Source organism: Elephas maximus, chromosome X (genome assembly GCF_024166365.1).
Source record: "Elephas maximus indicus isolate mEleMax1 chromosome X, mEleMax1 primary haplotype, whole genome shotgun sequence".
NCBI classification, from domain to species: domain Eukaryota; kingdom Metazoa; phylum Chordata; class Mammalia; order Proboscidea; family Elephantidae; genus Elephas; species Elephas maximus.
Genome location: NC_064846.1, coordinates 115,627,699 through 115,699,483, shown reverse-complemented (window position 1 = coordinate 115,699,483; position 71,785 = coordinate 115,627,699). Strand labels below are relative to the sequence as shown.

The 71,785-nt window shown below is 43.2% G+C and overlaps 2 protein-coding genes and 1 pseudogene across 3 annotated transcripts; all 3 read left to right on the top strand.

Moving 5' to 3' along the window:
• The window catches only part of LOC126068775 (peptidyl-prolyl cis-trans isomerase-like 1), an 11,644-nt pseudogene extending 196 nt beyond the window's left edge, over positions 1 to 11,448 (top strand).
• A 27,420-nt stretch (positions 11,449 to 38,868) lies between these two features.
• Positions 38,869 to 58,288, top strand: GPR173 (G protein-coupled receptor 173). 2 transcript variants are annotated; one of them, XM_049872160.1, is made up of 3 exons: positions 38,869 to 38,981; positions 39,427 to 39,578; positions 56,657 to 58,288. In XM_049872160.1, the coding sequence occupies exon 3, from the start codon at positions 56,769 to 56,771 to the stop codon at positions 57,888 to 57,890; it is 1,122 nt and encodes a 373-aa protein (XP_049728117.1). In that variant the 5' UTR covers positions 38,869 to 38,981; positions 39,427 to 39,578; positions 56,657 to 56,768; the 3' UTR covers positions 57,891 to 58,288. The 2 variants fall into 2 exon arrangements, with proteins under 2 accessions (XP_049728117.1, XP_049728116.1); XM_049872159.1 differs by lacking the exon at positions 38,869 to 38,981 and having other exon boundaries at positions 39,185 to 39,578.
• A 3,859-nt stretch (positions 58,289 to 62,147) lies between these two features.
• Positions 62,148 to 69,670, top strand: TSPYL2 (TSPY like 2). The gene is made up of 7 exons (XM_049872743.1): positions 62,148 to 63,100; positions 64,643 to 64,720; positions 64,844 to 64,955; positions 65,026 to 65,171; positions 65,302 to 65,396; positions 65,721 to 66,511; positions 68,939 to 69,670. The coding sequence occupies exons 1-7, from the start codon at positions 62,318 to 62,320 to the stop codon at positions 69,049 to 69,051; spliced, it is 2,118 nt and encodes a 705-aa protein (XP_049728700.1). The 5' UTR covers positions 62,148 to 62,317; the 3' UTR covers positions 69,052 to 69,670.
• Positions 69,671 to 71,785: the final 2,115 nt, after the last annotated feature.

Genomic DNA, 71,785 nt, shown 5'->3' with positions numbered 1-71,785 from the left:
TGATGAAAATGTTCTAAAAATGATTGTGGTGATTGTTGTACAATACGGTAAATGTGCATATACTAAAAAGCCATTGAGATGTACACTTTAAAGGGTAACTTGTGATATGACACCAAAAGCACAAGCAACAGAAGAAAAAATAGGTAAACTGGACTTAATCAAAATTTAAAACTTTTGTGCATCAAAGGACTTTATCAAGAAAGTGAAGAAACGACCTACAGAATAGGAGAAAATACTTGGTGACTATATATCTGATAAAGGTTTAGGATCCAAAAAATATAAAGAACTCCTATAATTCAACAACAAAAAGACAAACAGCCCGATTAAAAAATGGGCCAATGACTTGAATAGATATTTCTCCCAGAACAGGTATATAGAATAGCTATTTCTCCAAGTATATAAATACCCAACAAGCATATGAAAAGATGCTCAATATCAATATCATAGGGAGATGCAAATCAAAACCACAATGAGATAACACTTCACATCTACTAAAACGGCTATTACCAGAAAAATAGAAAATAACAACTGTTGGCAAACAAAGAAATTGGAACCCTCGTGTGTTGGTGGTGGGAATGTAAAACAGTGCAGCTGTTGTGGAAAACAGTTTGGTGGTTCCTCAAAAAGTTAAACTTAGATTTACCATATGACCCAGGAATTCCACTCCTAGGTATATACCCAAAATAATTGAAAGCAAGGACTCAAACAAATATTTGTACACCAATGTTCATAGCAGCATTATTCACAGTATTCAAAAGGTGGAAACAACCCAAGTGTTCATCAACAGATGAATGGATGAACAAAATGTGGCATGTATATACAATAGAACATTATTCAGCCATAAAGAGAAATGGAGTTCTGATACATAGTACAGCATGGATGAACCTTGAAAACATTATGCTGAGTTAAACAAATGAGACACAAAAGGATGAATATTGTATGATTTCACTTATATGAAATATACATAATAGGCAAATGTGTAGAGACAAAAGTTTATTGGTAGTTACTAGAGGCTGAGGGAGATGGAGGAACAAGGAGTTATTGCTTAAGGGGTACTGAGTTTCTCTTTGGGGTGATGAAAACTTTTGGAAATGAATAGTGGTGATGGTTGCACAACATTGTGAATGTAATTAGTGTCACTAAATTGTCCGCTTAAAATGGTTAGAATAGAAAACATTCTGTTATATATATTTTTTATGAAAGTAAACATTTTTGAAAGGTGAATTCTACCTCAATAAAGCTGTTATTTAAAAAATAAATGAGGGAACTTTTTGTGGTGATGAAAATGTTTGATCTCTCATGATGGTGTTTAGACAGATGTATATGTTAGTCAAAACTCATCAAACTACACGTAAAATGAGTGCATATTATAGTATGTAAATTGTACCTCAATAAAGTTTTTCTAAAGAAAAAAAGTAAAAAGATGGGAAAAATATACTAAGCAAACACCAATAAAAAGAAAGTTGTAGTGGTTGCATTAATGTCAGAGAAAGTAGATTTCAGAGCAAAGAATGTTACCAGGGATAAAGAAGACTATTTTATAACATTATCATAAAATAATAATAATTCATCAGGAGGGCATAATAATTCTGAATATTTATGTACCTAATAACAGTTTGAGTATATATTAAGCAAAAACTTACAGATCTGATAGGAGAAGCAGAAAAATTCATAATTATAATTGAAGAATTTAACATGCTTTTCTCAGTAATCAATAGGACAAGTAGACAAAAAAAAATCAGTAAGAATATAAAAGATTTTAGCAACACTATCAACCAAACTTACCCAACTGGCGTTTATAGAACATGCGACCCAACAACAGCAGAATGGATACTCTTTTCTATACTATTGCACACAGAACAGTTACCAAGATAGACCATTGTAGTTGGTTGAATAGTGGCTCCAAAAAATATATGTTCAAGTTTTAACCCCCAGAACCTGTGAATGTGACCTTATTTGGAAAAAAGGTTGTCTCAGACTGGGTTCTCTAGAGAAGCAAAACCAGTAAAGTGTATAAATATATAGAGACAGAGATTTATTTCAAGGAAATGGCTCACATGGTTGTGGAGGCTGGGAAGTCCAAAGTCCGTGGATAAGGATAGAGACTTCTGATTCACATAGCTGCAGGGGCTGGTAAACCAAAGATCGGCAGGTCAGAGAGTAGGGCTCTTGCTTACAGGCTGTGAACATCAACAAACCCCAAGACTTGGCAGGCAAGATTGCAGGTAAGCTGCTAGCTCTACTCCCAAGAACGGGAGGTCACAAAAACAGGAGCCAGCTGCAGAATCCAGAGCAGGCAAAAGCCAGAACATCCACTTATACTGAATGCAGGCCACATGCCCAAGGAAACTCCCTTTCAACTGATTTGCTACTCACAGCAGATCCCATCATGGAGGTGATCCCATATCAAATCTCAACAGGGAAGTGATCACAACATTATACAACTGCCAAAACACTGAGAATCATGGCCCAGCCAAGTTGACCCACAATCTTAACCATCACAAGGGTCTTTGCATATGTAATTAAGTTAAATATCTTGAAATGAGATCATTCTGGATTGAGGGTAGGCCCTAGTTCCAATGACAGGTGTCCCTATAAGAGAAAGGCAAAAGGAGATTTGAGACATAAAGACACAGAGGGGAAGGTGGTGTGAAGGCAGAGGTAGAGATAGGAGTGGTGCATCTACAAGCCAAAGAACACCAGAGATTACTGGCAGCCACCAGAAGCTAGGAGAGGCATGTAACGGATTCTCTCTCAGAGGCTCCAGAAGGAACCAGCCTTGCTGACACCTTGATTTCAGACTTCTGGCCTCCAAAACTGTGAGAGGATAAATTTCTGCTGTTTTAAGCCACCAAGCTTTTTTTTTTATTATTAACTCTTATTAAGCTTCAAGTGAACGTTTACAAATCAAGTCAGACTGTCACATATAAGTTTATATACACCTTACTCCGTACTCCCACTTGCTCTCCCCCTAATGAGTCAGCCCTTCCAGTCTCTCCTTTCGTGACAATTTTGCCAGCTTCCCTCTCTCTCTATCCTCCCATCCCCCCTCCAGGCAGGAGATGCCAACACAGTCTCAAGTGTCCACCTGATATAATTAGCTCACTCTTCACCAGCATCTCTCTCCTACCCACTGTCCAGTCCCTTTCATGTCTGATGAGTTGTCTTCGGGAATGGTTCCTGTCCTGGGCCAACAGAAGGTTTGGGGACCATGACCGCTGGGATTCCTCTAGTCTCAGTCAGACCACTAAGTCTGGTCTTTTTATGAGAATTTGGGGTCTGCATCCCACTGACCTCCTGCTCCCTCAGGGATTCTCTGTTGTGCTCCCTGTCAGGGCAGTCATCGATTGTGGCCTGGCACCAACTGGTTCTTCTGGTCTCAGGATGATGTAGTCTCTGGTTCGTGTGGCCCTTTCTGTCTCTTGGGCTCTTAGTTATCGTGTGACCTTGGTGTTCTTCATTCTCCTTTGCTCCAGGTAGGTTGAGACCAATTGATGCATCTTAGATGGCCGCTTGTTAGCATTTAAGACCCCAGACGCCACATTTCAAAGTGGGATGCAGAATGTTTTCATAATAGAATTATTTTGCCAATTGACTTAGAAGTCCCCTTAAACCATGGTCCCCAAACCCCCGCCCTTGCTCCGCTGACCTTTGAAGCATTCAGTTTATCCTGGAAACTTCTTTGCTTTTGGTCCAGTCCAGCTGAGCTGACCTTCCATGTATTGACTATTGTCCTTCCCTTCACCTAAAGCAGTTCTTAGCTACTAACTAATCAGTAAAAAACCCTCTCCCACCCTCCCTCCCACCCCCCTCCCACCCCCCTCACGTAACCACAAAAGTATGTGTTCTTCTCAGTTTATACTGTTTCTCAAGACCTTATAATAGTGGTCTTATACAATATTTGTCCTTTTGCCTCTGACTAATTTCACTCAGCATAATGCCTTCTAGGTTCCTCCATGTTACGAAATGTTTCACAGATTCGTCACTGTTCTTTATCGATGCGTAGTATTCCATTGTGTGAATATACCACAATTTATTGAACCATTCATCCGTTGATGGACACCTTGGTTGCTTCCAGCTTTTTGCTATTGTAAACAGAGCTGCAATAAACATGGGTGTGCATATATCTGTTTGTGTGAAGGCTCTTATTTCTCTAGGGTATATTCCGAGGAGTGGGATTTCTGGGTTGTATGGTAGTTCTATTTCTAACTGTTTAAGATAATGCCAGATAGATTTCCAAAGTGGTTGTACCATTTGACATTCCCACCAGCAGTGCATAAGAGTTCCAATCTCTCCGCAGCCTCTCCAACATTTATTATTTTGTGTTTTTTGGATTAATGCCAGCCTTGTTGGAGTGAGATGGAATCTCATCGTAGTTTTAATTTGCATTTCTCTAATGGCTAATGATCGAGAGCATTTTCTCATGTATCTGTTAGCTGCCTGAATATCCTCTTTAGTGAAGTGTGTGTTCATATCCTTTGCCCACTTCTTGATTGGGTTGTTTGTCTTTTTGTGGTTGAGTTTTGACAGAATCGTATAGATTTTAGAGATCAGGCGCTGGTCGGAGATGTCATAGCTGAAAATTCTTTCCCAGTCTGTAGGTGGTCTTTTTACTCTTTTGGTGAAGTCTTTAGATGAGCATAGGTGTTTGATTTTTAGGAGCTCCCAGTTATCTGGTTTCTCTTCGTCATTTTTGGTAATGTTTTGTATTCTGTTTATGCCTTGTATTAGGGCTCCTAAGGTTGTCCCTATTTTTTCTTCCATGATCTTTATCGTTTTAGTCTTTATATTTAGGTCTTTGATCCACTTGGAGTTAGTTTTTGTGCATGGTGTGAGGTATGGGTCCTTGTTCGTTTTTTTGCAAGTGGATATCCAGTTCTGCCAGCACCATTTGTTAAAAAGACTATCTTTTCCCCAATTAACTGACACTGGGCCTTTGTGAAATATCAGCTGCTCATATGTGGATGGATTTATATCTGGGTTCTCAATTCTGTTCCACTGGTCTATGTGCCTGTTGTTGTACCAGTACCAGGCTGTTTTGACTACTGTGGCTGTATAATAGGTTCTGAAATCAGGTAGAGCGAGGCCTCCCACTTTCTTCTTCTTTTTCAGTAATGCTTTGCTTATCCGAGGCTTCTTTCCCTTCCATATGAAGTTGGTGATTTGTTTCTCTATCACCTTAAAAAAATGACATTGGAATTTGGACCGGAAGTACATTGTATGTATAGATGGCTTTTGGTAGAATAGGAGGCATTTTTACTATGTTAAGTCTTCCTATCCATGAGCAAGGTATGTTTTTCCACTTAAGTATGTCCTTTTTAATTTCTTGTAGTAGAGCTTTGTAGTTTTCTTTGTATAGGTCTTTTACATCCTTGGTAAGATTTATTCCTAAGTATTTTATCTTCTTGGGGGCTACTGTGAATGGTATTGATTTGGTGATTTCCTCTTCGATGTTCTTTTTGTTGATGTAGAGGAATCCAAGTGATTTTTGTATGTTTATCTTATAACCTGAGACTCTGCCAAACTCTTCTATTAGTTTCAGTAGTTTTCTGGAGGATTCCTCAGGGTTTTCTGTGTATAAGATCATGTCATCTGCAAATAGAGATAACTTTACTTCCTCCTTGCCAATCCGGATGCCCTTTATTTCTTTGTCTGGCCTAATTGCTCTGGCTAGGACTTCTAGCACAATGTTGAATAAGAGCGGTGATAAAGGGCATCCTTGTCTGGTTCCCGTTCTCAGGGGAAATGCTTTCAGGTTCTCTCCATTTAGAGTGATATTGGCTGTTGGCTTTGCATAGATGCCCTTTATTATGTTGAGGAATTTTCTTTCAATTCCTATTTTGGTGAGAGTTTTTATTATAAATGGGTGTTGGACTTTGTCAAATGCCTTTTCTGCATCAATTGATAAGATCATGTGGTTTTTGTCTTTTGTTTTATTTATATGGTGGATTACATTAATGGTTTTTCTAATATTAAACCAGCCTTGCATACCTGGTATAAATCCCACTTGGTCGTGGTGGATTATTTTTTTGATATGTTGTTGAATTCTATTGGCTAGAATTTTGTTGAGGATTTTTGCATCTATGTTCATGAGGGATATAGGTCTGTAATTTTCTTTTTTTGTGATGTCTTTACCTGGTTTGGTATCAGGGAGATGGTAGCTTGGTAGAATGAGTTGGGTAGTATTCCATCATTTTCTATGCTTTGAAATACCTTTAGTAGCAGTGGTGTTAACTCTTCTCTGAAAGTTTGGTAGAACTCTGCAGTATAGCCATCCGGGCCAGGGCTTTTTTTTGGTGGGAGTTTTTTGATTACCGTTTCAATCTCTTTTTTTTTGTTATGGGTCTATTTAGTTGTTCTACTTCTGATTGTGTTAGTTTAGGTAGGTAGTGTTTTTCCAGGAATTCATCCATTTCTTCTAGGTTTGCAAATTTGTTAGAGTACAATTTTTCTTAAGAATCTGATATGATTCTTTTAATTTCAGTTGGGTCTGTTGTGATGTGGCCCTTCTCGTTTCTTTTTCGGGTTATTTGTTTCCTTTCCTGTTTTTCTTTAGTCAGTCTGGCCAATGGTTTATCAATTTTGTTAATTTTGTCAAAGAACCAGCTTTTGGCTTTGTTAATTCTTCCAATTGTTTTTCTGTTCTCTAATTCATTTAGTTCAGCTCTAATTTTTATGATTTGTTTTCTTCTGGTGCCTGATGGATTCTTTTGTTGCTCACTTTCTATTTTTTCAAGTTGTAGGGACAGTTCTCTGATTTTGGCTCTTTCTTCTTTTTGTATGTGTGCATTTATTGATATAAATTGGCCTCTGAGCACTGCTTTTGCTGTGTCCCAGAGGTTTTGATAGGAAGTATTTTCTTTCTTGTTGCATTCTATGAATTTCCTTATTCCCTCCTTAATGTCTTCTATAACCCAGTGTTTTTTCAGCAGGGTATTGTTCAGTTTCCAAGTATTTGATTTCTTTTCCCTAGTTTTTCTGTTATTGATTTCTAGTTTTATTGCCTTGTGGTCTGAGAAGATGCTTTGTAATATTTCAATGTTTTGGATTCTGCAAAGGTTTGTTTTATGACCTAATATGTGGTCTATTCTAGAGAACGTTCCACGTGCGCTAGAAGAAAAGGTATACTTTGCAGCAGTTGGGTGGAGAGTTCCGTATAAGTCAATGAGGTCAAGTTGGTTGATTGTTGTAATTAGGTCTTCTGTGTCTCTATTGAGCTTCTTACTGGATGTCCTGTCCTTCTCTGAAAGTGGTGTGTTGAAGTCTCCTACTATAATTGTGGAGGTGTCTATCTCACTTTTCAGTTCTGTTAAAATTTCTTTTATGTATCTTGCAGCCCTGTCATTGGGTGCATAAATATTTAATATGGATATATCTTCCTGATCAATTGCCCCTTTTATTATTATGTAGTGTCCTTCTTTATCCTTTGTGGTGGATTTAAGTTTAAAGTCTATTTTGTCAGAAAATAATATTGCTACTCCTCTTCGTTTTTGCTTATTGTTTGCTTGATATATTTTTTTCCATCCTTTGAGTTTTAGTTTGTTTGTGTCTCTAAGTCTAAGGTGTGTCTCTTGTAGGCAGCATATAGACGGATCGTGTTTCTTTATCCAGTCCAAGACTCTCTGTCTCTTTATTGGTGCATTTAGTCCATTTACATTCAGCGTAATTATAGATAAGTAATTTTTTAAGTGTTTAGTGTTGTCATTTTGATGCGTTTTTATGTGTGTTGTTGACAATTTCATTTTTCCACTTACTTTTTTGTGCTGAGACGTTTTTCTTTGTAAATTGTGAGATCCTCATTTTCATAGTATTTGACTTTATGTTTGTTGAGTTGTTATGTTTTTCTTGGCTTTTATTTTGAGTTATGGAGTTGTTATACCTCTTTGTGGTTACCTTAATATTTACCCCTATTTTTCTAAGTAAAAGCCTGACTTGTATTGTCCTATATCGCCTTGTGTCCCTCTCCATATGGCAGTTCTATGCCACCTGTATTTAGTTCCTCTTTTTGATTATTGTGATCTTTTACGTATTGACTTCAATGATTCCCTGTTTTGCGCATTTTTTTTAATTAATCTTAATTTGTTTTTGTGATTTCCCTATTTGAGTTGATATCAGGATGTTGTGTTCTGTGACCTTGTGTTGTGCTGGTATCTGATATTATTGGTTTTCTGACCAAACAATTTCCTTTAGTATTTCTTGTAGCTTTTGTTTGGTTTTTGCAAATTCTCTAAGCTTGTGTTTATCTGTAAATATCTTAATTTCGCCTTCATATTTCAGAGAGAGTTTTGCTGGATATATGATCCTTGGCTGGCAGTTTTTCTCCTTCAGTGCTCTGTATATGTCATCCCATTGCCTTCTTGCCTGCACAGTTTCTGCTGAGTAGTCTGAACTTATTCTTATTGATTCTCCCTTGAAGGAGACCTTTCTTTTCTCCCTGGCTGCTTTTAAAATTTTCTCTTTATCTTTGGTTTTGGCAAGTTTGATGATAATATGTCTTGGTGTTTTTCTTTTTGGATCAATCTTAAATGGGGTTCGATGAGCATCTTGGATAGATATCCTTTCGTCTTTCATGATGTCAGGGAACTTTTCTGTCAGCAGATCTTCAACTATTTTCTCTGTGTTTTCTGTCCTCCCTCCCTGTTCTGGGACTCCAATCACACGCAAGTTATCCTTCTTGATAGAGTCCCACACGATTCTTAGGGTTTCTTCTTTTTTTTTAATTCTTTTATCTGATTTTTTTCAGCTATGTTAAATAAAATTAGTTTTTTTTTTAATGTTGGTGTTAATTCCCTGGTCCTCCAGATTTCCCACTCTGCATTCTAATTGCTCGCGTCTGCTCCTCTGACTTCCTTTTGCATTGTCTAATTCTGTAATTTTATTGTTAATCTTTTGGATTTCTGAATGCTGTCTCTCTATGGATTCTTGTAACTTATTAATTTTTCCACTATGTTCTTGAATAATCTTTTTGAGTTCTTCAACTGTTTTATCACTGTGTTCCTTGGCTTTTTATGCAGTTTGCCTTATTTCATTTCTGAGGTCATCCCTGATGTCTTGAAGCATTCTGTAAATTAGTTTTTTATATTCTGCATCTGGCAATTCCAGGATTGTATCTTCATTTGGGAAAGATTTTGATTCTTTTGTTTGGGGGGTTGTAGAAGCTGTCATGGCCTGCTTCTTTATGTGGTTTGCTATCGACTGCTGTCTCTGAGTCATCACTAAGATATAGTAGTGATTTACTCTATAATTGCTCACTGAGTCTTATCTTGTTTTGTTTTCTTGCAATATACGTGGATGGGCTACTAGATTGTGCTGTCTTGTTTGTTGTAGCCCTTAACTTACTTATGACCTATTACCAGCTGGTTTGGGCTGTTGCCAGATATATATGCCTGAGTCTCTTCACTATTCTTGAGTAGAATCTGATTTTGGGTCATCAGTGTGTGTTGCACTCTAACACCTATCCACCTTGAGAAGTAGTGGTGATAGTTGTGTGCACCAGATTCTATTAGCAGCTGGGGTTCACACTCCAGGGGGAGCAGGATGCTGACAGGCTTCCCCCAAGTGTCAATGAGGTAGGTGTGTCTCTATTCCTATAGCACCTTGGTGGGAGGGCTCTGCAGCTGTACCTTAGGCCCCCAATGCAAGTACCCCTACTGATTGGTAGGTGTCACCCTCCTTAGACCCCTAAGGCAAGAGCTAGGTGGTCTGAGGGGAGCTTCAGCCCTCAGTTCCCTGTTGTGAGTCAGTTAGGGCTCTGTTGAGTAAGCAGAGGTATCAGACCTGGGAAACTTGTTTTTCCAGTAAATCCGCTAAAAAAAATGCAGTCAGATCCCTATCAGAACTTCCTTTGCATTATACCAGCCGCCTTCTTCCCTGTAAGGATGAAAGCCGGAGATTTGGATCATATATGCTTGGCTGGAGCTGGTTCTGTGTTTTTAGTCCAATTAGGGATGGATTTTTGGTCCCTGGGCTTTTTGTGGTTGCTTCTCTCAGGCCGGAAGAATGGGTTAGGAAAAGACCAAAAAAAAAAGGGGGGGGGGAGCAAAGCCGCGGAGCCAGAGCCATTCTCCCTCTGTCTCAGGAAATTCCAATGTTAATGAAGCCGCCTGACTGGGACGCTGGCTCCAGGCTCCGAAAACAGTCGCTGCTTCCCCGTAGTTGTTCATTCTCTGTCTCTGTCTCTCAGGTCAAGTCTTTAAATCTGTGTCTGTTGTTCAGGATTCATAGATTGTCATGTATGTGATCGATTCACTTGTTTTTCAGAGTCTTTGTTGCAAGAGGGATCCGAGGTAGCGTCTACCTAGTCACCCATCTTGGCCCCCTCCTCACCACCAAGCTTTTGACAATTTATTATAACAGCCCTAGGAAACTAATACAACCATAGTCTGAACCATAAAGCAAATCTCCATAAACTTAAAAGATTCACATCATGCAAAGCATTTTCTCTCAATACAGTGGAATTAAATTAGAAATAAATTTTAAAGGGTATTTGGAAAATATGTAAACATTCGGAAACAAAATACCACACTTCTAAATGACTATTTTGTCAAAGAAGAAATAAAAAGGGAAATTAGAAATAATTTTCAACTTAAGAGAAATGAAAAACAACATTATCAATATTTGCGGGATGAAACTAAAGCAGTGCTTAGGGGAAACTTTATAGCATTAAAATGCCTATTTTGTAAAAGTAGAAAGATATCAAATCAATGACTTCAGCTTCTGACAAAATAAACTAGAAAGAAGACCAAATAAAGCCCAAGATATGCAGAAGAAGGAAATAATAATAAGAGCAGAATTCAATAAAACAAAAAAGGGGGGAATGCAGAAAATCGATAAAACCAAAGTTGGTCTCATTACGAGATCAATAAAATTGTTGAAATCCTAGGCAGATAGTGAATCGACGCCGGAAATAGCAAGCAATTGCTGGAGAGGGATCCCGCTCGTTTCTTTACGGCTGCGATCCCCCCAGACTCCTGGCAGCCACCTAACGTGTATACCTGGACACCAGCATGGGAATCATTGTGCTGGAGCTGTACTGGAAGCATGCTCCGAAGACCTGTAAGAACTTTGCTGAGTTGCCTGGTTGAGGTTATTACAATGGCACCAAATTCTACAGGGTCATCAAAGACTTCATGATCCAAGGAGGTGACCCAACAGGAACAGGTCGAGGTGGCCCATCTATCTTCGGCAAGCAGTTTGAAGATGAACTTCATCCAGACTTGAAATTCACAGGTGCCGGAATTCTCACAGTAGCCAGTGCAGAGCCAGACACAAACAATAGCCAGTTCTTTGTGACCCTGGCTCCCACCCAGGCTTGACAGTAAACACACCATTTTTGGCCTCATGTGCTGGGGTATAGGAATGCTGAATCGAGTGGGAATGGTGGAAACAAACTCTCAGGACTGCCCTGTGGACAATGTGAAGATCATCAAGACATACCCTTCTAAGTAGACTTGCTGCCTTTCTGGGTACACCCAGGTCTTTGGGTCCTCTGAGATGGCCCCAGGGAGCCAGCTTCCAGACCTATAACTACATATAACTGTAAACTTCATTTTGGCCTTGCAAATCATGGAGTTGAGGAAGCCTGGGGTCTTGGGTGAGTTAGAGATGGAAGTGTATTTTATATTTTAATAGGATGCTTCTTTTTCCCTGGCATCGAAGTTGACAGAGCATTTACGGAAATGCTCAGACATGTTCAGGCACAGGTTACATCCACTGCAAATGACCCATACTGCTCCTTCTTGTGTGTGTCTGCTATGATACACTTGGAACAAAATGAAGCAGAATCTCTGTCAGTCCTCAGTGTCTAACCAGACTTCTTTCTGGAGAGATTGATATTCTGGCCTACTCTGCAGTCTTCAGTGGCTTATAGCACAGAATTCAAAACTGAGTAGTGTCTGTCAGCCAGCCTTTTTAACTCTGTGCACATCCTATTGCGGTCTTCTACATTTGTTCTTCCAAGGAGTGTATGCATCTCTCTATATATTTTCCCTCAAAACCAGAGCATCAACACTGCTGTTTCCAACACTTAGACACAACACTCAAAGCCACACTGAATTTTTGCCAAATGGAAAATGCATCCAACAATCAAGTTCCTAAGACGGTGTCAAGTAGGGGATGATAATGTGTAATAAGCAAAAGAATTTATTAAAAAGAAGCAGAAGCACTGGCCATTTTTTCCCCGGGAAGGAATAGAAATTTGTAGTGAGCACGAGGACAGACTGACTTCTCCTTAAAAAGCAATATTCTCATGCAAGAGAAAGGCACCACTTAAATTTTTTTTTTTAACCTAAGATTCTAGAGAAACTAGATAAGAGATTTTTATATGTTGAGGTTTTGTTTCCTTTTTTTAAAATCTTCCTGTTTCATTGGAGGAGTAAGAGAGAGGAGGGAAGTTAACTCCTATGTAATACATAGAAATTTCTAAAATAAAATGCCATGAGTGGTTAAAAAAATATCCTAGGCAAAATGAGCAGGTAAAAAGAGTAATGACTGAGGGGACAATACTACAGATCTCACAGGCTTTAAAACAATAACAATGGAATATTATGAACAACTTGATGCCAATAAATTCAACAACTTAGATGAAACACACATATTCTTTGAAATACATAAACTATTAAAATCTCACCCAAAAGAAATAACCTGAATAAACATATGTTTATTAAATAAACTTGTAGTTTAAAACCTTCCCATAATGAAAACTCCAGGCCCAGTTGACTTCATTAGTAAATTCTACCAAATATTTAAGGAAAAAATACTATCACTTTTACATAAACTCTTTCAGGAAAGTGAAGAGGAAGAGCATTACACAACCCATTTCTGTGAGACCAGAATTAAACTGATGACAAAATAAGAAAAAGAAATTACAAATAAAGAAAACTACAGACCAATATTCTTCATGAACATATACACAAAAATTCTGAACACAGATTTATCAAGTAGAATCCAATTATATGTAAATAGATCATCATAACCAAGTGAAGTTTTATCCTAGGAGTCAAAAGTTGGTTTAATATTCCAAAATCAATCAATGTAATTCAAAATATTAACAGAATAAAAATAAAACCTGTATGACCGTGTCAACAGAGGCAGAAAAGCACTTGAAAAACTTCAACAGCCATTCCTGATAAAAACTCTCACCAAACTAGGAATAGAAGAAAATATCCTCAACCTGATAAAAAGGCATCTAAGGTCAGCAGTTCAAATTCACCAGGCGCTCCTTGGAAAGTCTATGGGGCAGTTCTACTCTGTCCTACAGGGTTGCTATGAGTCGGAATCAACTCGAAGGCCACAGGTTTGGTTTTTTTTTTTTTTCCGTGACGTCATGATCAATGGGGGAAGACAGAATGCTTTCTCCTTAAGACTGGCAAAAAGCCAAGAATGCCTGAATTCCCTACTTCTATTCAACATTGTGCCCTTGCAATATAGTAAGAAAAATAAAAGGTATACAGGATATAAAGGAAGAAGTAAAACTGTCTTTTTCACATCTGTCATTATGTAGAAAATTCTAAGAAATCTACAAAACAGAAACTACCAAATGAGTTTTTCAAGGTTGAAGAATAAGAAAATCAACTATTCCTATATAAACCAAACCCAGTGCCATCGAGTTGATTCCAACTCATAGCGACCCTATAGGACAGAGTAGAACCGCCCCATAGAGTTTCCAAGGAGCGCCTGGTGGATTTGAACTGCTGACCTTTTGGTTAGCAGCCGTAGCACTTAACCACTATGCCACAGGGGTTTCCATTCCTATATACTAGCAATTAAAAATCAGAAATTGAAATAAAAGATACCATTTACAATAGCACCACAAAATATAAAATACTTAGGGATAAATTTGACAAAAGGTGTGTAAGACTCATACACTGAAAATTACAAAACATTCCTGAGAATAATTAAAGATCTAAATAAATGAAGAGATATCCTATGTTCACAGACTGGAAGACTCAATATTGCTAAGATACGTAAATTAACAAGCAGATTCTAAAACTCGTATGGAAATGCAAAGGACCTGGAACAGCCAAAACCACCCTGAAAAAGAACAAATTTAGGGGACTTACCAGTATCAGTTGCCATGGAGTGGATTCATGGTAACACCATGTATGTCAGAGTAGAACTTTATGGTTTTCAATTGCTGATTTTTTGGAAGTAGATCTCCAGGCCTTTCTTCCAAGGTGCCTCTGGGTGGACTCAAACCTCCACCCTTTTGGTTAGCAAACAAGCAAGTGAAACATTTGCACCACCCAGAGGATTTGCACTACCTGATTTTTTTGTGCTACAGTAATCAACATGGTGTGGTATTGGTGTAAAATCAATGGAAAAGAAGAGAGTCAGGAAATAGACCACACGCATATGGTCAATTGATTTTCGACAAAAATGTAAGTGCGATTCAATGGAGAAAGAATAGTCTTTTCAATATATGGTACTAGAACAATCGGAGAGCCATATGCAAAAAGAAAATAGAAACTTGACAATTACCTCACAACATACACAAAAATTAACACAAAATGGATCATAGACCTAAATGTAAAACCAAAAACTAAAAAAGTTTATTGAAGAAAATGTAGGAGAAGTTCTTAGTCACCTTTGGTTTGGCGAAGAGTTCCTAAGTAGATTACAAAAAGCATGGATATAAAAGAAGCACTGATAACTTGAACTTCATCAAAATTGGAAAGTTTTGTTTTTCAAAAAGATATTATTGTTAGTTGCCATCAAATAGACTCTGACTCATGATGACCTTAACGTATAATAAAACAAAAAGTTGCCCAGTCCTGTGCCATCTTCATGATCATTGGTACGTTTGAGTACATTGTTGCGGCTATTGTGTCAATCTATCTTCTTGAAGGTTTTCCTCGTTTTCACTGAGCCTCTACTTTACCAAACACGATGTTCCTTTTCTAGCTTTTGGTCTTTCATGATGACATGTCCAAAGTAAGCAATCCGAAGTCTCGCCATCCTCACTTCTAAGGAGCGTTCTGGTTGTATTTAAGACTGACTGATTTGTTCTTTCTTCTGGGGGTGCGTGGTATTCTTTGCCAACATCACCGTTCAAATGCATCAATTCTTTTTCTGTCTTCCTTTTTTGTTGTCCGGCTTTCACGTGTATACAAGGCAGTTGAAAAGATCATGGCTTGGGTCAAGTGTACTTTAGTCATCAAAGTGACCAGTTTGCTTTTTAAAACTTTATAGAGGTCTTTTGCCCCTGTGCCACTATGGCTCACTCCTCTTTTGCAGCAGATTTCCCCAATTCAATATATCATTTGATTTCTTGACTGCTGCTTCCATGGACCTTGATTCTTGATCCAAGTACAATGAAATCATTAACAACTTCAAATTTCTCTTTGTTTATCATGATGTTTATCAGTCCAGTTGTGAGCATTTTCATTTTCTTCACATTCAGGCATAACCCATAGTGAAGGCTATAGTCTTTGACCTTCATCAATAAGTGCTGCAAGTCATCATCATTTTTGTCCAGCAAAGTTGTGTTAGCTGTGTATTGCAGGTTGTTAATGAGTCTTCTTCCTGTCCTGATGCCATGTTCTTCAGCTTCACAGATTATCTGTTCAGCATACAGATTGAGTAATTAAGGTGAAAAGATACAACCCTGGCTCACACCTTTTCCAAATTGGAACCACAAATATCCCCTTATTCTCTTCCAAGGACTGCCTCTTGATTCATGTACAGCTTCCACACAAGTGCATTTAAGTGTTCCGGGATTCTCATTTTTCATAATGTTATTCGTAATTTTATTTTATTTTTTCTATTTTTTATGGAAATTTTGATGAAGGTTTTAGAACAAACTAGTTTCTCATCAAACAGTACACACATTGTTTTATGACATCGGTTAACAACTCCGCGACATGTCAACACTCTCCCTTCTCAACCCTGGGTTTCCTATTACCAGCTTTCCTCTTCCCTCCTACCTTCCAGTCCCTGCCCCAGGGCTGGTGCGCCCCTTTAGTTTTGTTTTGTTCCATGGGACCCTGCAATCTTTGGCTGAAGGGTGAACCTCAGGAGTGGCCTCATTACTGAGCTGAAAGGGTGTCCAGGGGCCATACTTTCAGAGTTTCTTCAGTCTCTGTCAGGCCACCAAGTCTGGTCATTCTTTTTGAGTTGGAATTTTGTTCTACATTTTTCTCCAGTGCTGTCTGGGACCCTTTATTGTGATCCCTGTTGGAGAAGTCAGTGATGGTAGCCCGGCACCATCTAGTTGCACTGGACTCAGTCTGGTGGAGGCCATGGTAGATGTCTTGCCCCTGTATCTTTAGTTTTCTTCGGTCTTCCTTGCTCCTGAAGGGGTGAGACCAGTGGAGTATCCTTGATGGCCTCTCACAGGCTTTTAAGACCCCAGATGCTACTCACCAATGTAGAATGTAGAACATTTTCTTTATAAACTATGTTATGCCCATTGAGCTAGACATTCCCCTAGACTATGGTCCCCACAGCCCTTAGCCCAGCAATTCTGTCCCTCAGGGAGTTTGGATGCATCTATGGAGCTTCCGTGACCTCGCCTTGTACAAGTCGTGCTGGCTTCCCCGGTATTGTGTACTGTCTTACCCTTCACCAAAGTTACCACTTATCTATTGCCTACTTAGTGTTTTTCCATCCCCACCCCTCCCCTCCCTTGTAACCATCCAAATACTGTTTCTTTTTGTATGTAAACCTTTTCATGAGTTTTTACAGTAGCGGTCTCATACAATATTTATCCTTTTGTGATTGACTTATTTCATTCAGCATAATGCCCTCCAGATGCATCCATGTTATGAGATGCTTCACAGATTCATCACTGTTCTTTAGTGTTGCGTAATACTCCATTGTGTGTATGTACTGGTTTGTTTATCCATTCATCTGTTGATGGGCATCTAGGTTGTTTCCATCTTTTTGCTATTATGATCAGTGCTGCAATGAACATGGGTGTACATATGTCTATTCCTGTGACGACTCTTATTTCTCTATGATATATTCCTAGGAGTGCGATTGCTGGATCAAATGGTATTTCTATTTCTAGCTTTCTAAGGAAGTGCCATATTGTTTTCCAAAAAGGTTGTATCATTTTGCATTCCCACCAGCAGTGCATAAGAGTTCCGATCTCCCCGCATTCTCTCCAACATTTGTTATTCTCTGTTTTATTGGCTCGTGTCAGTAATGCTGGGGTGAGATGGTATCTCATTGTGGTTTTGATTTGCATTTCTCTGATGGCTAGTGATCATGAGTACTTCCTCATGTGTCTGTTGGCCGCTTCTTTGGTGAAGTGTCTGTTCATTTCCTTTGCCCATTTTTTATGTTATTCGTAATTTTATATGATCCACACAATCGAATACCTTCGACTGGTCAATAAAACACAGGTAAACATCTTTCTGGTGTTCTCTGCTTTTGGCCAAGATCCATGTGACATCAGCAATGATATCCCTCATTCCACACCCTCTTCTGAGTCTGGCTTGAACTTCTGGCAATTCCCTGTTGATGCACAAATACAGTAATTTTTAATTTATCTTTAGCAAAACTTTGCTAGCATGTGTTTTTTTAAATTTCTTTTTATTGTTGTTGAAAATATACATAGCAAAACATACACCAATTCAACAATTTCACATGTACAATTCAGTGACATTGATTATATTCTTCGAGTTGTACAACGTTCTTGCCCTCCTTTTCTGAGTTGTTCCTCCCCCATTTACATAAACCCACTGCCCCCTAAGGTTCCCATCTAATCTTTTGAGCTGCTGTTGTCAATTTGATCCCATATCGATAGATCTTTAAAGAACTCAGTACTCAAGGCAGGCATTTTTTACTAGTTAAGCTGAACTGTTGTTTGGTTTTAAGACTTTAGAGGATATTTTTGGTTTAAAGATTATCTCAGGCCAATGGTTTCAGAGGTTCATCCAGCCTCAATTGCTCCGGAAAGTCTGGAGTCCATGAGAATTTGAAATTCTCTTCTGCATTTTCCCCCTTTTCTTCAGGATTCTTCTATAGAATCTTTGATCAAAATGTTGAGTAATGGTAGCCAAGCACCACCCAGTTCTTCTGGTTCATGGCAAAGGAGGCAGTTGTTCATGGAGGCGATTAGCCACACATTCCATTTCCTCCCCCTATTCCTGACTCTTCTTCTTCCTCTATTGCTCCAGATGAATAGAGCTCAAGCTAGTGTGTGATGTCAATGATATTGTTTGATGATTTCCACATTTCGTTTGATCGCCTTTCTTAGGAATGGACACAAATATGAATCTCTTTCAGTTTGTTGGCCAGGTAGCTGTCTTACAAATTCCTTGACGTAGACAAATAAGTGCTTCAGTGTTGCATCCGTTTACGCAACTGATGTTTTAGCAATTTCTAGAGCCTTGTTTTTTGCCAGTACCTTTGGTGTAGCTTGAATTTCTTCCTTCAGAGCATGCAATTCTTGATCACATGCTGCCTCCTGAAATGGTTGAACATCAACCAATTCTTTTTGTTTAGTGACTCTGTTTTCCTTCCAACTTCTTTTGATGCTTCTTGTGCCATTCAAGTTTCTGCCCATAGAATACTTCAGTAATGCAACTAGAGGCTTGAATTTTCTCTTCAGTTCTTCCAGCTCAAAACATGCCAACCACGTTCTTCCCTTTTGATTTTCTAACTCCAGATCTTTGCATATTTCATCATAATACTAAAGATACTCTTATGAAAATTGCAAAATCAGTGCTTCTGACTCTAACTACTTGGACAGGTCAAAATTCACAAGTTAAGGGCCCAGTCCTCCACAAGACTGTCCTCACTTCAGACACCAGCTTCAAGCTCAAGGGTTCCCAGGCCATCTGTGCTTCTGACAAACTAATTACAAATTCCCACTACTCCCTCAGAATAACAGCCACAAGTTAGAGGGCTCCCAAGGCCACCCTCACATCTGACCAACTGGCTAAAAATTCAGAGGTTCCAACTACCTTCTCAGGACACCAGCAATAAGCTTGGATATTCCTAGGACACCCAAACTTCTGACCAACTGGCTACAAATTAGAGAGTTCCCACTACCCCATAAGATTCGATCACTAGAATAACTTGCAGACTGAGGAAAATACTATAATTATGGTTAGAGCTTTATTATGGCAGCAAGGATACAAATTACAACCAGCCAAAAGAAGAGACCTATTCAGGTAAGGTCTGGGAGGGCCCCAAATGTGAAGCTTCTGTGTCCTGTCCTTGTGGAGTCAGGATGTGTCACTTGGTGTGCATGATGTGGTGCAGTGATGTATTGTCATCAGGGAAGGTCACTAGAGCTTTGAGTGCCCAGAGTTTTTATTAGGGTTTCATAACATGTTGCTTGTTGTTGTTAGGGACTGTCAAGTCGGTCCCGACTCATAGCGCGACCCTATGTACAACAGAAGGAAATGCTCCCCAATCCTGCGCCATCCTTACGATCATTGCTATGTTTGAGCCCATCATTATACCCACTGTGTCAATCCATCTCCTTGAGGGTCTTCCTCTCTTTCACTGACCCTCTACTTTACCAAACAAGATGTCTTTCTCCTGGATCTGGTCCCTCCTGATAACATATCCAAAGTATGTGAGACAAAGTCTCACCATCCTTGCTTCCAAGGAGCACTCTGGCTGTACTTGTCCCAAGACAGATTTTTTCATTCTGGCAGTCCATGGTATATTCAATATTCTTTGCCAACACCATAATACAAAGGCATTAATTCTTCGGTTTTCTGTATTCATTGTCCAGCTTTCACATGCATATGAGGCAACTGAAAACACCATGGTTTGGGTCAGGCCCACCTTAGCCCTCAAAGTAAAATCATTGCTTTTTAACATTTTAAATAGTTCTTTTGCAGCAGACATAACATAGGCTTGATTAATTAAATCATTGACTACATGTTTGAACTAAATTTTCATCCCCCCTACCCTCTGGAGGTTGGGCTGATATCACTTGGTGGGTCTTTCTGGTGTGACCGACCCCCACCATGAGTCATCTTGTTAGCATAAACAATTAGGTATGGCCCAGAGGCCCTCCATGAAGAACAAGGGCACTCCAATCACTGGAGAAATTTAAAGGGTTTAGAGGTTACCTCCCAGAAACTAGGGACAAAGGCCAAATGTTTTAAGTAAAGTTAATTCTTCACCCCACAAAAATGAAATGGCAAGCCACAGACTGGGAGAAAAATCTTTGCACAACATATATATAATAGAGGACTTGTATCCAGAATATGAAGTGCCTTGGTGGTACAGTGGTTAAGAGCTCAGGTGCTAACCAAAGGTTGGCAGTTCAAATCCACCAGCCGCTCCTTGGAAACCCTATGGGGCAGTTCTACTCTGTCCTGTAGGATTGTTATGAGTAGGAATTGACTTGGCAGCAGCAGATTTTTTTTTTGTAGGTTTATACAGAATATGTAAAGAAACTCTCAAAACTCAGTAATACGGAACCCAGGGCAGAAAGGGGGAGAGTGTTGACACATTGCGGGGAATGAAACCAAGATCATGAAATACTTTTTGTACAAATTATCTAATGGGAAACTAATTTTCTCTGTAAACTTTCACCTAATGCACAATTAAAAATAAAAAATCTCAATAATGAGGAATCTAACAATTCAATCTTTAAAATGGGAAAAAAATCTGACAGATATTTCACTATAGAAGATATACAGATGACAAATAAATGCATGAAAAACTGCTAAACATCACTGGACATTTGTTGTTGCTGTTGTTAGGTGCCATCGAGTCAGTTCCGACTCATAGCGACCCTACGCACAACAGAATGAAACACTGCCAGGTCCTGCACCATCCTTACAATTGTTGTCATGCATGAGCCCATTGCTGCAGCTGCTGTCTCAATCCACCTCGTTGAGGGTCTTCCTTTTTTCCGCTGACCCTGTACTTTACCAAGCATGATGTCCTTCTCCAGGGACTGATCTCTTCTGACATCACGTCCAAAGTATGTAAGACACAGCCTCACCATCCTTGCTTCTAAGGAGCATTCTGGTTGTACTTCTTCCAAGACAGATTTGTTCGTTCTTTTGGCAGTCCATGGTATATTCAATATTCTTTGCCAACACCACAATTCAAAGGTGTCAATTCTTCTTCCGTCTTTCTTATTCATTGTCCAGCTTTCACATGCATATGATGCGATTGAAAATACCATGGCTTGGGTCAGGCGCATCTTAGTCTTCAAGGTGACATCTTTGCTTTTCAACACTTTAAAGAGGTCTTTTGCAGCAGATTTGCCCAATGCAATGCGTCATTTGATTTCTTGACTGCTGCTTCCGTGCCCGTTGATTGTGGATCCAAATAAAATGAAATCCTTGACAACATCAATCTTTTCTCCATTTATCATGATGTTGCTTATTGGTCCAGTTGTAAGGATTTTTGTTTTCTTTATGTTGAGGTGTAATTCACACTGAAGGCTGTGGTCTTTGATCATTAGTAAGTGCTTCAAGTCCTCTTCACTTTCAGCAAGCAAGGTTGTGTCATCTGCATAATGCGGGTTGTTAATGAGTCTTCCTCCAAACCTGGTGCCCCGTTCTTCTTCATATAGTCCAGCTTTTCGGAGTATTTGCTCAGCATACAGATTGAGTAGGCATAGTGAAAGGATACAACCCTGATGTACACCTTTCCTGACTTAAACCACGCAGTGTCCCCTCGTTCTGTTTGAACAACTGCCTCTTGGTCTATGTACAGGTTACTTATGAGCACAATTAAGTGTTCTGGAATTCCCATCCTTCGCAATGTTATCCATAATTTGCTAAGATTCATACAGTCCAGTGCCTTTGCATAGTCAATAAAACACAGGTAAGCATCCCTCCGGTATACTTTGCTTTCAGCCGGGATCCATCTGACATCATCAATGATATCCTTGGTTCCACATCCTCTTCTGAATCTGGCTTGAATTTCTGGCAGTTCCCTGCAGCAGCTTTTGAATGATCTTCAGCAAAATTTTGTTTGGGTGTGATATTAATGATTAATTTCTGCATTTGGTTGGATCATCTTTCTTGGGAACAGGCATAAATATGGATCTCTTCCAGTCAATTGACCGGGAAGCTGTCTTCCATATTTCTTAGCATAGATGAGCGAGCACTTCTGGTGCTACATCTGTTTGTTGAAACACCATTTGTCATTAGGGAAATGCAAATTAAAACCACAATGAGGTAGCACTACATGCTTATTAAAATGGCTAAAATTAAAAAGACTGACCATTCCAAGTGCTGGCAAGTACATGAAAAAGCTGGAACTCTCCTACAATGCTGGTGGGAATGAAATGGAACAATTACATTGGAAAACAGTTTAGCAGGTTCTTGCAGTTAAACATACATCTACTATACAATTTAGGCTTCTCACTCATATAAATTTACTAAAGGAAATGAAAGCATATGTCCCTACAGAGGTGTCTGCACAAATGTTCATAGCAGCTTTATTTGTGATAGACAAAAACTGGAAGCAACCCCAATATCCATCAACAGGTGAATGGATAAATTGTGGTATATAAACACAAAGGAACACTACTGTAAAAACAGCCTGGGGGTGGTGTCTGGCCTCCTCTAACTTCACAAGGGGGAAGAAGACTCAAGATCAACAGCCCAAGGCTGATTCCTATGAGGCAGCAGTCAGACAAGCCTCCTCTCTCCACCATCTTTACCAATTCCAACACCAACCATCCCTCCCACGACACTCTACTTCTCTGTTGGGTTCGATAATTCATTACAATGGCCACATAGAACTCACAGACCATACTTAATGATTATGGGATTTATTAGGGAAGTAACAGGTTACAATTCAGGCTCAGGAACACTCAAGGATACAATTCTTCCATCAGGAAAGCCTCTTCCCAGCTTGCTCTTTTGGTCTCCTGCTTCCAGGAGCTTCTCAGTGCAGGAATCCTGAGTCCAAAGGACGGGCTGGCTCCTGGATGTTCTTCTTTGGTGGTGGTAGGCTCAGTCCTCTCTTTCCCACCTCTGACATGGTTCATTTCAAGCCCAGCGGGATGGCAAAACCGACCAATCCCCTTGGTGGATCACAATTACCCTATCACACCATCCTGCCCAATCACTTGGGTCAGAGTTATAAGACCATGGCTAGAAAGGCCACACAAAAGCTATCCATCGCACTGCAACTACTCAGCACTGAAAAAGAACAAACTATTGATACACGCAAACACATGGATGAATTTCAAGCTAATTATGTTGAATGAAAGAAACTAGATTAACAAAGAGAACATGCTGTATGACTCCATTATATAAAATTATAGGAAATGCAAACTAACATATTAGTAGACTTGCAGATGGATTGGATGTGGGATGTAAAAGAGAGAGAAGACAGAGGAGTCAAGAATAACGCTAAGATAAGCCAGCCACAAAAGGACAAATACTGTATGATCCCACCTATATGAAATACTTAGAATAAGCAAGCGTAAAGAGACCAAAGTTTATTACCAGAGTTGGGAGGGGGAAAGGAGAGCTCAATGCTTAGAGGACACTGAGCTTCTATTAAGGACCATGGTATAATTTGGGAATGAATAAGGATAGTGGTTGAACAACATAATTAAAGCCATTGAACTGTTCATGTGAAGATTGTTGAAATGTCAAATGTTTTATTACATATATACTTAACACAATAAAAAAAAAAGTTGGACAAGGCTGGGATTAATCCAAAAAACACAAAATAATAAATGTTGGAGAGGCTGTGGAGAGATTCGAACACTTATACACTGCTGGTGGGAATGTCAAATGGTACAACCACTTTGGAAATTGATTTGGTGCTTCCTTAAAAAGCTAGAAATAGAACTACTATATGATCGAGCAATCCCACTCCTTAGAATATATCCTAGAGGAATAAGAACCTTTACACGAACAGATATATGCACACCCATGTTTATTGCAGCACTGTTTACAATAGCAAAAAGATGGAAGCAACCAAGGTACCCATCAATGGATGAATGGTTAAGTAAATTATGGTATATTCACACAATGGAATACTACGCATCGATAAAGAACAGTGAGGAATCTGTGAAACATTTCATAACATGGAGGAACCTGGAAGGCATTATGCTGAGTGAAATTAGTCAGTTGCAAAAGGACAAATATTATATAAAACCACTATTATAAGAACTTGAGAAATAGTTTAAACTAAGATGAAAACATCCTTTTGTGGTTATAAGAGGACCGACGGTGGGAGGGTGGGAGAGGGGTATTCACTAATTAGTTAATAGTTAAGAACTACTTTAGGTGAAGGGAAAGACAACACACAATACAGGGGAGGTCAGCACAGCTGGACTAAATCAAAGCAATTTCCTGAATAAACTGAATGCTTCGAAGGCTAGTGTAGCAGGGGCAGGGGTTTGGGGACCATGGTTTCAGGGGACATCTAAGTCAATTGGCATAATAAAATCTATTAAGAAAACATTCTGCATCCCACTTTGAAGAATGCCATCTGGGGTCTTAAACGCTAGCAAGCAGCCATCTAAGATGTATCAATTGGTCTCAACCCACCTGGATCAAAGGAGAATGAAGCACACCAAGGACACAAGGTAATTACGAGCCCAAGAGACAGAAAGGGCCACATGAACCAGAGACTACATCATCCTGAGACGAGAAGAACTAGATGGTGCCCAGCTACAACCGATGACTGCCCTGACAGGGAACACAACAGAGAATCCCTGAGGGAGCAGGAGAGCAGTGGGATGCAGACCCCAAATTCTCATAAAAAGACCAGACTTAATGGTCTGACTGAGACTGGAAGGACCCCGGTGGTCATGGCCCCCAGACCTTCTGTTGGACCTGGACAGGAATCATTCCCGCAGCCAACTCTTTAGACATAGATTGGACTGGACAATGGGTTGGAGAGGGATGCTGGTGAGGAGTGAGCTTCTTGGATCAGGTGGACACTTGAGAGTATGTTGGCATCTCCTGCCTGGAGGGGAGATGAGAGGGTAGAGGGGGTTAAAAGCTAGCGAAATGGACATGAAAAGAGAGAGTGGAGGGAGAGAGTGGGCAGTCTCATTAGGGGGAGAGTAATTGGGAGTATGTAGCAAGGTGTATATAAGTTTTTATGTGAGAGACTGACTTGATTTGGAAACTTGCACTTAAAGCACAATAAAAATTATAAAAAAAAAAAAAGTGACCTATGAGGTAGAGGGTGTGAGAGGGCATAGGGAAAGGATGGAAGCAAGGTTTCATTGAGTAAGTCTTATTACATAGTTCAGATTTTGGAGACATAAAAATATTTCACACTTTAAAAAATTAAAATTTAATCAAAAATTTAAAATTCAATTCCTGAAAATTGAAAATAAACACAAATGAATGAATCTAACTATATCACATTGGTGACATAACTTCCAGAGAAAATTTATTATTTCCAGCAGCTTTAGAACATAGTGTTTTGAATGCATATCCTTAGTGGAATATATTCTAAGGACAAATAGGACTGCTAAGAAACCTTAGACTTCTTTCAGAAGTCTAATTGTTGGTAGAAATATTGGTTTTATTATTTTAATGCAAAGAAGCCATTATATAAATGTTGTTAGGAGCTAAGATTGTCAGTATAAGAGAAAAGTGATACAAGCATAAAATCCAAAAAATTTCATAAACACCCTGGAATATTAATTTCAAATTGGAAATATCAAGATGATCCAATGACTTTTTTGCTTCTCTTAAAAAATATTTTTACTTGCTCTGTTCATTGAAAAGACCTAGAAGCAGTGATATCCCAGTATCAGTAAACACACCTAGCACCAATGTCTTGGTATCTAAATACATCCCCACTAAAAGGAACTAGAGCTCCTTGGAGAAATGGCTAGGTAATTACAAGTCTGGGGCAGGAAATGTCCAAGATGATCATGGAACATCTTGTAATACCAGAAACCAAAAAACAAACCAACAAAAAATTCCAAAGCTACTGGTGTCATGTCAAAAAAACACAGAAGCAAACTTAAAGATGCTCCTTCTGGCCAAACGTGGGGCAATGTAAACATCAAACAGCATAATGATTGTAATGAATTAAAACACTCTGAATATATTTCTCTTAAAAAAACAAGAGTTCACAATGATGCTTAAAACAGAAAGAAGGGGGAAAAAAGACAAAACAAACACTTCATTTAAACCATTGGGAAAAACTAGGCATCTGAAACTTGGCATTTATAAAGACAGAATTATATATTTATCTTGTCCTTCCTATATTAACTGTATTTTGGGATAACCCAACAGTCCAAGATGGTGAGAGAAAGTTCTTATAGAAGAGAGCCAGTTAATGAATCCAGAAAAGTGATTGAATTAGAAAGATCACCATTTTGCAAGCCCTAATAAACTGATTCAGGCAATGATCATCAATAAATGAAACTATTACATGAAAGGTCAACGGGGAAATTTACCATGGAGGTATCTGGCTACTACAACCTGTCTTAGTTATCTAGTGCTACTATAACAGAAATACCACAAGTGTGTGTCTTTAATGAACAGAAATTTATTTTCTCATAGATTAAAATAAAATTTTTTTTATTGTTTGTAGTTAGGTGCCATCAAGTTGGTTCCAACTCATAGTGACCCTACGTACAACAGGTCGAAACACTTCCCAGTCCTGCACCATCCTCACAATCATTGCTGTATTTGAGCCTATTGTTGCAGCCACTGTGTCAATCACACTGACCCTCTACCTTACCAAGGATGATGTCCTTCTCCAGGGTCTGGTCCCTCTCGAAAACAAGTCCAAAGTACTCAAGTCGAAGTCTTGCCATCCTCACTTCCAAGGAGCACTCTTGCTGTACTTCTTCCAAGACACACTTGTTCATTCTTCTGGAAGTCCATGGTATTTTAAATATTCTTTGCCAGCACCATAATTCAAAAGCATCAATTCTTCTTTGGTCTTCCTCATTCATTGTCCAGCTTTTGCGTGCATATGAGGTGATTGAAAATATTACGGCTTGGGTGCGGTGCACCTTAGTCCTCAAAGTGACTTCTTTGCTTTTCAACACTTTAAAGAGGTATTTTGCAGCAGATTTGCCCAATGCAATACGCTGTTTGATTTCTTGACTGCTGCTTCCATGGGTGTTGATTATGGACCCAGGTAAAATGAAATCCTTGACAACTTCAAATTTTCTTCACTTATCATAATGCTGCTTATTGCCTCAGTTGTGAGGATTTTTGTTTTCTTTAAGTTTAGGTGTAATCCATACTGAAGGGTGTGTTCCTTGACCTTCATCAGTAAGTCCTTCAAGTCCTCTTCGCTTTCAGCAAACAAGGTTGTGTCATCTGCATCTCACAGGTTGTTAATGAGTCTTTCTTCAATCTTGATGCTTCATTCTTCTTCATATAGCCCGGATTCTTAGATTATTTGCTCAGCATACAGATTGAATAAGTATGGTGAAAGGATACAACCCTGATGCACACCTTTTCTGATTTTAAACTGTATAGTATCTCCTTGCTCTGTTAGAACAACTGCCTCTTGGTCGACTGTTTGAGCACAATTGTTCCAGAGTTCTCATTCTTTACAATGTTATCCATAATTTATTATGATCCACACAGTCAAATGCCTTTGCATAGTCAACAAAACACAGGTAAACATCCTTCTGGTATTCTCTGCTTTCAGCCAAGATCCATCTGGCATCAGCAGTGATATCTCTTGTCCCACATTCTCTTCTGAATCCAGTTTGAATTTCTGGCTATTCCCTGTAGATGTACTGGCTGCAACAATTTTTGAATTATCTTCAGCAAAATTTTACTTGCATATGATATTTTTTGATAATTTCTGCATTCTAGATCATCTTTCTTTGGAATGGACACAAATATGGATCTCTTCCAGTCAGTTGGCCAGGTAACTGTCTTCCATATTTCTTGGCATGGATGAGTGAGTACCTCCAGTGATGCATCTGTTTGTTGAAGCATCTTGTCCTAGTTATCTCGTGCTGCCATAACAGAAATACCACAAGTGGATGGGCTTTAACAAGGAGAAATCTATTCTTTCACAGTTTAGGAGCCTATAAATTCAAATTCAGGGTGCCAGGTCCAGGGGAAGGCTTTCTCCGTCGACTCTGGAGGAAGGTCCTTGTCATCGATCTTCCCCTGGGTCTAGGAGCTTCTCAGCACAGGGACCCTGGTCCAAAGGAAGCACCTCGCTCCTGGCTCTTCTTTCTTGGTGATATGAGGTACCTCCCCTCTCGGTTCGATTTTTTTATATCTCAAAAGAGATTGACTCAAGATACAACCTAATATTGTAGATTGAGTCCTGCCTCATTAACATAACTTCCATAACATAATTCTGCCTCATTAACATCATAGAGGTTAGAATGCACAACACATAGGATAATCACATCAGATCACAAAATGGTGGACAACCACACAATACTGGGAATCATGGCCTAGCCAAGTTGGCACACATTTTGGGGGGACACAATTCAATCCATAACATTCCACTCTTTGGCTCCAAAAAATTTATGTCCCTGCCACATGTAAAACACATTCACCTCATCATATCATAGCAAAAGCCTTAAATCAACTCCAAGTTCAAAATCCAAAAATTCCTCCTCATCTGTGAAATCTGGAATACAAGTTATCTGCTTCCAAAATACAGCAGTGTAACGGGCACAAGGTAGACATTTCCATTACAAACGGGAGAAATTGGAGGGAAAGAAGGGATAACAGGCATCAAGCAAGTCAGCCAAGCACATTATATTAGCTCTCAAGGCTTGAAAATAACCCTCTCTTCTCTGAGACCATCTGGGCAATGACCCTGTCCTCCAGACTCTGGGTGTTGGCCACACTCTCCAAATTCTGAGCCCACTGGAAGGACAACCCAGCTCCCCTGCACTTGGGCAACCCCATTCTCCTGATCCATCCGACTGGCGACTCCACCCACCCCCTTGGCCCTGGCAGATCTGACCCCATCCCGCTGGCACTCTTGAAAGGCAGCCCCACACTCAGAACCAAGTTGGTAGAAATCTGACTCTTTGAAACCTGAATTTTCCATCCAGTGAGGGCCATGTGTATAGTCGCCGTTTATGTTGTTGAAAAAAAGATATTTGCAATGAATAAGTTGTTGGTCTTGCAAAATTCTACCATGTGATCTCTGGCATCATTTCTATCACCAAGGCCAAATTTTCCAACTACCGATCCTTCTTCATTTCCAACTTTCACATCCCAATCACCAGTAATTACCAATGCATCTTGATTTCATGTTTGATCAATTTCAGACTACAGAAGTTGGTAAAAAATCTTCAATTTCCTCATCTTTGGCCTTAGTGGTTGGTGCATAAATTTAAATAATAGTCGTATTAACTGGTCTTCCTTGTAGGTGTAGGGATATTATCCTATCACTGACAGCATTGTACTTCAGGATAGTACAATGAATGTTCTTTTTGATGATGAACATGACGCCATTCCTCTTCAGTTTGTCATTTTGTTACCAATTGCCAATCTGACACAAAGGGTCTTTGTCTTTTCCCAAGGAAGAATACATGCGAAAGACAAACTTTATCTTCAGCAAGCTTTATTTTGCTTGAGTCAAGCAAAAGGAGTCAGTGGGGGACTAAGCCTCTCCAAAAGGCTGACTCAAAAAGGCAAGAAAGACTAGGGCTTATATGGGTTTGGTGGAGACAATCGAGTAATGAATATTTAGTGGGCTTCTTTCAAGGGGCAGGTACTTCTCAGAATGGCGGTGCATGTTAATTTGGTTTTGCACGCATCTGGAATCCAAGATGGAACCTGCTGATATTCAAGATGGAGTCCTCTCAGCAGCCGTTGGCATCACTTATGGGGTATAATGCAAGCGCACTGATCTTTGGCACTACTTCACCATCTTCCGAGGGCTAAGAAATGTTAAACGGTGGTCACACTGTGTTCTTCTGTGCATGCGGAAGCCTGTAAAGGGGAAGGGACTGGAAAAACTTAAGAAGGCGATAGTAATTCATGGGTTGTTTCAACCTTATCTCGTGTTGACAGGGTGTGGTTCTTGTTTACCCAACTTCTAAATGGTAATCTTTTAACAGCTCTTTTGTTCCACCAGCGCAGTTAACCCTATCTGTCTCAATTTCTGGCATAGTAGACTATGTGATTGATTCAAAAGGGCCCATACCAGCCTATTTCAGCTTACAAATGCCTAGGATATCAACCTTTATGTATTCCATTTCATTTTTGAAGCCTTCGAATTTTCCTAGATTCATACTTCATACATGCCATGTTCCATTTATTAATGGATTTTTGCAATTGTTTCTTCTCAGTTTGAGTCGTGCCACATCAGCAAATAAAAGTCCCAAAAGCTTTACTCCATTCACATCATTAAGGCTGACTCTACTTTGAAGAGGAAGTTCTTCCCAGTTGTACTTTGAGTGCCTTCCAACCTGAGGGGCTCATCTTCCGTCACTATAGGAGACACTGTTCTGCTGCTATTCATAAGGTTTTCACTGGTGGTCTACTACTGAAAAAATTGACCAGTGAAAACCTTATGAATAATCTCGCAGTTTAGAAGGCTAGAAGTCCAAATCCAGGGTGCCAGCTACTATGGAAGACTTTTTGTCTCTGTCAGCTCTGGAGGAAGGTCCTCGTCTCTTTTCAGCTTCTTTTCCTCAGCGATCTTCATGTGGCTTGGCATCTATTTTCCCCATCTGTGCTTGCTTCTCTGCACCTATCTGCTTGCACACGTTACACTGATATGGCCTCATTAACATAACAATGAAAACCCACTGCCAAATGGAATTAGACCCATAAGTATAGGGGTTAGGATTCAACTTGATGGCACATGACAACAATGACTATTGATGAGTCCCTGGGTGGTGCAAATGGTTAAGTGCTCAGCTACTAGCTGAAAGATTAGCAGTTTGAACCCACTCAAAGACACCTCAGAAGACAGGCCCTGCAATCTGCTTCCAAAAGGTTACAGCCTTGAAAACTCTATGGAACACAGTTTTACTTGACACACATGGGGTCTCCATGACTCAGAACTGACTGAAGGGCAACTAACAACAATGACTAAGGACATTGAGCATATTTTCATATGCTTGTTGGCCATTTGTATATCTTCTTTGGAGAAATGTTTATTTAAGTCCTTTGCCCATTTTTTTGATTGGGTTGTTTGTCTTTTTGCTGTTAAATTGTAGGAGTTCTTTATATATTCTGGGTATTACACCCTTATCAGATACATGGTTCCAAAACTGTTCTCCCAAACTGTAGGTTGTCTCTTCATTTTGTTAATAAAGTCCTTTGATTTACAAAAGTTTTTCATATTGATGAAGTTCAATTTACTTTGTTTTGTCTTTCACTGCTCGTTCCACTAATGAATCTTAATATCATTAAAGGCAGAAGCAACAGACATTACGTGCCTCCCGGTGTGATGAAATAGTAATCACACATCACCACCTCTGAAATGTTCTTGTAAATAAATAAATAAATAACCTGAATGCAATACGGTCTTAAAAGCTAACTTCCATTTCCAGGAAAAGTGGGGAGTAGAAAACATCCTAAATGACACCACAAGGGAGCAAACAGGTAACTCCAGAAGATGTGTCCCTCTACAGGGCAACTGCAATAAGTCTTCCATGAAACCAAAAGGGAGAAGGGAGGATCTACTCTAGATTAAGAGGCCCTCAAGAGACATCAAACAATGCAGTGTGTGGATATTGTTTTGGTCCTGATTAGAACAAGCCCACTGTAAAATTTTTGGAAAAAAATTTATTTTATTGTGTTTTAGGTGAAAGTTTACAGCGCAAATTAGTTTCGAATTCAAAAATTTATATGAAAATTGTTTTGTGACATTGGTTGCAATCCCTGCAATGTGTCAGCACTCTCCCCTTTATACCCCAGGCTCCCCATGTCCATTCATCCAGGTTTCCTGTCCCTTGCTGCCTTCTTGTCTTTGCTTTTGGGAAGGTGTTGTCCATTTGATCTCATGTACTTGATTGAACTAAGAAGCCTGTTCCTCATATGTGTTATTCTTTGTTTTATAAACCTATTTAATCTTTGGCTGAAAGGTGGACTTTGGGGGTGGCTTCAGTTCTGAGTTAGCAGGGTGCTCAGAGGCCATAGTCTCAGGAGTTCCTCCAGACCAGTAAGTCTGGTATAAAATAAAATTTTTGAGGTAATTGGGAAAACTTGATTATGGAGACAATGGGGTAATTGTGGACTTGCTATTATTAGACATTGTTGTTGTTAGGTGCTGTAGAGTCGATTTCGACTCATAGCGACCCCATGTCACAGAGTAGAACTGCCCCATAGAGTTTTCTAGGCTGTAGTCTTTACAGAAGCAGATTGCTAGGTCTTTCTCTTGCCGATTTGCTGGGTGGGTTAGCAGCCCAGTGCTTAACCCTTACGCCAGCAGGACTCCTTATTAGACATTAAACCCAAAAAAAAAACCCATTACCATCAAGTCGATTCTGACTCATAGTGACCTAAGGACAGAGTAGAACTGCCCCATAGGGTTCCCAAGGAGCGGCTGGTGAATTCAAACTGCCAGCCTTTTGGTTAGCTGCCGAACTCTGAACCACTGTGCGACCACGGCTCCTATTAGACATTACCAAGGAATTATTGCTTTGCTTAAGTGTAATAATGGTATAGTGATTTTATTAAAACATGCCCAATTTTTTAAGAAATGCATACTGAAGTATATAGAGATAAAGTGATGCAATTTCTGGGATTTGCTTTGAAATACTTCAACAAATGACAAAATGGAATATATGAAACAAATATGGCAAAATCTTGTATGTTGTCCAATCTGTGTGTGTGTGTGTGTATGTGTGTGTTCATGGTACTACTCTCCGCTTTGTATGCTTGAAATGTTCATAATAAAAAAAATTAAAGTTTGCTGAGTGAATAAAAGCGTGCCTTGACTCTAAGGAAAAAAATCAGTATAAGTTGGACAAAAGCATTTTTATTCAAGCCTGGGGTGAAAACCTTGTTTGAGTTAGTAACTAGGACAGTTAAGCAAGGGTAAGAAATGTACCAAACCATTTCCAACTGTTTATATACCAAGTTGACCATTCCCTATAACAAAAAATTTTGCTTTTTTTTTTTTTTTAATGAAAGAGCAATCAATGCTGGGAGTTCTTGGGGGTTCTGTTAATATTCTATTTCTTGAGCTGAGCAGTAGTCACATTGGTGTTCACTTTATAACTACTTGTTAATCTGCAAGTATAAGTCTTAGGTACATTTCTGTCTGCATATTATATTTCACAATAAAAAGTTGAATTCTTAAAAAACATTATTGAATGGTAAAACGTGGTACTCTTTCGCCCAATTCAGTGAAACCTAGACTGGTTAAGCAGACCACAGAAGCCCCATAATGGTGCTTTTGCCCATCTGGTAGTAGAGCGTTGTCATTTCTAAAAAAAAAAAAAACAGAGAGAACTTTTTAAATCCTCTAAAACATGCTCATCTCCCCCATCCTGCCCCCCTACCCCCCATTCCCAGCTCAGAGAGATGAACAGAGGGACACAGGCAGAAGACAACCAGGGCTCTCCCATTCATAAGAGTGTTGCAGTTGATTCAAAAAGGGGAGCAGTGGCTAGAAGCTTGTGACTCAGTTTCCTCTGCCTTCTCCCTCTGTAGCTCTGCTTGTTAGTTTCTATGTACTCATCTCAAAGACACAGGGGTTTTTTGGAGAACCTTTTTTTCACACTACCAAGGGAGGAAGCCTGCTTCAGGGTGAGGGGGTAGAGTTGGAAGTTTGAGTCCAGCTGGCCTCTCCTACCCTTCTGTCCTCACTCTGTTCCTCATCACCTCTAACAACCTCACCAAAACAATCCTTTCTCCTGAGGGCCTCGGAAGGACATAGATTGCAAGCTAACTGAGGGAAAACCAAAATATGAGTCCTGGTCAAGATCTCTGTCTTTGAGAGAAAGTCTGAGATCCTTCTCCTGGCATTCAAGATCTGATCCCTGCCTGATGAGCATCGCCCCAAGTAAAAAAAAAAAACCTGTTGCCATCAAGTCGATTCCGACTCTACATCCCCCACTTAGGCCACACCGAATTGCTTCCAGTATGCTCCAAACATGCCTTGCCTTCTGGAACCCCCATACCTTTTATACAGGCTGTTTCACTCACCTAGTCACCTTTTCTAATTTAATAAATATGCAAATGGTACTGATTATATGCCCTGGCACTGTTCTGAACAGTTTACAAATATTGCCTCATTTAATCCCCACAACCTTATGTTGTAAGCATTATTATTACCTCCATTTCACAGATAAGGAACCTGAAGCACAAGGAGGGTAAGAGGCAAGGATTCAAACATTTGCAGTCTGGCTCCAGAGTCCATGCTGTTAGCCACTGTACCATACTGCCTCTCAAACTCCTTCCATCTCACTTCCACTTTTTCCACACTTATCTTGGGTATCAATACCTCTTCCCACCCTCTCCTAACGTATCTGAGCTCCCACAGCTCCTAGTTCCCACCTCTGCCCTGGAAAATCCTGGCGGTGTAGTGGTTAAGAGCTATGGCCGCTAACCAAAAGGTTAGCAGTTCAAATCCACCAGATGCACCTTGGAAACTCTATGGGGCAGTTCTGCTCCATCCTATAGGGCCACTATGAGTCAGAATTGACTCGCGGCAATGGTACATTATGATGAAACAATCCGATTGCTTCTTTTAATTTTTCATTAAAAAATGTTTTAACTGAAATATACATAAACAAAAATACATGAGACATAAATTCACAGCTATTGATGAAATGTTACTAAGTAAAAAAAATTTTCTTTAATAACCCATGTAATCGGCGCTAAAATCAAGAAACAGAACATTTCCAGCACCTTAGAAGGTCTCCTTGGGCCCTCCTTCTACTCAGACCCCAAAGGTAATCACTATTGTGACTTCTATCACCCTAAATTAGTTTTGCCTCTTCTACAAATTTATATAAATGGAATCATACAGTATGCACTCTTTTGTGTTTGGTTATTTTGCTCAGCATGTTTGCAGGATTCATCCATCTCATTGTGTATAGTTGTGGGTCATTTCTTCTCATTGATGTGCAGTATTCTGTTGTGCAAACATACCACATTCTCCTGTTGAAGAGCATTTGGGTTGTTTCCAGTTTGGACTATTACGAACAGCACATTTATGAACATTATAGTATATGTCTTTTGGTAAACATATATAAGCATTTCTTTTGGGCATGTACCTAGGAGTTGAATTGCTGGGTCATGGGGTATGCATATGGTCACCTTTAATAGATATTGCTAAGCATTTTTCGAAGTGGTTACATCAATTTATACTCTCATTAGCATTGTATGAGAATTCCAGTTGCTCCATATTCTTACCAACATTCAATATTGTCTGTCTTTTTCATTTTAGCCATTCTAGTTGGTGTTGGTGTGGTTTTATTTTACATTTTTTTGACTACTAATGAAGTTGAGCACATTTTTCTAAGTTTATTGGCCAGTTGGATATCTTCTTTTGTAAGGTGCCTGTTCAAGTGTCTTGCCTGTTAGTCTATTGGGTTATCTGTCTTCTTCTTATTGACTGGTAGGAGTTCTTTATATAGTCTGGATATGAGTCTTTTACTGGATATATGTTTTGCAAATATATTCTCCATTATTCAACTTGCCTTTTTGCAGTCTTAATGGTGTCTTTTGGTGATCGGAAGTTTTTTATTTTAATGTAGTCCAATTTATCAGTCTTTTCCTTTCTGGTAAGTGCTCCTTGTTTAAGAAGTCTTTCTTTCACCCCAGGGTCATGAAGATATTCTCTTATATCAGACTTTAGAAGCTTTATTGTTTTACCTTTTATATTAACGTTTTAATATGCAGCAAATTGATTTGGGGGTATTGTGCGAGATATATATTTTTATATATTGAATTAATCCAGAACCATACACTGAAAAGACTGTCCTCTACTGCTCTGCAGTGCCAACTTTGTTATAAATCAAGGGTCTGTATATGCATGGGTCACTTACTGGATTCTATTCTGTTCCATTGATCTGTTTATCTATCTTTGCAACAATGCTGCCCCTGTTAATTATCTCACCTTATTCCTCTTTTTTAAGAATGTCTTGGCTATTTTGGCCCTTTACAATTCTAAAGAAATATTAAAATCAGCTTGTCAAATTACACACACACACACACATACACACAGAGGCACACACACCTGTTGGGATTTCAGTTAGTAGTTCATTGGCTCTATCAATTTGAGAAGGCTGACATCATTACAATTCCTAAACATGGTCTATCGCTCCACTTATTTAGGTCTTCTGTAATTTCTTTCAATGATGTCTTATATTTTGCTGTGTAGAGGTCTTTTACATTTTCATTAAATTTATTACTGGATATTTGATATGCATTAATGCTAGTGTAAATGGTACCCTCTATTTTTTCATTTTCTAGTGCTTTCTTTAACCACTACGCCACCAGGGTTTCCATGCTTTCTTGCTGGTATATAGAAAAATAACCATTTTTTTATATTGGCCTCATGTCTTACAATGCTGATAAACTTATTAATTCTAATAATTTTTCTATAAATTCTTTTCGATTTTCTTATATGCTAAAATCATATCATCTGCAAATAATTGTATATCTTCCTTTTTATTTATTTTCCTTGCTTTAGTGCACTGGCCAGTACAATTTAAATAAAAGTAGTTATAGTGGCCATCCTTGTCTCATTCCCAATCTTAGAGGAAAAGTATTCAACATATCCCCATTAGATGTGATATTTGCTGTAAGTTTTTTGTAAATAACATATATTAAATTAAGAAATTTAAGTTTGATAAGTTTTTTGTCATGGTATGTTTTTTGCATTTATTGAAATGATCATATAATTTTTCTCCATATCCCTGGGAGAATTTGTGCAAAATTAGAAAATTAGGATTTTTTTTTTCTTTCAATATTTGGTAGAATTCACCATTGAAATTCTGGACCTGGAAATACTTTGTGGAAAGGTTTTTAATTACAAATTCAATAGTTATAGGATTATTCAGACTTTTTATTTGCTCTTGTGTGAGTTGTAGTAAATTATGGCGTTTTCCAGGAATTTTCCCATTTTATCTAAATTTCTTGGTATAAAGTTCTTCATAATTCCCTCTTATTATATATTTAGCATCTCTGTGACCTGGATTGTGTCCCTTTTTATTCCCAATACTGGTTCTGTGCCTTCTGTATACTTTTTCTTAATCAATCTCACAGGGGTTTATCATTTTCCTAGTTTTTTCAAAGAACCAACTTCTGTCTGTGTTGAGCTCTCTGTTGTAGTTCTGTTTTCTATTTCATTGATTTCTGCTCTTATCTCTATTATTTCCTTCCTCCTGCTTTCTTTAAATTGCATTTATTTGCTATAATTTTCTAACTTCTAGAGATGGAGGCCTAGCTCACTGATTTTTTACCTTTTTTAAAATAACATATGAATTTAAGGCTATAAATTTCTAAGAATAGCCTTAGAAGCATCCCACAAGATTGCATATGTAATACTTTCATTATCAGTCAGTTCAAAATATTTTCTAATTCCCATTATGATTTTATGTTGGACTCATGGGTTTCTCTCCCTCTCCAAAGTATAGTGCCCAAACTTCAGTAGGCAAAAAAATAACCACTGGAGGGTCTGGTCAAAATGCAGGCTTTGGAGCCCTGTTTCAAACCTACTAGATTAGTATTTCTGGGAATTGGGTCTGGAGATATACATTTCACATGCTCTCCAGGGGATTCAGATGCAGTGGGTTCTAGGACCACGGTTTGGTAGTAGAGCACAAGCTACCTAAGGGCAGGGAACAAGTCTTATATACCTGTATCTCCAATGCACAGCACTGGGCCTAGCATAAAAAAAAAGCATAAAGCTATGTTTAATAAATGAATGTACCAATGGCTGAAAAAAGGAAATAAAATAAAATGTCTTATATCGAGAGAATTCGGATTCTTGAATGCTATAATTAGGAGAACCACAGTGGCATCATTTGGTCCCAATTTAATCCCATCAAGGACAGAAAAAAAAAATCCCCTTGTCTTCAAATCTCTGCTGTCCCAAAACTTGGCCTGGGTGCATGCGTGTCTACTGGCCCAGAGAAGTCAGGGGTGGCAGGGGAGGTATCCCGAAAGGGGCTGTTCAGAGCTGGGCAACGCTCCTCCCCACCCATCCCTCCCACCCCACTCTCTAGGCCTTGCCTGGTGCCGAACCCCATTGTAGATAAGATTATCTATCCTACCTGTCAGAGCATCAAGCATCCCTCCCATCCCAAAGCTTTTGAGAAACTTCCACCAGAACTTTCTGGCCGGTTCCCAACCTCAGACACCACCCCCATCCCCTGCCTTCTCTCCACTTGTAGCCCCTGTTGCTCTCTCAGCAGCCTCCTGGTGACCTTTCTCCCACTTCCATGCATGCCTCTCTTGTGCATCTCAGAAGGGCCAGAACCTGTCTCCCCCAGCCGGCTATTGTTCTGGCAGCACAGCTGCCACGCCAGCATCCCCACCCACCTAGCCAGCCAGACAGCCAGACAGCCAGACAGACAGACAGCCACCCAGCCAGCCAGCCAGCCAGCCAGCCAGCCACCCAGCCAGCCAGCCACCCAGCCAGCCAGCCAGCCACCCAGCCGACTGCTCCCTGGCCCAGCCAGCCCTCCCCCTCCCCGCCCCACCCAAGGGAGGACCAGGCTGGTGGCTGGGAGTCACCCTGCCTGCTCAACCTCTCTCCTTCCCTCCCTCTCCCTCCCTGCCTCCCTCCCTCCTCCTCCCGCCCCTGAGGCAGGGACCGTGCAAATCAAGGAGAGGGGGGACAGACAAGCTAGATAGGGTCCAGCCCAGAGCCCCAGACTCCCCGCTGATGCCCCATCCAGGCTGAGTATCCCCAGTATCTTGGGCCCTGGATTTGTGTGAGCTGGGGTGGTTCCCAGGCCAAGAGGATACCTTTGTCAGGCCCATGGTGCCCCCGTTTTGCATCAGGACCCCCCTTGAATGCTCTGAGCCACCCTCTTCAACCCGGATCTAAAACCCAGACACAGCTATCAGGCCAGCCCTTCTCTTTACCCCACCCCCTCTTTCTGGCGTCCATCCCCTCCCCAACACCACCTCTGCTGCTGCCTCTGGCTGTGGACCTGCACCTCTTCCCCAGCCTCACCAGGTCTGGGGTGTGGGGTGAGCCTAGATGAGAGCCCCCGAACCTGGGGCTCTCCCAGGCCATGGCCCGAGTGCACCCAGGGAGGATCCCCAGACCCTGAGCATCTGGTAGAGGCTTGGCAGAGTCCCCACAGGGACCGTGTCTTCTGAGGACAAAAGGCGCCGGCCAGCAGGCAGCCAGGGTGGAGTGGCGGTAGAGGGGGATGTGGAGATGGTAGGGGACTGGCAGCCAGGCGGGCAGACGGGTAGCAGGGACAGCGCTGGCCCCCCTCCCAGCTTGGCGGTGTCATGAAGAAGGGGGTGGGAGTGTGTAGTGGGGGAAGCACCTGCCAGGACTCCCACCTGCCAGCTGGCTGGGCACCCCAAGGCTGTGTGCTGCCTACCTGGTGTTCCCCAACACCCCAGTCCTGCTCAGTGCACCTCTCCAGTGCCTGCTTCCCCTGATGCCTTTGATTTATACCAGTCCTGCTGTATCCACGGCAACAGAAGCAGGAGTGTCACTGGTCGCCAGACCACTGAGGGTCCCATGATGTGGCCTGGTCTGTGATTTATCCTGAGTGCAACAGCTTGAGTCCCCTTTCTGGATTTCAAGACAACCCTGCTGAGAGAACTCAGGTAAGCAGTCAGCACCCTCTACCAAGGATGGGGGCTGGGACTTATCCTCTGTCTCCCCACACAATATTTCAGAGTCTCCATCACTACCACGCTCTCTGTTTCTGACTGCCTGTCAGTCTCTCTGTACTTCTGCTCCATCAGAGGGGCTTTCTGGCACCCGAGCCTAGACACTCTTCTAGCCATCCCCATCTTCCCCAATCCCAGATGTCCCATGAGAAAGGGAACCACCACCTGTTTCCCCGCACAGGATCTGTTTTTATCATTATGGTCATGCTTGGGCATGAAGCTGTGTTAATATTTCCTTGTTTGCTAGTGGAAGGGATGCCTAGGAGCTTCCCTCACAATGTCTGCACTCTAGCCTCCTGCAGCTGCCTCCTCTCCATCCTCCCTTACTCCCCTCCAGGTTCCTTGGCCTGCATGCACGGTGTGTGTGTGTGCGCGCGTGTGCATGTGCGTGTGCGTGTGTGCTTGTGTGTGTGAGCACCTAGGTAGCAGGCAGGTAGGTAGACATGACAGAGAAGGTGCCCCTAGCCCAAACCAAACCTCCCACACTTGCCTTTTGTCTATCCTTCCTTCCTTCCTTCCTTCCTTCCTTCCTTCCTTCCTTCCTTCCTTCCTTCCTTCCTTCCTTCCTTCCTTCCTTCCTTCCTTCCTTCCTTCCTTCCTTCCTTCCTTCCTTCCTTCCTTCCCTCCCTCCTTCCCTCCCTCCCTCCCTCCCTCCCTCCCTCCCTCCCTCCCTCCCTCCTACCTTCCTTCTTTCCTTCTTTTCCTCCCCCCTTCCCTCCTTCACCTGTCTTTCCCCACCGGTAGCACAGACTTGTGCCTGCTCACCATTGAAGATATTGCTGTGATTCCCAGCTAGGGGGAGAAAGCTGCTGTAGGGCTGAAGGAAGGTGAGGTGGGGATGGGGAGCACTTCCAGGCCCTACGTTGCCTGATGGCTTCATGATGGCTTTCTGGGAGCAAAGACCAAGCCACATGACAACCTACAGGGGCCAGGCACAACATGGCCATCCCCACAGTTTGCACCCCAGCCTCCATCACAAGGCTCTCTATCTCTCTGTCTGATGCTCATGTTGTGTCTGGGACTTCCAGAGTTTATGGCCTTGTGTACAGTCACCGGAAGTCCCTATGCCCACCTCCCAAATTCTTGTCTGGTGATGCAGGAAAGCCTGATACATGGAGAAGACAGATTCTATCAGGGACATTTTCCCCAACTACTAGATCTGCAACTTCAGTGAAAGCATGCTTACAGAGCGTCAGTTTTCCCATCTGTCAAAGTGGCTGATAATCTTTCCTTCATGGGTATGTCTAGGGATTAAATGAGTTGATGCATGTCCATAAAGGATGTGGCATAGAAGTGGCACCAAACCAATGTCATCAAAGCTCATGGTCAGTATTGTTACTGATTATTTATGATTAATATTGCTATTAATTATTTGGGGGAGTAACTCATCCCTCTTCTCCAAGGTCTCAGCAGAGATCTGGTGGGGGCGGCAGGTAGACGATTTTGGAGAAGGAAAGGGGTGGCAGAGGCAGCTCTATGTTGTTACTTCTCATTTGTAAGGAGTGACAAGTGGGGCTTGTGGGCAGAGCCTGTCATCCTCACTTTACTCCAGCCTTCTTTCCCTACACTTTTCTGTGTATGACCACACACACATACACACTCAGAGGCTTGAGCCCCAAAGAGCTAGCAGAGGACTGACTTGGAGCCTGCAGCATTCCTGACTCTGATGATGTATGTGTCTTCCCGTTGAGGGTTTACTTGGCAAGAGTTTGGGCTGTGGTCAGTGGTTGGCCAGGCTTGGAGACAAGGCTGAGCTTCTGAGATTGCAGAGCTTAGGGTAGAGCTGGGGTGTGGCCCATTCAACAGCCAGACCTGTAGGAAGGGGTCCCAGAGAACTGCTATCCTGGAGCCCGGGGTGGGGACAGGTTGGGATCTGCTGGTTGGTTTGCAGTGGAACATGAAGTAAAGGCTTGGTAGCTGAAGGAGGGTCCTCAAGGCCAGGCTTGGAGCAGGCAGAGGGAAAAGACTGAAGCCCAGAAGACCCCTCTGTGGGGACAGGGAGGGGTGAGACTTTTGGACTTTTCTGAAGAAGCATTTGGCGTGGAAGGGAGAGGACCCAGCCTGTGGTCCGGAGGCATCTGGACCTGAGCATGGGTGTGTATATGTGACTGAAAATGTGTGATTGTGTGTGCAGTCTGTGTATGTGTGCATGTCTGTTTATGGGCACTGTGGATGTATACAAGTCTCTCTGTGAGCAAGTCTTATGATGGTGTGTGTGAGTGTGTGGATGTCTGGATAAGCTTGTATGTGTACAGAGGAGTAGGTATGACTGTGCGTGCCTGTCAGGGTGAGCAAGTGGGCATGTTTGATTATAAGCCTGACTGAGGGTTGCTCTGAGGCAATAAAAAAAAAAGTTGACGTCTAGTTGATTCCGAATCATAGAGACCCTTGTCTTGTTGTACATGTGTGTGGTATCAATGTGCCTTTGAATGTACACCTGTGTATACATGTCTGATTGTGTGTGTGAGCTTGTGGGTTTTGAAATGCCTGGGTATGTATGTCTGATTAGGTGAATGCCTAGTTATATCTCAGTGTGTGTATTTGTGTATGCCCATATAAGTGTGGGTGTATCTAAATGGTATGTTTGTGAATGTAAGGACATATATGTGTACAACGTCCATGCATGTATGGAAGGGTATGTGTGTGTGAACAGAATATGGATGTGCCTGTGATGTACATGTATGAATAGGCCTGGGTATGAATGTGTATGTGGACTTACCAGCATTTTTAATTGATTGCATAGCCTCTGTGGACAAACCTATAGTTCTAGGTCTGACTGGGAAAATGTTAGTGTAGATTGGCACACCAGTATAAGCAGAACTAATTGTGTGGGTAAGGGAAAGTGTGTAACTATATGTTGCGTGCATGAAAATATATTTTGTCGGTATACATATGTGTGCACATCTGATTGCCTATGAGTATGGCTGTGGGGGTGTGTGCCTGTATATAGATATGCACATCAGGCTGTGTGCATGGGTAAGTGGATACATTTGTGTATATGTCTAATTGTGTTTGTGGGCACACTGTTGTGTGCGTGTATGTCTGATTGTGGTATGTGTGAGTAGCTACATTTTATAATATTTGGGTGTGCACGACTCATTATGTGTTTTGTTTGAATTTCTGAGTGTGAAAGTGAATATGGGTTTGCATATGCCTGTGTGTGACTGTAAGTGTACGTGTGTATATGCTAGTATGTGTAAACATTTGGCTGTGTGTATATTTGAGTGAAAATGTATATATGCCTGTGTGTTCATGCACATATACTTGTGTGTATATATGAGTGTATGCCTGTCTAAATGTACAGGTGTGCCAATGTACCAGTTTGTACAGTTCTAATTATATGTATATGTGTGTTTGTGTTTATATGTCATTGCTTGTTTGGGAGCACATGTTGTAGAACATTGTAAGTGAATGTATGTTTGTGCATGCTGTTCTTGATCTACAAGTGTATTTGGGTGTGTATGTGTGTGTGTATGTCATTGTGTGTGTCAATTCTTGTGCAGGTATACAAGTGTGTGTGAGAATATTTGAGTGTGTGCATGTGTGTAAACACACCTTTGGTTCCAAGTCAGTCTGTTCGAATGTAAGTATAATCTTTTTTTTTTTTTCGCATAGCTTCTCATGCAGGTGTATGAATATGTGTGGATAGACATGGTGTACGTATCTGACTTTGATTGCATGAGTGTATTTTGTGACTATGCTTGTGTTTCTAAGTCTGAATGTGTGCATATAGGAAATAATGATATACGAGTCTATATACATGTGAATATGTGCATAGGTGTACATACCCAGCTGTGTGTACAAGTCTGCTTGTGTTAGAATGCCTGTATATGTATAAATCATCTCATTTACAGACGTGCATATCTAGGAGTATATGTGTTGCGAGTACGTCCATGTGTGACTGTATGTGAATATACTTGTGTGGATGTGTCTGGATGTTCATTGTCTGATTGGATGTGAGACAGAGTCTATCGGTCTATGGGTATGTATAAGTATTCCTATGTGTAAACCTGTATTTATGAGTGAATTAATGTCATCCACGGGCATTATGTCATGTGACTATGTCGTGAATATGTCATGCAGGTACGCCTATGTTTAGGAGTGAATGAATGTGCACATGTGTGACCAGGTATGAGTGTGCATTGCCATGAGTGTGCCTATGTATAGGGATGAGTGTAGATATGTGTGCACATGTATGCCTGATGGTGAGAGAGAGGGAGACTTAGCCTTGAGCCTGTGTAGATAGGCCTTATCGCTGAAAGGGGGTTATAAGGGAGGGTATTTATGTTTGTTTATGAGTTTGTGTGAGTCTGTGTGTACCCCAGATGTATTCATGTACACGTCTGACAGTCAGTGATGCCTTGCTAGACCATGCCTGTCTATAACTGTGTAGACATCATGAAGGAGGGTAAGTTATGGGACCTAGCTGACCCATGACCTCCTTCTGGGGCCTCTCTGGCCTTGACCATGTGCTGAGCTTTCATGGGGGTCTCAGGATAATTCCTGTCATCATTCACATCCAGGAAGTGGAGACCAATCATGACTGATGTCCTTCTGGGGAAGGGCACCTGTGTCCTCTGTAGAAAATGATTCCTTGAAACACGAAGACCTCTCTTCCTGTCCCCCCACCATCAAACACCTAGAGCAGAATGGTTCTAGAGTTGGTAAATGGTTTCCACAGAGAGTACCCAAATTACTCTATCTAAGCAGAAATCTAGACATGAATGTGTATGCATGAGTGAAGATATATCTGTGTGGGGTGGTGTATGTGTGTGTAGTGTAGTATATCTGGTGAGGGAGAGAAACGAAGAATCTGCGTTTTGTGTATGTGTCTTAGTCATCTAGTGCTGCCATAACAGAAATACCACAAGTGGATAGCTTTAGCAAAGAGGAATTTATTTTCTCAGAGTCTAGTAGGTTACAAGTCCAAATGCAGAATGTCAGCTCCAGGGGAAGGCTTTCTCTCTCTGTCAGCCTTCTCATCAATGTCCCCCCAGACAAAGAGCTTCTTCAAGCAGGGACCCCGGTCTAAAGGATGTGCTCTGCTCCTGGTGCTTCTTTCTTGGTGGCATGAGGTCCCCAACTCTCTGCTTTCTTCCCTTTCCTTTTATCTCTTGAGAGATAAAAGGTGGTGCAGGCCACAACCCAGGGAAACTCCCTTTACCTTGGATCAGGGAGGTGACCTGAGTGAGGGTCGTGCTACAATCCCACCCTAATCCTCTCAACATAAAATTACAATCACAAAATGGAGGACAACCATACAATGCTGGGAATCATGGCCTAACCAAGTTGATACACACATTTTGGGGGGGACATAATTCAATCCATGACATTCCACCCTTTCGCCCCCCCAAAATCACATTCTTGCAGCATGCAAAACATATTCATCCCATCATAGCATAGCAAGAGTCTTAAATCAAGTCCAAAATTCAAAAATTCCTCTTCATCTGTGAAATCTAGAACACAAGTAATCTGCTTCCAAAGGTGCAATGGCACAAAAGGCGCAAGCTAGACATTTCCATTACAAATGGGAGAAACTGGAGAGAAAGAAGGCATAACAGGCACCAAGCAAGTTAGGAGAACACGTTACATTAGCCCTCAAAGCTTTGAAAATAACCTTTGTTCTCTGAGACAATTTACACAATAGCTCTGCCCTCCAGACTCTAGGTATTGGCCACACTCTCTGGATTCTGAGCGGAGGCCCCTCAGCCCTGGGCTTCAGCTGCATCTTCCAGGCTCACTGGAACAGCAACTCTGCTCCCTCAGCTTTAGGCACACCATTATCCTAGTCCAACTGAGTGGCAGCTTCACCCTTAGATACCCCAGAGGCCGTGGCTCCACCCTTAGAATCCCCAGAGGTCCTGGCAATACTTTTTGAGACTGAGGCAGCTTGGCTTCTTGTGTTTCTTGTCTCTTCAGCTTCTCCTTCCTGGTTTCTTGGCCTTTTGGCTTCTAGGGGCTCATGCCCTCTTCTGCCCTACTGGGGCAAGTGTTCCAAAGCTCTGTAGCTCCACCAGTAAGTGCCTGGAGGCACTCCACTCCTCCAGGAAGCCTTCTGCACACAGGCACTCGGCTCTCTGGCTCCGTGGGTCAGCAAGCCTAGCTCCACCGGTAAGTGCCCGGAGGCACCCCACTCTGCCGGGAAGCCTCCTGCGCACAGGCACTCAGCTCTCTCACTCCATGGGCTGGCTCCAGCGCTGTGTCACCCTGGTCTCCTGGTTCTGCTGCTACCGGCTCACTGCTCCTGCAGCCAGTCCTCTGCTGCTGCTTCTCACCATCTGTGCCCTCTCTGCTTCTCACTTCTTTCTGAGTCTTCTATCCACTCACAGTTTCAAAACCGCTTCCACATTTCAGGTATCTGTTAGAGCAGCACCCCACTCTCTTGGTACCAAATTCTGTTTTAGTTATCTGGTGCTGCCATAACAGAAATATCACAAGTGGATGGCTTTAACAAAGGGACAACCATACAATATTGGGAATCATGGTCTAACCAAGTTGATACACACATTTTTGGGGGGGACATAATTCAATCCATGACAGTGTGTAAGAAAGACCATGAGTGTTTCTGTGTAGGGTGCTATGTGAGACATTTGGGTGTATTTGGGAGAAACGGTGTGTGAGGTAGTATGAGAGCATGGGAATCCCTGGGTGGTGCAAATATTTAATGTGTTTGGCTGCTAATCAAAAGGTTGGAGTTTACCCAGAGGCACCTCAGAAGAAAGGCCTGACAATCTACTTCCAAAAACTCAACCATTGAAAAATTTTATGGAGCACTGTTCTACTCTGACATAAGGTCGCTCGCTATGAGTCAGAGTTGACTCAATGGCAACTGGTGGTGGTGGTGGTGGTGGATGAGAATATGGGCCTACTTGGGTGAAGGATGGTATGAATAAGAGTTGCGTATACCTCTGTGGGAATATGTGTGAGATATGTGTATTTCAGGGGTATGTAAGTGTCGGTGTATCTGGATGGTGTGTGAAAGTATGTGGGTGTACCTGGACGGTATGTGTGTATGTGTTCAATTGTGTAGATGTATCAGCATTGTGTGTGTAAGAGCAAGTGTGGAAGCATCTGGGTGATGGGTAATAGATTCATTGGGGGGGTAATAAGTGTCAGTATATCTGGATGGTGTGTAGGTGGGTGAGAACATAAGTGTATCTGGGTGATGGAAGTGTGTGATGGGGTGTATCTGAATGATTGTGTGTGTGAGAGAGAGAATTTTGGCACATCTGGGTGGGGTGGTGAGTTTATCTGAGTGTATGTAATTGAGGATGTCTATGGATGGTGTGTGGGACTACATCTGGGTGAGATGTGTGTGTGTTGTGTGAGTATAACTGGATTGTATGTGTCTCTGAGAGGTCTGCATTGTGTGTGTGAAGTGTGGATATGTCTGGATGGTTGTGAGTAAGAGAGAGATTTGGGCATATATCTGAGTTGTGTATATATATAAGACAGAGTGTGGATGTTTCTGAGTGAGGAGAGTGTGAAAGCGTGAATGTATTTGGATGAAGGAGATACACCATCAGGTGTATCTGGATGGTGTGTGACAGTTTGAGTGTAACTGGATCGGGGGTGAGGGAGTTTGAGTGGATGTGGATGAGCTATGTGTGTGAAGTGTGCATGTGCCTGGATGGAGTGTGTGAGAGAGAAAGTGTGCAGATACATGTGGGTTGTGTATGAGAGTGTGTAGATGTACTTTGGGTGGAGTGTGGTTGAATGTGGGTGTATCTGGATGGTGTAGGGGGTGAGAGCACAGGTGTGAGGGCACAGGTGAGCTTTGATTGTGTACCTGGGCTGGGTGTGTGAGTGTGTATGTATTTGGGTGTGTGTGTGTGAATGTGTGTGTATAACTAAATAAGGTTGTGAAAGAGAGATTTTGGGGGTTTAGCTGGGTGAGATGTGTGTGTATGGAGTGTGGGTGCATCTTTGTGGTGTGGAGGGGATGAGATCACGGATGTATCTGGACACCTGAGTGTGTGGAGATGTGTACTCAGATGGTGTGTGTGAGCTGGATATATCCAGGTGGAATGTAGAATGTAGATAGTAATGGGGTGTATCTAGACAGTGTTTGTGGGTGTGAGAGTATCTCAATGATCTGCATGGGATGAATCTGGATGGTATGTATGTATGAGAGGGTAGATGTATCTGGGTGGGGCTGTGTGAGTGTGGGTATCTATCGATTGTGTGTGGATGGATATCTGAATGATGCGTGTGTCTGTGTGCATGTGTGGATGTATTTGGGTTAGGAATTTATGAGTGTGAGTACTGAGTGGGGTGTGTGTAAGTGTAGTGTATTTGAATGATGTGTCTATCGTTGTGGGTGCATCTTGATACTGTGTGTGAGAGAGATTGTAGGTGTGCCTGGGTTGAGTTGGATGTGAAGGATCTGAGTTGGGGGTGTATAAGTTTGTGTGTATCTGGATGTTGTATGTGAGAGTGTGGGTTTGAAGGCTTATGTAAGTGTGGCTGTATCTGGGTGGAGTACATGTGAGTGTAGGTGTTTTGAGGTGTGTGTGTGAGTGTGGGTATATGTGTGAGGGAATATGGATGTCTCTCTATTGGGTTTATGTGTGAAAGTGGGTGCATCTGAATGGGTGTGTACGAAAGAGAATGTGGGTGGATCTGGGTTGGGGTGTGAGAGTGTGGTTATATCTGGGCAGGATGTGTGTGGTCCTGTCTTTACGTGCATGAGAGAGTGGGAGAGGGTGTATCTGGATGGTGTGTGTGAGAGAGAGAGAGCGTGTATGGATGAATCAGTGTGGAGTGCATGAATGTGAGTGTATTGGTTGGGGGTGTGAGTGGATGTATCTGGTCAGTGTGTGTGAGAACTTTTAAGTGTCTTTGGGCAGAGAATGTATCTGAGAATGCGGGTATATCTGTATATGAGTATAGGTTTATCTGGATGGTGTTAGGTGGTGTATCTGGGTGTTTCGTGTGTCCGATAGTGTGGATGTGGGTTTGTACTTATGTGTGTACCAGTATGTATATAAAACCATGGGTGTGTGAGAAAGGGTGTGTCTACGAGGTGGATAGAGGGCGTTCGTTCCTATATGTATATTTCCCAGTGCACACACATTTGGGCGTATGAGTGAAGACACCTGTAGTGCGGTGTCTATGTGAGTGCAGGTGTTACCTGTGTGGCTGGTAACTCTGCATATGTGAGCATGCTCCTGTCAGTGTGTGTGTGTGCATGACAGTGTATTTTATATGAATATGTAAACAAGTTTGTATTGGTCAGTATGTGAATGCGTGCATGTGAACCTCTGTTGTATCTATAAATGCAAGAAGGTTGGTATCCAGGTTTATATGTGATGGTGTGGGTGGATCTGTATGTATGTGTCTCTGTGTGTGTGTGTGTGCGTGTAGCAGGTTTGTGTCTATATGACCATGTGCTAGGATGTGTGTATCTGTGTTGTGTGAGTGTATGTGTAGGTGTAAATGAGTGTGTGCATCTGGGGGTTTGTATCTCTCTGCATTTATAAGCATCAGTGGGTACGCGAGTGTGCATGCATGAGTCTGAATCACTCTGCGTGCCTACTTGCCTCTGGGTGTGTGCAGCAGTGAGCATGAGCGATATGCCTATATGTATGAGCATATTTGTACCTGTGTGTATGTGCTTGTGTGCCAGGGCAGATTTGCAAGAATGAGTTTGTATAAGATAGTGGGGTTTTATCTCTTAGTGTAAAGCCAGTGGGGTTGGGGCGGGATCCTGGATCTGTAGGACATGAGCAGGACTTGATCTGTGTCTGAATGCCAATTCTTGTATCTGTGCATGCACACCAGTGTCTATAAGTGTGTATGTAGATCTATACAATTTGGTTTACATGCATGTGCTTATGTGAATTGTGAATGTGTCTCTGCCTAGTTCTGTAGTTCTGTAAAAGGTGGATTATATCTGTGTGTGTGTATTGTGTATCTTTGTGTGATGTGCTGGTAGCTGGTGTCTTAGTTATCTAGTGCTGTAACAGAAATACCAAAAGTGGGTGCCATTAACAAACAGAAATTTATTTATTTATTTCAGGGCGCTGGCTCTAGGGGAAGGTTTTCTCTCTGTGTCAGCTCTGGGAGAAGGTCCTTATCTCTTTTCAGCTTCTGTTTCTCAGTTCCTTGGCAATCTTCATGTGGCCTGGCATCTGTCTTCCCCTATCTCTGCTTGTTTACTTGCTTGCTTGCTTAATGTGCTCTGTTATATCTCAACAGTTAATTTAAGACACACTCTACACTAATACTGCCTTACTAACTTAACAAAGAAAACCCATTCCCAAACAGGATTATAACCACAGATATAAGGGTTAGGATTTACAGCACATATTTTGGGGGGACACAATTCAATCCATAACATAAGGGTACCTACATACAAGCCTAACTGTTTATAGATGAGGAGGGCTGTGTGCATATGTCTGTATATGAGTGCCTGGTTGTGCTTATCAGCTGGTGTAAGCCTGGACGTAAGTGCAAATTTGAATCTGTGTGTACACATGTGCCACGTGCACACACCTGCCTGAGTGTGCTAGTGTGTTTCTATGCAATGTGACTAGATGTGACTGTTAGGGCATTCACAGCCTGGCCACACAAAGAAAGTGAAATATTTACATGCCACACTGGAAAAAACTGAAGGGGATTTACAGGTATTGTACTAGGGTTTGGTGATAATAGACTCCTTACATTTTCTTTATATTATTTAATTGTGGCAAGAAAAACAAAAGGGCAATGTTTTATTAAATATTGAATTCGTATACAACTTTCCAATGAAATATTTTCAGAATTTTTTCGTGACATACTTGAGCTCACATCTAGGAACATAACTTTTTTTATTCACTGATATGAATTTGTAGTGGTAAACATTTGTGCCCACTTCTTCTGAGCCTTTGGTTATGACTGCCCTCATTTTAGTCTTGTTTTGGTAAATCTGTTAGTGCTGAACATAGATCCTCTATATCAAGTTATTTGTGTTTCTTGGTAAAAACCTAAACAAAAAAAAATGAAGCAAACAACCATTGGTAGTTTTGACACAGACATAAACTTCCAGCATGGGCTTCCATTTCCTGATCTTAGAAGGTATGCTGTTGAAGGTAAGATCCATTCCATGGATCAGTACATCCTTCTTGGCTGTTTAAAACCTAAGTGTGTGAGGAGTTTGTAAGAAATTTATGAGCTAAAGGAAGAATTTCAGCACTTTTTTGTGAATGATTCTAACTTTTCAGATTTGATGCTTACTGGCTTCAACAACGGCTTTTTGAGCACAGGGATAAAACTTTATAAAAATTTTAAAGACACTAAAAAATATATTAAAGTATATTTGAAGCATTCAAAGTAAAATTTAAACTTAGGAGAGTGAGGTTAAGTATGGTTCCCTGTGTGATGTTTAGTTGAGGTTATAATTTGAATACTAAAGAAGACTTATTAAGATGAGAAATGTCTATGCCTATTTGGAGAAATACATCCTTATTTTGAAATACTCCAAATGAAATTTCTGTTGGATTCAAAATTCATGAGCATTTGTCACAAGAAATTTCAATATCACATCTGATTGAAAGAAAGGATCTAACCATTGGTGGGAAAGGAGTTTCAATGAGTAAAAAAAAAAAAAAAAACTCTTACCACCTACTTATGCAAAAGGAGCCCTGGTGGCGTAGTGGTTAAGAGCTTGGCTGCTAACCAAAAGGTCAGCAGTTTGAATCCACCAGCTGCTCCTTGGAAACTCTATGGGGCAAGCTCTATTCTGTCCTGTGGCATCACTATGAGTCACTCACTATGAGTCGGAATCAACTCGATGGCAAGGGGTTTTTTTGTTTGTTTGTTTGGTACTTATGCAGTTTCCTGTTGATGGTGACTACAAAGAGATAGAAGATATCATGCAGCTATTTCAAGCATAAAACCTGGGTCTCTGCCTGGCTATGGCAAGAACAAATGAAATTATGAAAGGCAGGAGGAAAAGGGAGGCACAAGAAAGCAGTTGTTCCATTTCTAAAGAAAGGTTGGTATGGTGTGAAAGCACAAGCTATATTGAACACAGAAACTGCTTGATGTTTTAGAGAAACCACAATGGCATCTGACGCCCCCAAAGCTGGCGTTTTTGAGGTAAGCTTGCTGACCTCCAGAACCAGGCAGCTACACTTCATAAATTCAAGTGGATTACTGAGGATATTAGGGCAAAATGTACCTTAACAACTAGTAAAGAATGTCTGCCTTGAGCATTATGCTGTTTTCAGATCTGTCTATACGGGATCAAGTTGAAGAGCAACTTGAAAGATTAGATAGGAAGCTTAAGGGGCAGTGAGTTTATGTTAATGGAGGAGGAATAATTTGGAAAAGAAGGGTGAGAATGGTTGCACAACTCAAATAATGTAATCAACGTCACTGAATTGTACATGCAGAAATTGTTAAAAGGCTCTAATTACTTCGCTGAATCTCCTATAGCTTGTTATGCCCAAGCATTTACATATTGGAATACAAATTATTTTCTTATAAATCACTTCCATTTTTTTCTTGTTTAAATTGTAATTAAGGCACTATATGCATTATCTTCTAAAAGTACATGTGTGAATAGGTTATATTATCTAAAAATTTCATTTCCGGGGAGAAAAGGAGTGACTAGTGCCTCCAAGAAGGGTGTGTGTGCGCGCATGCCAGTGTCCCTAGGTGTGAGCTGGTTGCTGTCTGTCACTCTCCATAGCAGTAGGATATGTGTTTGTGTGAGTCTTTGAGTGTGTAGGTATTCACGTAAGGAGCCCTGGTGGCGCTGTGATTAAGCGCTCAGCTTCTAACCAGAAGGTCGGCTGTTTGAACCCACCAGCCATTCCTCAGGAGAAAGTTGTGGCAATCTACTTCCGTAAAGATTTACAGTCTTGGGAACCGTATGGGGCAGTTCTACCCTGTCCTACAGAGTTGCTATGAGTCGGAATCGACTCCATGGCAATGGTTTTTTGGTGGCATAGTGAGTGGTTAAGTGCTACGGCTGCTAACCAAGAGGTCAGCAATTCGAATCCGCCAGGAGCTTCTTGGAAACTCTATGGGGCAGTTCTACTCTGCCCTATAGGGTCGCTATGAGTTGGAATCAACTCGACGGCAGCGGGTTTGGTTTTTGGTTTGGTTTGGGTTTTTGTTTGTTTTTTTATTTTGGTTTGTTTGTTTGTTTTAGGTGCTTGTATATGAGGCTTTCTGGGCACAAGCAAGTGTGAATGTGTTACATGCGTGCCCACGTCCTCTTAGCCTGGGCTGTGGCTGCCAGTCTGCTCAGGAGAGCCCTCTCCTCACTTGTTGATCAAATCTCCCCAGCTTTCCTGGCAGATGCTGCTATTGTTTTTTGTTTCTTTGTTTTAGTTTTTTACTTCACTCAGACTCCGGGTTCACATTATCAGCCGTCTCGGTCTTAGTGTGTCTGTGTCGCCTTCTCTATTTCTGTGTCTCTCTCCAACTCCTCCCTACATCTGTCTCTCACTCCCCATCCTGCTCTGTTTCAATCTTTTGCTCTATCTTTCCTTCATTATCCCTTTCCCCCATCTCCCTGCCTGTCTCTCTCTACCACTCTCTGTTCCTCTGTTTTTTTTTCCTCTCTTTCTATTTCTATCTCTGTTTATCTCCCTTCTCTGTCTGTCTTGCTCTCTGTTTTTGTATGTGTGTGCCTCTCTTTTTATCTCTCTCTCTCCTTTTCCTTTCTGTCTCTATTTCTATCTCCTTCCTCTCTGTGTGTTAAGACTTTCTCTCATTTCTGTTTGTTTCTCTCCCTCTTTCTCCCTCCTACGACTCTGTCTTTCTGACACAGACACCTCTCTCTTTACCTCTCACTGTATATGTCTCTATGACTCTCTTACATTCAGCCTTTCTCTGTCTCTATCATTTTCCCCCCTGCATCCCCTCAAGGCTAAGGAGTGTGTCTGTGTATGTGTGTGTGCACATTCACACACATAATTCTGTGGGGGCTATCAGGTCAGGCCTTGAAGGGCTAAAAGGGGGCCCACCAACCCCACTTCTCCCCAGCCCCTGTCCTAGCACCCTCTCGTGGCCTGCTGGCACAAATTCTGAGACTTTGGGGTGCCATCAAAACAGCCTGACCCCAAATTCTTGTAAAAAGACCAGACTTAATGGTCTGACTGAGACTAAAATGACCCCAGAGGTCATGGTCCCCAGACCTTCTGTTAGCCCAAGATAGGAACCATTCCCAAAGCCAACTCTTCAGACAGGGATTGGACTGGACTAAACCAAAAACCAAACCCACTGCCGTCGAGTCAATTCCAACTCGTAGTGGCCCTATAAGACAGAGTAGAACTGCCCGATAGAGTTTCCAAGGAGCGCCTGGCAGATTCGAACTGCCGACCTCTTGGTTAGCAGCCGTAGCACTTGAACACTACGCCACCAGTGTTTCCTGGACTGGACTATGGGATAGTAAATGATGCTGGTGAAGAATGAGCTTCTTGGATTAAGTGGACACATGAGTCTCTGTTGGCATCTCCTGTCTGGAGGGGAGATTAGAGAGCAGAGGGGGTCAGAAGCTGTCCAAATGGACACGAAAATAGAGAGTGGGGGGGTACGAGTGTGCTGTCTCATTAGGGGGAGAGCAATTAGGACTATATAGCAAGGTGTATATAAGTTTTTGTATGAGAGACTGACTTATTTGTAAACTTTCACTTAAAGTACAATAAAAATTAAAAAAAAAAAAAAAAGAGCCTGGTCCCAGGTGGCTGTGGCAGGCCAGGTTGGATTGAGCTGGGAATCAGTGCAGAGAGGAAACTTTTTTCCTGGGAGGAAGATGGTAGGAAGACATTTACTCAACCCCTACTTCCCCCAAACTCTAGCCGATTCCTAGCCCCAACAGTAATTCTGAGCCTTTCCAGCTTCTTCTGCCCAAGTTGCCTTGCTGCCTTCCTTCTCAGACCTGCCCTGGTACCTTATCACATCCCCACACTCCCTGCCCCAGCCCACACACACCAGGAGTTCTCCTATTTCTCCCAAACCTTGCCTGTGCCACTTCCACTGCCAGATCAACTCCCGAGGCCTCTTTTTCAGTTATATCCTACCTGGATGCCTCTAGGAAGCCCCTCTCTGACACACCAGCCCATTTCGTCCCACAGTCAATTAATATGACATATTTTTACTGAGAGCCTACCATATGCTATCTATTGTTCTTCTAGATGAGAGTGAGTGACAGAGTCTATAATCCCTGCCTTCGTGGTGCTTTCATTCTAATCAGGTGAGGCAGGCAATAAACCAAAATTTAAAAAGTAAATTGTATGGTGTGTTCCCAAAAAAACCCACTGCCGTCAAGTCAGTTCCGACTCAGTGACCTTATGGGACAGAGTAGAACTGCCAAGGAGCGCCTGGTAGACTCAAAGTGCCAACCTTTTGGTTAACAGCTGTAGTTCTTAACCACTATGCCACCAGGGTTTCCATATGGTGTGTTAGAAGGAATAAATTCTATGAAGAAAAATAAAGCAGGGAAAAGGACATAACAGTGCTATTCTCGCTCACCTGGATCGCTGCGGGAACCTCCTAAGTAGTCTCCCTACTTCCACCTTTGCCCTGCATGGTCTGTTCTCACAGCAGCAAACAGGATCCTGTTAAATTCTAAGTCAGACCATGTCTTTCCTCTGCTCAAAACCCCATGACTCCCATCTCATTCAGAGTCAAAGTCCTCACTATGGCCTCCATGGTCTGACCTTATTACCTCTCTGACCTTACCTACCACCATTTTCTGCCTCACTCTGTTCCACCTACACTGGCCTCCTGGCTGTTCCTCAAATGTGCCAGGTATATATAGTCCCACCTCAGGGCTTGTGCTCTGGCAATTCCCTCTGCCTAGACTTATCTTCCCCCAGATACCTACATGGCCCACTCTCTCCTGTCCTTCAGATCTTTCTCAGATAATACCTCCTGCATGAAGTCTTTCCCTCTCCACCCCATCTAAAATTGCAACACCTCTTCTACCCCAGCACTTTCTGTCTCCCTTAACATTCTCTTACATACTTTATATATGTATCTTCTTTATTATGTAGAATATAAGCTCTACAAGGGCAGGGATTTTTGTCTGTCTGGTTCATAGCTGTATTCCCAGTGCCTAGAACAGTGCCTGGCACAGAGTAGATGCTCAATAAATACTTTTTCAATGAATAAATGAATACACACAGGCATACTTACATCTTTATAGTCACACATACTCCCCACCACACTTAAAGTAAAAGCCAAAGTCCTCATCATGGCCTACAAGGACCTACGTGATCTCACCTCCTATCCCTATCTCCCTCGCTCACCGCATTCCAGCCACACTGGCCTTTCAGCTGTTCTGGAGCACGCTAAGCACATTCCTGATCATAAGTAAAGAAATCCATTTAGCGAGTGGCTACGAGCACTTTAAAAAAATGAAATAGAATAGAAACTAGTGGGGTACATTACAATAGGGTCGGCACTATTTTGTGAAACTTTTGGTTCAGAGGTGTGTGTGTGTGTATATACTGCGTTGTGATGTGAAATGTATTTCTTACTATGAGTGGCATTCAAAAAAGTTTAAAGAACACATTAGGGCTTTGTAAAGGGGAAGAAGGGCTGCAACAACATCGCCACCTCACAGACCCGCCAATGGAAAAAACAGGTAACCGAAGCCATCCAGAAAGATGAAGCACCCTTACCCAGCAAAGAGAGGGTAGGACCAGGAGTGGGCCAAGGGCAGGGCTTGACACCAGCTGGGGAGTAATTGGCAGGGGGGAGGGGCACACAGACACACTAACCCTGCTTTCTGTTTCTCCCTCACCTTTCCTTTCCATTGTTTTTCACTGTCTCTTACTCTTGTCTCTCTCGCTCTTGCTCTCCTTGTCTCTCTGCTCTAACTCTCTCTTTATCCCTCTACACTCATCCCCTCCATTTCTGTCTCAATTTCTAACCATTTATATCTTTGTTGCCATTTTTCTATCTTTTTGTTCTCTTTCTTTCCCACTGTCTCTATGTCTGTCTGTGTTTTTCTCTCTCTGTCTCTTTCCTGCCCTCATCTCTCTGTCTGTCTGTGTCTATGTCTCCCCCAGTATCCCTACTTGCAGGTGCAGCCCAGCAAGTTAGCTGATGGAGTCTCACAGGGCCCCTGGAGTACCAGACTGGCTGACCCCATAGGGTTGAGAGCAGCCTCTGCCCCTCAGTATGGCCAACACCACTGGAGAGCCCGAGGAGGTGAGCGGCGCACTATCCCCGCCATCAGCATCAGCTTATGTGAAGCTGGTGCTTCTGGGATTGATCATGTGTGTGAGCCTGGCGGGCAATGCCATCTTATCCCTGCTGGTACTCAAGGAGCGAGCCCTGCACAAGGCTCCTTACTACTTTCTGCTGGACCTCTGCCTGGCCGATGGCATACGCTCTGCAGTTTGCTTCCCCTTCGTATTGGCTTCTGTGCGCCACGGCTCCTCATGGACCTTCAGTGCACTCAGCTGCAAGATTGTGGCTTTTATGGCCGTGCTCTTTTGCTTCCACGCGGCCTTCATGCTCTTCTGCATCAGCATCACCCGCTACATGGCCATCGCCCACCACCGCTTCTATGCCAAGCGCATGACACTCTGGACATGCGCAGCTGTCATCTGCATGGCCTGGACCCTGTCTGTAGCCATGGCCTTCCCACCTGTCTTTGACGTGGGCACCTACAAGTTTATCCGTGAGGAGGACCAGTGCATCTTTGAGCATCGCTACTTCAAGGCCAATGACACGCTGGGTTTCATGCTCATGTTGGCTGTGCTCATGGCAGCCACACACGCTGTCTATGGCAAGCTGCTTCTCTTCGAGTATCGTCACCGCAAGATGAAGCCAGTGCAGATGGTGCCAGCCATCAGCCAGAACTGGACATTCCATGGCCCTGGGGCCACCGGTCAGGCTGCTGCCAACTGGATCGCTGGCTTTGGCCGCGGGCCCATGCCACCAACCCTGCTGGGTATCCGGCAGAATGGGCACACAGCTAGCCGACGGCTGCTGGGCATGGACGAGGTCAAGGGCGAAAAGCAGCTGGGTCGCATGTTCTATGCAATCACACTACTCTTCCTGCTCCTCTGGTCACCCTACATCGTGGCCTGCTACTGGCGAGTATTTGTGAAAGCCTGCGCTGTGCCCCACCGCTACCTGGCCACTGCTGTTTGGATGAGCTTCGCCCAGGCTGCCGTCAACCCAATCGTCTGTTTCCTGCTCAACAAGGACCTCAAGAAGTGCCTGAGGACTCACGCCCCCTGCTGGGGCGCAGGAGGTGCCCCGGTTCCCAGAGAACCCTACTGTGTCATGTGAAACAGGCTGGAAGGCAGGCAGGCAGAGAGAAGGTCATGGCCACCATAATGGGGCCAACAGCAAGGGAGGGTGGAGCCCCATACAGGAGCCTTCCTTTCTGAGCTCTAGCCCCAGCTCCTAGAACCACCCATAGTCTAGGCACTTTTGCCAACACTTCCCAGGGTTAGGACTGGGGAAAAGGTGTTTCTAGTTTTGGGGAGCCTGTCTCTGCCACCTCATTGTTTTCTTCTTCTCCTTCTCCTTCTCCTTCTCCTTCTCCTTCTCCTTCTCCTTCTCCTTCTCCTTCTCCTTCTCCTTCTCCTTCTCCTTCTCCTTCTCCTTCTCCTTCTCCTTCTCCTTCTTCTGCTCCTTCTTCTCCTCCTTCTCCTCCTCCTCCTCTTCCTCCTCCTCCTCTCCCTCCTCCCCCCTCCTCCTTCTTCTTCTTCTTTCTCTATCTCCCTCACCCTCTCTCTTTCGCTCAAGTGGCAATTCAGAAAAAGAAAACAAAAATGCAGGTTTTTCTACTAACAGCTGAGAAGACAGGCTTTCTTGTTTTAATGTCCCTCCTTCTGACATTGTCCACAGGAGGAAAATTTGTCCTGTAAAATAGACTTCCGGAGCTCTTATTGCCCCCTCTGCTCCCATGAACCCCTTCTTTCAAGTCCTTTAGTGAGGCGTGGATGCTTTAAGGAGGAATTGATCTAAAGCTTCTGACAAAAGGGACCAAAAAGGGTGTTGGGTCCCAGGAAGCAGGGCTGTTTAATTGCTATGTTATATGCAATGTTGTTTTAGGCTAACCCTGGTCCCAAGCCCAGTATCTTTCCCTCCGCAACATGTCCAGACCTCCCAAGTATTTCTTGAGCTAGGAGGGGATGAAGAGGGGCCTTCAGGGATAGGCCCAGGCTAGATGAAGAGCAGGATGTGAGCTAAACTCCTTGAGCTGACTGCATTCTCTCAAGCTGCCTCCTCAATTCCCGACCCCCAACTCTTCTTTCTGAGGATGGAAATCCACTCTAGCCCCACTAGTGCTAATGTGGGTGCCATACAGGCAGGGGAACCTCCCCAAGGAAGTGTAGGGAGGGAGCTGGACTCCCCAGAGTAGCTGGACCCCAAAGCCTGGAGTCAGAGCAGAATTCAACTCCAGAATTTCTTCCTGGGTTCATGCCACTCTTCTGAAGATGAAAATTTGTTTCAGGCCTTGGTAACTCTTAGAGATATAAACCCCGAGGCACTGTGGACTTGTGTCCACTAGTATCTGACCTCTTTTTGTCCCCCTCAAGCCTCAGGGGCCTCAAGCTCCTCATTAACTGTCCTTGACCTTCTGGGTTCTCAGCCCTAAACTTCCCTCCTCCATGTAGCCCTTTCCCCCTTCCTGCCTCCACCCAAAGAGGAGTAGATTTCAACCAGCTCACCCAGGTGAGAGATCCCAGGCCAGGAGCAGAATCCACTCTGGGCTCACTTCAAGGCCAGTTCTTGCAGATGTGTGAGCCAAGCTGGCACCCCTTTGCCTGGTCTTGCTCAGGATCCCTGTCCCCCTCTAATTTCCAGGGGAGGGATCTGTATTTATCCCCTTTCCCTTCCCTATATAAATCCCTGTCCTAAGTTCCCTTTCTGCCCCATGACAGCCCCAGAACTGGAGAAGCCTTGACCTAAAAAGACTGGGGAAGGCACTCTAGGCAGAAGAGACATTAATGAGCCTGGCTGTGGAGTGGCCCTGGAAAGGCAGGCCAGAGTGGCTGGGAGTGGGGTGTGCCTGTTCTCTCAGTAATAGTTATTGGGATACCTTTCACAGGGGATGGGGTGGGGAGCCAAGAGTGGATAGGGTATATTCAGGAGGACTTTCCTCCATTTTTTTTTTCTGACTGCCTGGATTCACCATTGGATTTTGTAAATGGAAAAACTGAAATGAATAATGCGATACTGGATGTTTTCTCTTTCTGGCCGTGTTGTGTGCCTGTGTGTCCTGTCTGTGTGACCACATGTGAGGAGGTATGCTTGAGTGAGGCAGTATGTGTCTGTGTGACTTTGTGTGGGGAGGCACTCCTGAGGAAAACTTGCCTGATGCACACATGTGAGCAAATGCCAGTATGTGGAGATATATACAAGCATGTGGCGCATCTGTGCACACACACACACACACACACATACAGCACCTAGGTGAGAAGAAACAAACTATAGTGTGTGCCTGTGGCAGCAAGTAGAGTGGTTGGAGAGATGGAACTTGAAAACTGTGTGTATGTGTATAGCAAGAGGGTAGACTCCTTTGTCATAAGATCTTCCTCCCTTGGCCCAGGTTCTGAGCGTGGGGGTCAGGATACTTGAAAACCCTATCTATCTCTTCCCAAAGCCTGGAACCCTCAGGCACCACCCTCAAACCTTGTCTCAGTCTCCTACCCAAGACTTAAATAAGGTGTGCCTGAAACTGGACCACCATGAAGAAGAGGGACTGGGCATTCAAGATAAAACTCAGGGGAACTGAAAGGGGTAGGAAATACCTCCCTCCTGTAAAGTAATGACTTCTGGAGAGACTGCAAAGTCTGGGATGGGAGCCCTTCCTAAGCGTTCAACTGTATACAGCTGGGACTTTGGTAAGCTTTGACTAAATTCAGAGGGAGGGATGTCACAGGGGAAAAAAACCGAGTCTGGGAGTCTATCCAGCCAGACTGCTCCCTGGGCACTCCATTAATTTACAATCTATTTATTTACTTATTCTCTCAGGTGTACAGAATTGAGTTGACCATACTACTCAGTTCTTGGCACACTGTATCATCATTGGTCCATGCGAGGCCCTTGTATTCTTTTTTTTTTTCTTTCCCCTTCATCACCCATCCCTGATCAAGTTCCCCCGCCCCACATAGGCGCCCACTCTCGTGTATTTAACATATGTCCTTCCAATCCACCATTTATGTGTTTATTTACATATATGTGTATCTGTGAAAAATATATGGCATTGTTGTGTTTTAATTTACATAAACAGTATTGTACTATAAATCTTGTTCTGTTTCTTTTTTCACTCAACATTCTGTTTTTGAGAGATACAGCCTCGTTGCCGTATGTATGTCTAATTCATTCTAGTGGTGCATCTTATACATATATCACATTTTTCTTATCCATTTCCCCGGTGATAGATCCCTACGCTGCCTCCAATTCTCTGCTACTACAAGGCTGCACTGGACAGTCTTCTACACATCTTTATAGGGACATCTAACTTAGAGAAGAAACTTAAGCTTGAGGTTGGCAATGTTTTGGCTGAGGTTACAAAGTGAGAGGCAGAGCCTTGATGTGAATCCCAGATCAAAGCCAGAGCTCCACCACCATACCTCACAAGAGCACATCCATCTCTGACAAAAAAAAAAAAAATCTAAAATACAATTAAAAACAGCAAACACTGGGGAGTAAAGGATGGAAAGAAGGACTGTTTAGTAGATGAAGAGATAGGAAGTCCTAGAAAAATCCAGCAGATGAGCTGTATCACATTTTAATGACGCACAGGAAGTTACGATTTTTTGTTATTACTTCTTAAACCATTTTGCAAAGGTGGAAAACGCCATGGCAAAACCTAGCCCCAAACCAATGGCCCTGGGTGTCTAAATTCCAAGCTCCTTTAGAGCAGCTTGGAAACCCTGGTGGCAGTGGTTAAGTGCTACGGCTGCTAACCAAAGGGTTGGCAGTTCGAATCCGCCAGGCGCTCCTCAGAAACTGTATGGGGCAGTTCTATTCTGTCCTATAGGGTCGCTATGAGTCGGAAACGACTCGAGGGCACTGGGTTGGGTTTGGTTTGGGTTAGAGCAACTTGAGCCTTGAGGGGCCATATCAGAGTTCGCCCCAGGCACAGAAGGGGCAGATTTACCAAGTGCGTAGTCGCTGAAGGGAAGGGGGAGAAACGATAGCGAGGCTCTCTCTGTTTTATTTAAGCACATCCTGCTCAGTGCCTGTGTTTGTTTGGTGTTTTGTTGCATTTTGTTTTGTTCTCTGGTCATCAGAACCACCGGTAATTTTCCCAACGGATTGAACATTTGGAGAGTGAGACCCGCTCCTGCACCTCGGCTTTCCGCCCAGCCAATCGCCTTGCATTTCCCTCTCGTTGCTGGAGGAGTCAGCCCGAGGATTGGTGGGTCCAACAGGAGCCAATCGGAACGTGATTACTTGTAGTGTTGGCAAGCAGATTGCTTGAGAGTGGGCTGGGGTCTAGAGAGCGCCGCCGTGGGCGGCTGGCAGCCAATGGCGAGGCAGAACAGGCGCCTTGCGTCTGGGTGGGGGCGGGACATTGGCGGTTGGCGCGGAGGGAGTAGGTTAGGCGCTGTGGGAGGGAACGCCAGAGCTAGGCGGTGACTGCGGCCTGGTCGCGTGAGGTGCGGCAGCTCCACTTCAGGTGTGACTAGCAGCGAGGCCGTGGTGGGAAGCTTAGGGTCGAGCGCAATCCCCTGAGCTTTGTGATCGCTGTCACCATGGACCGCCCGGATGAGGAGCCTCCAGCTAAGACCTGCCGCCTGAGCAGTGCCGAGCTCCCTCAGCGCGACTTGCCGCCGCCGGCGCTCCTTTGGCTGCCTTTGCCTCCACCTCAGCAGCGCCCGAGGCTCCGGGAGGAAACCGAGGTGGCACAGGTGCTGGCAGACATGAGTGGGGGGAGACTGGGCCCTGCTCTGCCCCCGCCGCCACCCTATGTCATTCTGGAGGAGGGGGGGATCCGCGCGTACTTCACCCTGGGCGATGGGAGTCCTGGCTGGGAGCCTGCAATCGAGTCAGGGTACGGCGGGGCGCCCCCTCCCACGGGAAGCCTAGACACACAGGCTGCTTCAGAGGTTTCTGGGGGAGGCCTGGAAATCGGGTTTCAGGTTACCGGGCCCAGCAGCCTTGCTGTGGAGAAGGCCCGAGAAACCTGTAGCGCAGCGGGGTGGCGGTCCCAGAGGTTAGCTGGTCCAAAGAGGAAGGAAGAGGCTGTTATCATAGTGGAAGAAGAGGATGATGATGAAAAGGAAGGTGAGAAGAGGAAGAGGAGGAGGAGGAAGAAGCAGAGGAAGGTGAAGAAGGAAAGCAGAGAGAAGAATGCCGAGAGGATGGAGTACATCCTGCAGGCACTGGAGAGTATTCAACTGGACCTGGAGGCGGTGAACATCAAGGCAGGCAAGGCCTTCCTCCGTCTCAAGCGCAAATTCATCCAGATGCGAAGACCCTTCCTGGAGCGCAGAGACCTCATCATTCAGCACATCCCAGGCTTCTGGGTCAACGCAGTATCCTTGTCGTCAATACTCATGGACTGGGAGCCCATGACAGGAAGGAGGGGTTGGGGGAGGGATAGACTGTGTGAAAGGGAATGGGTGAGGGCCAGAGATACGGGTGGGCTCACCATCAGAAGAATGACTAGGTTTGGTGGAGGAGGGATGGAAAGAGGGGGGCAAAACAGCAAAGAAGCTGGAGTATAGGTGGCGAAGGGGGGAGGGCGTCACACAGCATAAAAACTGGACCACAGATGAGAAGGTGGGGAGAGGAGAGGCATAGCATTAAAAAATGGATCACAGGTGGTGAAAGGGGAAGGGTAGTGAGGGGCACATAATAGAAAAATTGGACCAGAGATGGTGAAAGAAGGACAGGAGGGACACACAGAAGATAAACTGCCTCAGAGACAGTGAGGCAGAGGGAGAGGAAACGCACATAGCAGAAAAATGAACCCAGAGAGGGTGAAGAAGGAAGGGAGGGATACAGCAGAGAAATACCCAGAAAGAATGTTTAGGTCACACATGGCTCTACAAGCCTAGGTCTCTGCTTAGACAGTAGAGAGACCCCAATCCTGGCTGGGAGCACCTCACATTCGAGGGAAGTGGAATATAGGGGCTGGAACCCCTGCAGAGTCAGGAGAGGAGGAGCCTGGGTGTGGAGAGATCAAGGAGTTAAATGAAGGAAAGGGAAGGGTGGAAGGAATCCCATTCACTATTGGTGCAACATGTTGGGAACACATGGGTTAACATCCTGAGAGAGCATTACATGGATACAGACCCTTCACATCCTGATACAAAGCATCACATGATCACAGGTTCTTAGCACCCAGACACACAACAGCATCTGGAAACAGGCTCCCAACAGGCAGATACTGTACACAAAATCATGTGTTCATGGGCCCTTAGCACCGAGGCACATGACATCACATGATCATAGGCCTCCAGCACACAGACACACAGGATCATATGAACACATTTCCCCAGCCCCGAGACACAGCTTTACATGGATACAGGCCCTTAACAACCAGACACACAATATCATCTAGACACAGGCCCTCAACACCAAGACATGCAGTAGCATATGAACAAAGGCCTTCAGCACCCATACACATAGTATTTTGTGGACACAGGACCTCAGCCAGCACCAAGACACAGCATTATGTGACGGTGGGCCCTCAGCAGCCAGGTGCATCATCACTTGACACAGGCCTTCAGCCCTAGACACATATCTTATGAACACAAGCCCTCAGCACCCAGAGATACGACACCACGTGGGCATAGCCCTCTTAGTACCTAGACACACAGCAATTGTATGAACTGTGGCCAGGCCACTTAACAGATGTTTAACACTGCATAAGTGTGGGTGCTCTCAATGCACAGGTAACATCATGGGAATAAAAGTACGGGTCATATCCCAGGACCCACTTGCTCCACACAAATCATGGGAACAGAGGAGCAATCCTTTTGCTCCAGCCTCTTCTCTGCCCTGTCTGGCCCTTCTTTCTTCCCTTCCTCATTGAACAGTCAATCCTTGACCTAAACTGCTCCCCTCATCAGTTCCTCAACCACCCCAAAATTTCAATCTTGATCAACCAACGTGATGAAGACATTTTTCGCTACTTGACCAATCTACAGGTCAGGCCAAAGAAACATTTGGTAGTAGGACTAGGCAAGAAGTCTGGTCCTTGGAGGTGGCGGGGTGGGAGTGGGAGGGGCCTTGGTGTGACAGGGACAGATTCTACTATTACCCCTGAGCAGGTACAGGATCTCAGACATGTCTCCATGGGCTACAAAATGAAGCTGTACTTCCAGACAAACCCCTACTTCACAAACATGGTGATTGTCAAGGAGTTCCAGCATAACCGCTCAGGTAAGAGGCAGTCCCAGGGCAAGTCCATCCCCTTATCCAGTCCCCTCTCCATAGCCTCATCTCCCCCCAGGCCGGCTGGTGTCTCACTCCACCCCAATCCGCTGGCACCGGGGCCAGGAACCCCAGGCCCGCAGGCACAGGAACCAGAACACCAGCCACAGCTTCTTCAACTGGTTCTCAAACCACAGCCTCCCAGAGGCTGACAGGATTGCTGAGGTAGGGCCCCTCCTGGCATTGGCAGAGAGGGCCTTGCTAGCCCTGCCCCTGGGTACCTAGAGAAGTGGGAATACACGTCTGGGGCCTATACTTGTGGTTTTGTTCTTCCTTTTCCCCTGTCTTTCAACAGATTATCAAGAATGACCTGTGGGTTAATCCTCTACGATACTACATGATGGGAGAAGGGGGCTACAGGGCAAACAGAAAGAAGCAAGAGGAGTTAAGGTGATGGGGGGTTGGTGGCTGAGAGATGGTTTGTTAGGGATCAGGAAAAGACTAGGTTAGTGTCACACAAGATTTATAGAGCCAAAAGGCACCTTTGAGATAATCCAGTCCAATATGTTTTACAAGTGGGAAAATGATGCCCAGAACTAGGATGTGATTGGCCTAATGTTACATAGGGATAGAAATGGGACTCTCCCCACCCCAGCCTCCTCCCTGGGAGCCCTTGTAGCCTACTGGATCCCCAGTTACCACCTTTCAGTATCTTCCCTGGGTACACCCCCACACACACACCAACCCCATACTTAGCCCCAGGCTCCCCCACAGTAATACCAAGGATGAATGTGAGGTGATGATCCTGGAAGATTCTGACAACTATCAAGCAGTGAAAGACATTATCAGCGAGACCTCAGACAGTGATTCAACATCCGACAATGAAACCCTTTATGACATCAAGATCTCTGACTTCATGGAGACGACTGACTACTTCGAGACCACTGACAATGAGATAACTGACATCAGTGAAAGTCTCTGTGACAGTGAGAGCCCTGACCACAATGAGAGCCCTGACAGTGAGACCACTGATAACAATGAGAGCACCAACAATGAGACCACTGATAATGAGAACACTGACAACATTGAGAGTGCCAATGACGAGAGCCCCAGCAACAACAGTGAGAACCCTGAAAACAATAACAAGAATGTCAATGACAATGAGAATCCTGCTAACAATAATGAGAGCCCTTACAACAATGATGAGAACGCTGATGGTAACAGCGATAAGAACCTCAGTGGTGATGATGAGAGCTCTGAAGGTAGTAACCAGAGCAACAATGGCAACAACCAGGGCAGCAGTGATAGTGACAATGAAGGAGATATCGAGGGCAGTGATGATGAAAATAATGATGGCAATGAAGGTGACAGTGAGGGCAGTGATGATGGCAATGAAGGTGACAATGAGGGCAGTGATGATGATGATGAAGACATTGAGGGCTATGAGAATGACTTTGCAGACCCTGACAAGGATCAAGATAACAGCAACAACCAGAACGACAATGAGATAGAGGACATCTCAGAAGAAGAGTCAGAGGAAGAAGAAGAGGAGGGCAATGAGGAAGGTGAGCTAGACCCCTCTTGCCTCCCCATCTCTTCTCTCAGAGAAAGGCTGTCAGGGGGCAGGGGATCAAGGCATAAACCCAGTCTGCTCTCCTGGAGCAAAGAGAAAGCATTCTGTGCGGCTTTTTAAACAAAGCCCAGGGAATGTTTAACTTACAAATCTAGCAAAACCAAAGAAACGGATTTCAGTTCTTGCTGATGGGTAGACAGGATGTGATAGAGCAAAAGACAAATGAAGAGTGGAAGGACAATTCACACACACACACACACACACACACACGTGCATGCACATGCGTGCATGAACACAGAGGAAAAACAGTGGCAATCACATTACAATTCAACACACTCTGTACCCAGCCCTGTCTTTCGGGGAACTCCCAGGTTTGTTTGGGGGTGGATGTGTGGAGCTGAAGTGTACAGTACACTCTGTGAGCCCAGAGGAGGAAGCAGCTAATTCTACCTGAAGAGTGGGAAAGGGGATAACTAGAGAAGGAGGTGACATTTCAATTGGAAGCTGCATTCATGCTGAGGAGTATTCCCTGGGGGAAGGGATCACATGAGCAAGGACCTGGAAGGGTGAAAATATGTAGTACAAGGACCCTTCACTAGTTCTGAAAGCTGCTTCTCTCAAAAAACAACTCAGTGGTCAAATATGCTGGGGAAATACTGCACACAGTAATATCCTCTTGTAGAGTCACGTGTACATTAGCACCTTAAAGGTTCTGAGAAGTCCTGTTGTAAGAAACCTATTTAACTTTGTGGAACTCAGCATTTCCCAAACTTCTTTGACCACAGAAGCCACTGTTCACTGCTCACCACAGAACACAATTTGTGAAATGCTGAAGAAAGGTTGCATGTGGGATTTGAGAGAAAAAGGCAGATTTAAGGTGACTCCCAGGTTTGTTTCAGACCTGGATGACTGGTGAAAGGAGGTTGCATTTCCTGGGATGGGGAATGTGGGGTGGTGGGATTGGTGGGGTAGAGGAAGGAACGTGAAAGTTGGAAGGGCTTGTTAGAAACCTAGGTACAGGTGGCTCAGAGGCAGGTAGTTGGTTATATGTCTGGGAATGAGGTGGAGACTTGGAAGTTGTAAAGAAAGGGGTTAACAAGCCAGAGCAGTATCCTAGCCCTAAAGCCACTAACATTTAAGGGCTGGGGAGCATTATGGGTTCAGTTAACATTAATGAAGTGCTTACTATGTGCCAGGCACTATTTTAAGTGCTTTTCTTGTTTTAACTCACTTAATCCTCACAGCAACTCCTATGAGGTAGGTACTACTCCCCACTTTACAGATGAGGAAACTGAGCTGTGATTGGGTAGAGGTAGGAGAACCGGGTGATGGAATCTTGCATTCAGTGCCTAATTCTGCTGAAAGGTCAAGTAAAATAAGGACTGGGATATGTCCATTGGATTTGGGGCTAAATAAATAATTTATGACTTTGTTGAGAGTAGTTTCAGGGCATCAGTGAAGCCAGATCACGGGAGGAAGGGGAGGATAAGCAGGGAGTAAGGTAATGGAGTCAGAGTGGTAGGGGAAGAGGATAGCAGGGGGCAGGCAAGGAGATGTTTGAGTCTGGCTGTAGGCATACAAAGGAGGAGAGGTAGACTCCTGAGGAAGGTGGGGTTTTTGGCCATGGGTTCCCTGGCAAGCTTCCACTGAGGGCAAGGGTGGGGCACAAAAGAAGAAAGCATTGTGAATGAATAGATGTTGACTCAATCTATTTTCAGGTAAAATAGGGAAACAGGTAGTTGTGAGTCCTCTTCCACCTCCCACCTGATGGTATCTGTTCTGAGAAGGGGAGGCAGAGCTGTCTACCGATTCCTGGAGTGGGAGGGGGAGTAGGGAATTGGGCTGAAGAAGACAGACTTGGTCCTCTTTGGACCAACCTGGGGAAAAGGAGTACCAAAAAAAAAAAAAAAAACCCCACTGCCGTCAAGTCCATTCTGACTCATAGCGACCCTATAGGACAGAGTAGAACTGTGCCATAGAGCTTCCAAGGAGCGCCTGGCGGATTCAAACTGCCAACCTTTTGGTTGGCAGCTGTAGCACTTAAACGCTGAGCCACCAGGGTGGGGAAAAGGAGTAGGGGAGGTTTATTCAGTTGTGGTTGGAGCTCAGGAAGAAAAGCACACTGAGACATAAGGGAGGAGAAAAGGCTACTTTCAGAGGTGTATCAGTCTTGACAGGACAGAGACAGGGACCCCACCCTGCCTTCCTGCTTCCCTTCCATCCCCCCTCACTCTGTGAGCTTGCTTGAGTTCATACGTACACTCTTGGCTGCTTAAGCACGCAGAGGCGCGTGGCAAGTGGTCCCAGACCTCCAAAAGCCCTGGCTATAGGCCCTGTTCCTTACTGGATTGACATCTACCTTGCCCATCTATAACCTTCTTCCTCCATTTTCCCCTCCTTGCCTCTCTTTCCCATACAGGCAGTGAGCAAGACAGCGATGACGAGGCAGGAGGCGAAGACTCCGACATGGGGGAGGTGCTTCAGGCCCCAAACTCTTGGGTCAACCCAGAAAAGTGGGGGAAAACAAGATAAACTCCTTACCCTTGGTGGGGGGAGCCTCTGCATCCACCTCCCCCTTCCCCTTTGCCCTCCCCCTTCCCCTTTGCCCTCCCCCTTCCCCTTTGCCCTCCCCCTCATCTAGGGCCGTGTGGCCCCACTTTGCTCTTCTGGGGGGTGATCGACGTTTTACACAGGTTTAAAATTAATTTTTATGGTTTAGTAATTGCAGTTCTTATTTTGGGGGCGAGGGAAAGGGGGACTCCCCCTTCCTTTCGCCCCCTCCTCCCCCGTAGGCTTCTGTGTGCTGCTAAACGTATTTATTGTGTTGCCTTTGCCAGGGCCTCTCAATCTCCTAGTCAGTGCTTGTCCCAGCGCCCACTCCCACCGTGATTCTAGAGTAGACACCCTGATCCAGAAGCTGGGAGGGCCATTGTGGCCTGCGTCACAGCCACGCAGTGGCCTTGAGAGGGCTCAGCTGCCATTCTGTCCTCCCAAGCCTCTTTCCCGCTTCATCCCTCTCCTTTCCTCACCATTCCCCTGCTAGCCCTCTTGTCGGTGCCAGGCCACTTAGCCGTTCCTGCTTTCCCGCACCCCTCCCCCCAGAAGCCCCGCCTCGTTCTCTGTGAACCCAGGTAATCGTAATAAAATTCTAAGCAAAATCAAAGTGCTGCTTCTTGTCATTTGTCCCGCCCAGTGCGCCGCCCTGAGTAGCTGGTCTCCCCTAGCACAGGTGCTCACGTAGCCGCTTCATCTGAGCAATTACAGGCAAGATTGTGGTTGCAGCGGGATTGGCTGGCCCCGGGGCAAATTCCGCCCAGCCGCCGAGGTGCTTCATCAGACCAATGCGAACTGCCTTGGCCAAGGACTGGGCGATGCTGAGGAAGCCCTTATTGTCCTTGGCGGCTGCAAGGTACTCGGCGGCTAGCGAAGAGCGGCCTGCCCCTTCTCTCACTCAGGCGCACGGATGCCCTGCGCCCTAGAATATTTATTTAATGGTTCATCTTTTCATTTATTGTGCGTCAGATTTTTCCTCAGGCCTAAGTGTAAGCTGGGCGTGGGGGAACCAGAGGAATCCATTTTTCTCGCTCTCATGTAATGGAAAAATATATATATACCAGTCCAGGCATCACAGCCGTGTTGCAGAAGCGCTCTACCCTCTCAAGGAGAGGGTGCAGTGTCCCTGGACCTGGGTTTGGGAAAGAAGGCAGGAAAAGATGGCCCAGGACGAGGAGCTTGTGTGCGCAGACATAGAGATAAGGGAAATTACTATGTAGCTGTGCGATGGGGGTTGGAGGGAATTGAGCGTCTGAAAGACAAGCTTTATCTTGGAGACCTTGGAAAGGCTGAGTTTTAATTTTTGGATATAGTAACTTTATTTCAATGGACACAAGAAATATTTCCCAGATTCTTTCTGAATCATAGCGATACATGTATCTCCTACAATTTGCCTCCTGAAATGCCCTTATTTTGCTGGAAGCCTTCTGATATGGTCAGATTTGCATTTTAGAAAATGCCCTCTGGTGACCATCAGGAGAATAGATTGGAGGGAGGGAGAGCATGAGGAAGTGGCATGGTGAGAATGAGAGTTATTTGTTGTTGTTTTTAATGAGCTATTTTAGAACCGTTTTAGATTTACAGAATTAATGTGAAGATAATACAGAGTTCCCATGTACCCCACACTGTCCTATTATTAACACTTTACTATGGTACATTTGTCACAATTATGAACCAATATTGATTACTATTATTAACTAAAGTCCATGCTTTATTCATATTTCCTTAGTTTTTACCTAATGGGTTCTTTGTGTTCCAGGGTCCCATCCAGGTTACCACTTAGATTTACTTATCATGTCTCCGTAGACTCATCTTGGCTGTGACAGTTCCTCAGACTTTCCTTGTTTTTGATAATCCTTAGTCATCAAAGTTTTGAGGAGTACTGGTGAGGTATTTTATAGATGTTGCACAATTGGGATTTGTCTGATTTTTTTCTCATGATTAGACTGGGGTTATGGGTTTTTTGGAGGAAGACCACAGAGATAAATTGCTTTTCTCAACACATCATATCAAGGATACATACTATCAACATGATTTATCACTGTTGATGTTAACCTTGATCACCTGGCTGAGGTAGTGTTTGTCAGGTTTCTCCATTGTAAAGTTACTCCTCCCCCCCCCCATACTGTACTCTTTGGAAGGAAGCCACAAAGCACAGCGCACACTTAGGGAGTGGGGAGTTATGCTCCACCTCCTTAATGGAGAGTATCTAAATAAATTAATTGGAATTCTTCTGCATGAGAGATTTGTCTATTCTATGAGAGCTTTTAGGAGGTTGGAATCTACAGGATTCAGGGAATGTCCCTCCTTAGGTGACAAAAAAAACCAGCAGTGGCTCCCCCAGTAGGGGAGGAATCCTATTATTCATTCAGCAAACACTTATTGAGCACCTACTATGTGACAGGTAATGAATTGAGTGATATAGCAAGGAAACAAGATAGACCAAGTCTTTATTCTCCTGGAGCTCATAATTTAAGACAGATATTCTTAACATTTTTTGTTCCATGGACCCCTTTGGTGACTGTCTTAGCTACATAGTGCTGCTATAACAGAAATACCACAAGTGGGTGGCTTTCACAAACAGAAATTTGTTCTCTCACAGTTTAGGAGGCTAGAAGTCCAAATTCAGGGTGCCAGCTCTAGGGGAAGGCTTTCTCTCTCTGTTGGTTCTGGGGGAAGGTCCTTGTCATCAATCTTCCCCTAGTCTAGGAGT

Bases quoted from the DNA above. Each gene is read 5' to 3' on its own strand.
- GPR173 (XM_049872160.1), top strand. From the start codon at position 56,769: ATGGCCAACACCACTGGAGAGCCCGAGGAGGTGAGCGGCGCACTATCC.
- TSPYL2 (XM_049872743.1), top strand. From the start codon at position 62,318: ATGGACCGCCCGGATGAGGAGCCTCCAGCTAAGACCTGCCGCCTGAGC. The intron at 65,397-65,720 runs GTGATGGGGGGT...GCTCCCCCACAG, and splicing joins AAGAAGCAAGAGGAGTTAAG to TAATACCAAGGATGAATGTG. The intron at 66,512-68,938 runs GTGAGCTAGACC...TTTCCCATACAG, and splicing joins AGAGGAGGGCAATGAGGAAG to GCAGTGAGCAAGACAGCGAT.